Below are 72,089 nucleotides of genomic sequence, written 5' to 3'. Positions count from 1 at the left end.
AAAAGTACCTCACCAAGAGGATCAAAGGGCTCAAACAGATGCCATATGCTGCCCGGTTAAAGAAACTCCAGCTCTACTCAGTGGCATACCGCCTGTTCAGAGGCGATCTGCACCTGACGTATAAAGCCATGTCCAACCCGGAATTAATGGACATGCTGCACCTCAGAAAATCCAAATCCCATTGAGCTACGCGCTTGAGAGACTTGAACCTCAGCACTGAAATAAATAGGACATGCTGGAGGGACAGATTCATAACCCAGAGGCTCCCTTCACTCTGGAATAAAATCCCAGTCCAGGTTAGGCAGAGTCCCTCATTGACTCTCTTCAAGAGGAATCTTGATGAGTGGATGGGAGATCATAGGTTTACCCCGGGTATCACTTCTGTGTCACTGTTAGATAGAGGCACAGTATACTAACCTCGAAAAAGAGCATAGCAAAATACATTTAAAATGGGTGGCGAAAGCCAAACACATTCTGGCTAGGCTTATAAATGCCCTAGGGCAGATAGCCTAGTATGAACCTATGAACCTATGAACCTATATGTACTTAAGCACTATTTAAATTATAACAGTACTTCCATACATTTGTGTCACTTATGCTTCATCCATACCTGTCTATATCTATATAAATATATGAAGGGCTTACTTAAAATTATATAAATACATTAATATCTAAATACTGAATATCAACAACAAATATCTAAACTTGACAAATATCAAAACTCAAAAATATCAACAGAATTCAATTTATACTAAGGAAGTATTTTATACTCTTTCCCCTACTGTTGCATGAAGTTGGTATATATAATTAGCAGGGGGTGTTGAGGGTGCAACAAAAAATGTCAGCTAACCATCCAAAAGCAATGATTTTGCAGGTAGGCCAGCAACATTTCCCACCAAAACATTTACTGTTGGGAATATTTTTGAGGTTGTGATGCCTACAAATTAGCATATATTCAACATTTATAGACCAGGAATGTCCAGCTAGGACAGAGCCTATTTTTAGTGGAGGCCCAGAGAGAAACAGTCCAGATACATGTCTTTGGAATGTAGGAGGAAACTGGAGTACCCAGAGGAAGCATATGCAAATGCAAGGAGGACATGCAGACTCTGCACAGAAGCACCCCAGCTGAGAATCAAACTGAATAACCTCTTGCTGTGAGGTGACAGAATTACGAATGCACTATTGCGCCACCCAAATACGTCTCCTTGGACTCATTCACCTGCCAGTACTGAGGAAATGTTTAACCCATGCATTATTAAGTAAAAATAAAAGATGAACACTTTCGCCCTTGTCAGAGCTTCATCAGATATAAATTATATGTGTAAGTAGCAAGTAATAAACACTCTTCTAGTTTCCATAAAAAAAGTCATGTCAATTACAATGAAGGTAATAATCCAAGAGTACATAAACAGATCACATTCAGCAACAGTGATTGGAGCAGTGGTACATACATAGTTTGCATTTTTATTGTGATTCGTGCTGTTTGCTCCTTAGCTACATAAGTACAAAGTCATTCCCCCGGATTCAGTAATCCCTGCACGGTGTGCAGGAACAGTGCAGGAGCTCCAGAAGGCAATATGTCCACTGAGTGATCCAGGAATAAGCTGCAGGGATGTGCACAAGCGCTCCTGCACTATTCCTACACAGACGCAGCTCCTGTATGCAGATTATCCCATTTGCAGATGAAAACCATGCAAATGAGGTGAATTTTCGATCCAGGAAGCTGGCAGCAGGCAGTGCAGGACAAGTGTAATCTGCAGAAATGTACTCGGTTAGTAACCGAGTACATTTCTGCAAACTACAAAAATGGAGCCATGACAGCTCCAAATAAAGGGTGTTTATAACATGTAAAGCATGCCATTTGGCCACTGGCATGGAAAACAGTTTCAAAAAATAAAAAAATAACTTTTTTTTACCTGGTTTCAGCTGTTTAAGCGTAGGGCAGTGGCGTACAAATGGGATCAAGCTGAAGATATAAAAAATAACCTGAAATAAGCATTCCAACCAAAATCACTATTTTGCCTTTATACTCAATGGCAGGCAGAAGACAACATGGCCAGTGAATAGTGGCTGCTAAGGGGGGAGGCTCAGTGTGGGACCTGTAACTATGCATTAGCAAGCAATCCTATGCAAATGAGGGGAATGATGCTGAATCCCAGATTTCCCCTCAATGCTAGTCAGCACCCCACAGTGTAAGTGCAGGAATAACTTGGTTCAAGCCTAAGAGTTAGCTGACATCATAGGGGGGGTCTGTCAGGCATACGGTAAGCAGATTGGATCCCTGTGGCTTGGGTTTGCCCTTAGCTTAGTAGAGCTAAGCAAGGGAGTGTATCTGAGGCTGCCTAGCACTCTTTACATTGCCTAAGTGGGTGTGCACACCGTGCACCGGGTTTTAAATGAAAAAAAAGTAAACCAGGAAATAGCAGCTCTGTGCACATTTGACCACTGTGTTTGCACGGCATGCCCCTGAGCTTAAGCAGGAAGGCAATGGGAAGGGAAAACAGCAGTAAGAAGGTAATCAAGGAGAACTAGAATAGCTGGCAGGTGAAATGTATCAGAATCAGCCAATTACACAGGCAGCAGCCCAGCCCAGGACACTACAATAAAACTATGCAAACACCTTTCCCTCTGTTTTTGCCCACATACTCTACATCACAGGTATATACAAGCGGGGAAGTTTTAACAAACAAATATGACAAAATTATAGGGGCTGCAGCAGCTATCATACATCAACATGTGGAAGAGGCTGAGGGTGGTGAAGATGAGAATGCTGTTGAACAGCCCACAGTGAGGAGACAGAGAAGAGTGTACAGACCCAGGGTAACCTACCAGGGGTTAAATGAGATGGAGATAGTGGATCATTATAGGGTGGACAGAGACCTTCTACAGCCAATTGTTGAGCTGTGCCAGCCATGCCTGACACACAGAACTAACAGAGGGGAACCCGTCCCAGTGGATACCAAGGTATGTGTAGGCCTAAGAAAACTAGCCACAGGTACCTTCCAAAGGCCATCTGGGGATATCATGGGGATCTCACAAGCATCAGCATCCAGGGTACTCCACCAGTTCCTGGATGCCATATCAGCACATGCCGGTGAGCACGTATATTTTCCCAACACCCGTGAGGCGTTGGCCAGCAATATGCATCTCTCTTCCAAACAGCAAAATACCATGAAGCAGTGGGTGCTATAGACTGCACGCACATATGCATCAAAGCACCACCTGGTGAGCGGGATAGGGTCTTCATCAACTGCAAGGGCTTCCCCTCCATCAACTGCCAGGTCATGTGTGATGCCCAGCACATTGTAATGAATGTGTGTGTGCTGGCTGCCCTGGAAGCTATCATGATTCCCACATCTGGCATCTAACGCAGCCGTACCAGAGATTTGCCAGTGGGGGCATCCCTTACAGTCACCCAGTGGAGGATGCTGGTTATGCACTGGAGCCATGGCTGATGACACCTATCAGAAATGCGCACACACCTGAACAAGAACTCCATAATGAGGCACACATACAGACAAGAATTATAATAGAGCATGTGTTTGTGATGCTCAAGTCACTGTTCTGGTGCCTGGACACATCTGGTGGAGCCTTACAGTACTCACCAGCTGCATGTACTCAAATTGTCATTGTATGTGCCATGATACACAATATGATCCTGTAGAAACAGCTGCAGCAGGAACAGCAGGGGGCAGGGCCACACAGCCCCCCACCATTGCCAAGGCCTGCACAGGCACAGTGTGACTCAGAGGAGGAATAACCTGAGCCTGCCCCAGTAGGCAGAAGGAGGCATGCCTGGTATGCCCTGGCCTTGGCAAAGATCCAAAGCATAGCACAGACACTGACACAGTAGGGACCCAGGGAATGACACCTCTCTCTGACTCGCACATACAGTAAAAGGGATGCCAAACATGACACTACCTGTGCTCAACCATGTATACAGAGTGTACTATGTGCATCCAACATAGACAGCCCTCCAGCACCATCCTCAATACTGGCACAGCCACAAAGTAAGTCACTCTTCTTACTAATTGCCGGATGGAATGGTATGTGTTGCTACTTGTATCTACGGTATGGATGTGAGCATGCAAGGGAATTGGGTGGCTGAATGGGATGCCAGCAGATAGTAGACACCTATAGTGGCAGCATGAGATCTGTAACAAACACTGGTGTCACCATAATAGCCAGTACTACACATGGTGACAAAACCCACTGTAGGAAATGTGCTAGGCCACGTGTGTCCATATGACACACACATGCCAGTCAGGGAGGCTCACATACCCAACAACACTCTCAGCCAGCAGGACAGGTGTAGACAAACACAAACAAAGCTGTGCTAAAGTCTCTGAATGATGGCCATGGGTAACCCCCCAGGCCTACACAGACAGACTACATCAGGTCAGGCAGTGGGATGTTAGTTCTGAAAGGTAAGAAGTCAGAAACTTATATGTAGGTCAATCAAACCTAAGACCTGTAGTGCACTGATATGCCTCTAGTCAGCATAATAGGTTAGAATACAGAATGAACATACCAGTACAGTCATAGCAAATGTGTACAAGTGTCAGGTGTGCCCTCCCAATCCTATGTAGAAATGTAGCAACAGTCTGGTGTGCCCCCCCAATCCAATGTAGACACGTAGTAACAGTCAGGTGTGCCCCCCCCAATCCTATATTTTAAATGTAGTAACAGTCAGGTATGCCACCCCCATGCCAATGTAGACACGTAGTAACAGTCAGGTGTGTCCCCCCAATCCTATGTAAAAATGTAGCAACAGTCTGGTGTGCCCCCCCAATCTGATTTAGACACATAGTAACAGTCAGGTGTGGCCCCCCAATCCTATGTAGAAATGTAGTAACAGTCAGGTGTGCCCCCCATGCCTATATAGACATGTATTAACAGTCAGGTGTGCCCCCCCAAATCCTATGTAGAAATGTAGTAACAGTCTGGTGTGCCCCCCAATCCGATGTAGACACGTAGTAACAGTCTGGTGTGCCCTCCCCATATGATGTAGACACGTAGTAACAGTCAGGTGTGCCCCTTAATCCTATGTAGAAATGTAGTAACATGTATGTGTAGGTATACTGCCAGTGGAGCACAGATTACCTGAGGTGGCCAAGGTAGCAGGATAGGTTGCAGCATTTGTACAATATGCAGGTATGCGTGTGTTAGGTTGGTGTGTATTTCATATTGTGTGGGAGTGGTCAGTATGTATGCATGGTGAGGTTTGTCCTGGTTGCCATTGCCCAGTACTGCCGGTGACAAGGCCAAGTCTACATAACTGCAGTGCCAAACACAATGCTCCCCAGTATAATACATTCTAGCAGTAAGCCATTGTAAATGTATGAAGGTAATATGTGTCACCATCTGAAAGATGGACATGGCATGACTGTTGGGCCAGATATACAAGCAGTACACAGGGGAAAGTACCCCTGACAGACAGTGCATGATGTGTAACCGTTAAATGGACACACCCTTGAAATTGCATATACAGATCTGCAGCACATTATCTGGGCTTGTAGTAGGGAATACCAATGTTGTTTGGCCAAACACTCGCAGACCACAAAGGTCATACGAATGATGTATTGAGAAACAGCTGATGTCCCTGCACAAGCTAGCATAAGTGGAATGCCCCATGCATATCTGTGAGTCAGATGCAAGCATTGTCCATAGCACAGATGCACCCAGCTCACCCAACCACCACCCACAGGTACCTCTTCGGTCTTATCCCTGCTGTTGGGAATGGGTACAATATGACTCCCACCTGTGTATGGCAATAGTGAAAGAATGCAGCATGCAGTGCAGGTGTGTCTCTAGCTGTAAGCAGTACCCTGCCAGCATCCACACCACTTGATCAATACTGGCAGAAAGTATTGGCATGAACACCTAGCACACTTACCCTGTCACCCCAGAGGAATATACTGTATGGCAGTTTGAGACTGTAGGACTGACAGAATCCAATGGCCTGCTACAGCTGGCCTGCATCACTACCAAATGGTCTACAGTCCTCTGCCAAAAGCCTGTGTCTCACCCGTACTGCCAATGTATGTTATGTCATGGACTCCCAAATAACAACATAACACAGTCCACAGAACCCATATGAAAGGCCATGTGGACAAACCACAATAACATGTCCACCATGTCCCACTGCATGAACTGTGGACCAACACCAATATACTGCTGTGATGAGGTGATATCTATAAGTAAAGTATCAGAGAATGTTAGCATAATGTATGGAAGAGGATAGAATAATAGAGGGGGGCGTGGGAGCATGAGCAGCATGGAATGTGTGAAGTTCGAAACACAGCTATGTGTACATACTATCCCTGGCTGCAAAGACAAGAATGGGTGACTACAAGCCTGCTCATAAACCACAATAGGGGTAATGTCCTGACTTATGACCCCTGCCTCTGGATAACCTGTGTGAATTTGTACAACTGTGAGGTATTGCCACAACAAGATAAGGCCATGTCGTCACGTCGATGGATGTACAAGTATGGGATCCTCTGCCTCCACTGTACCAAGGTGCTGAACCAGTTGCACAGACCCAGCAGCAAGTGTCTGCAGCTCCCTCTCCAGAATGGCATTAATTTGCAGGAATATGTAGGTGTTTGACCACAATATTGGACACAGCTGCATTCACCCTGTGTTCCCCAGGACATTTCTGCGAGCAAAAATGTCTACCTGACAGTACTTGATGACATAAAACATCACAGTGTATAACAGTACATATGTCTGACTATCTCTGCTAACACCAGGACCATGTAGCAGAAGCAGCACAGACACAATTACCTACAGTACCCACTATCCCTTTCCCAGTTTGACCCCATATTGTCAACTGATCTACAGATATCCTGCAGAAACAGTTTGCTAGCTGTAGGTGTAGAACACAAAAGTCTGCACTGGAGTACAATCTACCTGGAATGGATCCACACATTCAATATAGAAGGGCATACTGGGCATGTCAGACAACAAAATACTGAAAGGTCATACTGGGCATGCTCACACACTTAAAGAAATGAAGCCCATGTCTGGCAACAACAACAGACCATACATATCTGACAGTTGCAGATGTTAGTGCATACACTCCACAGTATGCACCAGTCATGCTTTGCACACACATTGGATAGGAATACACACATATATCCAAAGACAACACACTAAAATATGCCAAAAAACACATACTTCAAGTGCATTCACAGGTCCAATATGTTCAAGTGGAACATATTGGACCTGGTCATCACCAACATGGGTGACAGGTGTTCCACACTGGTGGTCAACCCGTCACTGATTAGATCAGACCATAAACTAATCACTATGGATGTCCACACCCCACCACCACCCCCAACTAAGGAAACCACAGTAAAAAACTTTTCTAAAGCAAACTTCACCTTACATAAGACAGAGGTGGTAAGTTTCACAGCCCCCATGCTAAAGGATAACCCTGCCCAAAATGTAGAAACCTTTACAAATGCACTCTATGAGCACCTACAAGGGTGCATGGATCATGCCATCCCTAGCAAAACCAAGACTCACTCCTCTAAGATAAGGAAACCAGTTTGGTGGACCCCTGCAATAAACAGGCTATACAAAAGAAGGAGGAAACTAGTTCAGAAAAAAAAGCAAATCCCAAGAAGGAAAGACATCTGTGATCAGTATCAGTAAGAAACTGAGGTCCCTCATGAAATCATCAAAGGCTAACTTTGAAAGAAAAATAGCCAAGGATTCAAAATATAACCACAAAGCCTTCTTTAGCTATGTTAAGAATCTAAGTGGCAATTCGCAGATATGCACTGAACTAGTGCAAAATAGCACAAAATATACTGAACCTACTGATATTGCCAAAATCCTGGCAGATAGATTCAGTGCAAACTTCACCCCCTCTCACCTCCAAAAGGGCCCACAACAATACCAGAAAAATGTAGTGTCCCAAAACTCACAGATGCACAGGTGAAAACAGCCCTTTCAAAAGCCAAAAACACAGCGTTAATGGGACCAGATGGTGTCCCAAGCTGTGTCTTGCACGAACTACAGAATGAACTAACCCCCCACCAAAACACGCTGTTCAACCTCAGCCTCTCCACAGGCTATGGGTCCATATAATGGCGCACAGCAACAGTTATTCCTCTCCACAAAGGAGGGGTCACAACTGACCCTGGAAACTATCATCCCATAAGCCTTGCTAGCCTGGTCTGCAAGGCTATGAAGCACATCATCATGGACCTCATTAACAAAGACATTGGGAACCTCCAAACACTTGACCTGACCCAGTTCGGCTTTGTTAAGGGCAGATCATGCCTACTAAACCTGGTTGACTTCTTTGAGACAGTCACCAAGGCCATAGATGAGGGAAAGGTGGTTCACACAGCCTATCTTGACCTCGCTAAGGCTTTCAATACCATTCCCCACTCGGGTATTACAGAAAAACTCACCAGCCTGAACAAAAACCCCTATGTCATGAGATGGGTTGCCAACTGGCTTACAGACAGAACTCACGGTAAGAATAGCAAACTCCAGGTCAGACTCTAAACCAGTCACAAGTGGTGTCCCACAAGGCTCGGTCCTGGGACCCCTACTGTTCGACATATACTTCTCAGAAGTACAGGCAAACACAGGAGGACTATGGCTAACCAAGTTCACTGATGACTGCAAACTGGGAGCCATAATTGACTCTCTGGCTGACATGGACATCCTCCAAAAGGGCCTTACTGAGATGGATACCTGGTGTCAAAGTCATGGTCTCAAGCTAAATGCCAAAAAATGTATAGTCATCCCGTTTGGGAAAAACAAAACACCCACAAATTACCACATAGGTGGCAGCCCCTTTAATACAGAAGAGGTAATAAGAGATCTGGGGACCCAGGTAGATAGTAATCTCTCCTTTGACAATCATATTGCCAAAGTAGTTAGGAAATCCTTCTATATGGCCCATCTAATTACTAAAGGGTTCGCATCTAGAAATAAAGAGGTTATAGTGCCCTTCTACTCGTCACTCATTAGACCCATCACAGAGTACAATGCCCCATTTGGGATGAACCTCACAAGACACTTCCAACAGCTGGAAAAACCACAAAAGTACCGCACCAAGAGGATTACTGGTCTCAAACATATGTCCTATGCAGCCCGACTGAAAAAACTCCGGCTGTACCCAGTGGCACATCGCTTGCTCAGAGGTGATTTCTGCCTGACTTACAAAGCCATGTCCAACTCAGAATTGATGGACATGCTCCACCTAAAAAAATCCAAGTCACTGCAAGCCACACCCTCTAGTGAGCTAAACCTCACCACAACAATAAATGGAACATGCTGGAGGGATAGATTCCTGTCACAGAGACTCCCCATGCTTTGGAACAAAATTCCAAATTACATCAGGCAGAGCCCCTCACTAACACTCTTCAAGAGAAATCTTGACAAGTGGATGGGTAACAGTAAATACACCCCTAGGATCACTTCATTGGCTCTGAGTGACAGAGGATCAGTTAATTAATCAATGGGGCGGCGAAAGCCGACACACTCTGGCTAGGCTTATAAATGCCTTTGGGCAGATAGCCTAGCACCTACCTATGAACCTATGAACCTAAACATAGATGTGTGGAAGAGAGTGACAGTGACAAAGAGCCTTCCATCATGAGGCCTGTCCCACCCAACACACAGCCAAATGGCTACAACCACATGATGTGTAAATATCACTCACCATAGACATTTGCCACTGGAATCCCTCAGCAGTATAGACTCTGTGGTGCTAGTGCAAACTATGCAACATGACTGTATAAGGCAGTAGCCATCTAGCAGTTGTATACACATACCTGTGGAATATAAACCTGTGTGTGCCTGAGTGTGGTCTGTCTACCTCTAGATGAATGGGTTATGGCCCATGCACACAAACTGCCCTCCCCATTGCCCTATTATGGCAAGCCTGCTGATGTCAGTCACTTTGAAATACACCTTTGGAGAAAGGAAGAGCCCCATAATCTCTGTGGCACATCCTATAACTGTGTAATGCTGTAGTGAGATAAATTAGTTAGGTAGGAGTTCTAATCCCAATTGTGGCAACTGTGCATGTTTGTCTGTGTAGGTATCAATGCTTTTAAGTCTAGTCACACTCACTACAGTTCAAATGCCCTACTTTGGCATGCCTGCTGGTGTCATTCACTTTGAAATACACCTTTGGGGAATAACTAGCCGAGTAATCTCTGTGGTGCATGCTATAACTGAGTAATGCTGTAATGTGACAAGCTAGAAAGGTAAGAGTTATAATCCCAAATGTGGTAACTGTGTGTGTTTGTCTGTGTAGAGGTCAATGCTTTTTAGGTTAATCACACTCACTACAATTCCAATGCCCTACTTTGGCATGCCTGCTGATGTCATTAACTTTGAAATACACCTTTGGGAAAAAAGCAGCCCAGTAATCTCTGTGGCATGTCTTGTAACTGTGCAATGCTATAGTGTGATAAACTAGTTAGGTAGGAGTTCTAATCAAAGACATGGCAACTGTGTGTGAGTTTATCTGTGTAGGGAGCAATGCTTTTAAGGCTAGTCACACTCACTACAATTTCAAAGGCCTTGCTTTGGCATGCCTGCTGATGTCAATCACCTTGAAATACAACTTTGGGGAAGGTGTAGCCCAGTAATCTCCATTGTGCATCCTAAAACAATATAATGCTGTAGTACAGTATAGTAGCCCAGTAGGGGTTCTATTCCCAGACATGGCACGTTTGGTTGTTTGTGTGTGTTTGTTTGTCTGTGTACCTGCTGATGTCATTCATTTTGAAATACACTTTTGGGGAAGCAGTAGTCCAATAATCTCCATGGTGCATCCTATAACAGGATAATGCTGTAGTGTGATTTAGTAGTTCAGTAGGAGTTCAATTCCCAGATATGACAAGGGTGGATGTGTGTGTGTTTGTATAGAGAACAATGCTTCTGAGGCCATTCACAGTCAATACAACCTCCACTGCCCTTCTTTGGCAAGCCTGCTGATGTCATTCATTTTGAAATACAGTTTTGGGGAAACAGTAGCCCAGTAATCTCTGTGGTGCATCATATAACAGCGTAATGATGTAGTGTGATGTAGGAGTTCTATTCCCAGACATGGCAAGTGTGGGTGTTTGTATGTGTAGGGAGCAATGCTTTTGAGGCCATTCACAGTCACTACAACCTCCATTTCCCTTCTTTGGCAAGCCTGCTGATGTCATTCCCTTTGAAATACACCATTGGGTAAGGAGTAGTCCAGTAATCTCTGTGGTGCATCCTATAACTGCGTAATGCTGTAGCGTGAAAAACTAGCTAGGTAGGAGTTCTAATCCCGGACATGGCAACTGTGTGTATGTGTTTGTCTGTGTAGAGAGCAATGCTTTTTAGGCTAGTTACTCTCACCACAATTGCAAATGCCCTACTTTGGCATGCCTGCTAATGTCATTCATTTTGAAATACACTTTTGGGGAAAGCGTAGCTCAGTAATCTCTGTGGTGCATCCTGTAACAGCGTAATGCTGTAGTATGATGTAATAGGTCAGTAAGAATTAAATTCCCAAACATGGGAAGTGTGGATGTTTGTGTGTGTGTGTGTGTGTGTTTGTCTGTGTAGTGAGCAATGCTTTTGATGCCATTCACAGCCACTACAACCTCCATTGCCCTTTTTGGCAAGCCTGTTGATGTCATACCCTTTGAAATACATCTTTGGGGAAGAAACGGTCCAGTAATCTATGTAGTGCATCTTATAACTACGTAATGCTATAGTGTGATAAACTAGTTAGATAGGAGTTCTAATCCCAGACGTGGCAAGTGTTTGTCTGTGTAGGGATCGGTGCTTTTTAGGCTAATCACACTCACAAAAATTGCAAATGCCCACTTTGGCATGCCTGCTGATGTCATTCCCTTTGAAATACACCTTTGGAGACGTAACAGTCAAGTAATCTCCATGGTGCATCTTATAACTATGTAATGCTATAGTGTGATAAACTAGTTAAGTAGGAGGTCTAATCCCAGACATGGCAAGTGTGTGTATGTTTGTCTGTGTAGGGAGCAATGCTTTTTAGGCTAGTCACACTCACTACAATTGCAAAAGCCCTACTTTGGCATGCCTGCTGATGTCATTCACCTTGAAATACACCTTTGGGGAAGGTGTAGCCCAGTAATCTCCATGGTGTGTCCTAGAATGACATAATACTGTAGTGTGATATAGTAGTTTGGTAGGGATTCTCTTCCCAGACATGGCAAGTGTGGATGTTTGTGTGTTTGTTTGTCAATGTAGAAAGCAATGCTTTTGAGGCCATTCACAGTCAAAACACCCTCCATTGCCCTTCTTTGGCAAGCCTGCTGATGTCATTCATTTTAAAATACACTTTTGGGGAAGGAGTAGTCCAGTAATCTTCATAGTGCGTCCTATAACAGTGTAATGCTGTAGTGTGATACAGTAGTTTGGTAGGAGTTCTGTTCCCAGACACGGCAAGTGTGGATGTTTGTGTGTGTGCTTGTTTGTCTGTGTAGGGAACAATGCTTTTGAGGCCATTCACAGTCACTACAGCCTCCATTGCCCTTTTTTGGCAAGCCTGTTGATGTCATTCACCTTGAAATACACCTTTGGGAAGGAGTAGTCCAGTAATCTCCATGGTGTGTCCTATAACAGAGCGATCTAGAAATGGCCATATATATGATGCACTATACAGATATCTAGACATACATATGTATGAATATATATATGTGTATGTACATGCAGACATATATCTACATATGTATATGTATATATATATATATATATATATATATATATATATATATATATATATATATATATATATATATAGATATATCCATATTCCTGTCATGTGCAAACATCATGGTTGTGTATACCTTCCCAGATGTATCTCACCATATGTATCTGATATGTGTATATTTAGATATAACAACATATGTGATGCAACAGTAATATCAATAACAAGTACCACACAATTGTGGAAGTCAAAGCAATTGTTCAATACTATTCAATATGTGTAATGACAGATATATTGGAAAAACAACTGTTTTCACAACTGTCATGGCGTAGTGGTTAACTGCTGTGACTATAGTGTACATGGTCCTGGGTTCAAGACCTACAAGGGCTGTGTATTTTGTTGCTGGGCAGAACAAGGGCTGTCGGATACAGAGTGGTTAAGGCTGTTTTGAGCAGCTTTAAGCATGTTTGAGTGGGTTTGCACAGAGCTAAGTGGGGCTAAGCTATGGTTAAATGTACAGGTGCTTACACCATGTAGGCTTCGCTTACCAGTGTGTAAATCTACATATTGATGTCAGATGTCTATCTGTCGACACATTCATCCTACTGCATAGCTACTTGCCAATATGATGTCTGTCAGTCCCTGTACAGATGTGCAGATGGCAGGTATCCAGCTTGGATACATACAGGCAACCTATGCTTGACTGACACTGACATGTCTGCCCAGCTATGTTATAACTGGCACATATAGGAGACAACACCCTGTACGCAACATATGCCATGGATACCTCCACTACACTACCACAGTCAGCAGAACATGCTTGGGTACAGGACTCCATCACAGACGCTAACCATGTGTTGTAATACATGTTGCATACATGTCAACTGGATTACCTCAGTGGCCATTTGCTGGAAGCACCCAAAAGATTGGCTGATGTATGTCATTCTCACCCTGAGGGTCACCACAGTGGTGTCTGTCGATAGATTGCCTGCTGGCACATGGCAGGTGACACAATACCACTGTACACACATCCCCTACACTACCCATCTCTTCATGGACAATAGCCAGGTACACACCTATGACCACCTGCAGTGATGCACCCCAGTACTGACACATGTGTACGTGCACATTACTGAGGATAGCAGTGTCTGTGTGTTAGTACACCTGTAGTTGGGAATACCATGAGGGCTTTCACAACCACCGCAACACCCATTGCTATAGTAAGATGTGGCTGCTGTTGTATCGGACATTACATGTAGCCTGTTATGCTCCTCTCCCTAATGGCTACATAAGCCTTGCAGTACCAGCACAGCAGTGTTGTACAAATGGGTCGATAGCCATGGGATACCCATTGAGTTCTGGCAAGTGTATGTGTGCATGTCTGTTTATCTGTGGGTACAGCATTCTGAGACCACATACTTCTATTACAATACACATTGCCACACAGTAGTATGGATAATGTTGTTGTTGCCCATAGGTGAGGAATGACAGTGCAACACCCTACTATGCCTGTGGCATGTGCAGTAGATGCATATCCCTGTAGTACCACTGTTGGGATGTACAATGGGTTGTATCTCAGTCGTGGACAATGTGTGATGGTGGGTATGTCAGAGTGTCATCATGGGTTCCAGTGTGTACAATATCTACTGTGAGATGTGGGTGCTGTGTACACTGTCATTACACCATGGTACACCCGGTATATGTCCCATGTACCACTGTATGGTGACCACTGTCACCATCAACCATACAGGTAACTGATGCCGCAATCCAGCCCAGTTATGCATGTGCTGTGTGCAGCCTACCTGTAACACACTGGGCACACTGACAAGTTAGTTAGCACCGATAGGCCCAGGTCTCTGGGCTGTGTGTCTGCCTGTTATGTGTCTGCCAATGTGTATATGATGGTATGTCACACTATGTATTGTCCATATACAACCATTACATCCCCCATTACCATACTGTACATGTCTGGGGATGTTCTGCATGTAACATGTAACCTGGAACATACCTCACCCTAAATGCTGTGTGGTGTATGCAATGAAAGCCACACACTTCAGTAGCACTACATACCTAGGTAGGGGTCTAGTCCCAGTGTTGCCAAGTAAGAGTGTTCTTGTATGCGGATGGAGCTACATCAGGTTGCTGATTATACATGTCCCAGTGGGTCACCTGTCCATGTGGCACAGGCAATAACTGTTATACAAAGCTGTGACATGTGTTCAACTGTACCCAGGATATGTCACAGCAATGGTGTCACCACAGTGCCATGCCCTTTGTGAAATATGACTGCAGACCATCCTCCTGCTGACTGACACATATACACCTACAACACAAATGGATAACGTTATGGAGATCACAATCACTCAGTGTTGCTAACAGCTATAATGCATCATGGCTGGACAGCTACACTACCTGACATGTATGCATTAAACATTACTCCTGGCATGTTACACAGCAGTATATTGGTACACTGTAGTACAGTCACTGTGTGCATCAGAACCATATTAGCCTGTCCCTGCAATGTTATGGATGACAGGGATGTGGCACAGGCATCATCATATGAACAGGGTGTGTTGTTGGTTTGCCAGAGACCGAGAGTGGGCCATACGGTTGACACCATGTGTGTGGGTGAGGGGTGTAATTAGTTGAAATGGGCATGGTGATATGGTGTGGGTAGGTATTGGGTTGCCCTAGGTGTTCATATAGTGTGTGGGTATGCATGCAGCCAGTTCTGCTATGTGGCTGCCCTATGGAATTGTTTCATGGACAGCTGCAGACCATACCTGGCAAGGTGTGCAGTTCATCACCTCTGGCCATGAACATGCAGACTGTGCCTGCCAGGGGTTCCATGGGCATGTCCAGGTACAGGCCTTGATGTGCTACCCTCCTCTGATGATGACAGATGTCCGCTGGAACCAGGTCCCTCCTGGGACTGGCCAGGGCCACTTACAAATGGCCTGCTGTGGTGTGGTGTGGACAGCACCTCCCCTGCAATGCAGGGGCTGGTACTGCCACTACAGGAGCACCTTGGTGTCCTAGCACATCCACGTTGACTGCCAGCTGTTGGTGATGCTGGCCTACATCCATGCGGCCATCACCGCACTCCCACCACATGTTCAAGCACAGACAAACCACGGTCGATGAGGCCCACCATCTCACCCAACCATCTATCCATGATCTTAGTATAATCACAGAGGGAACCAGAAAGTTCATGGAAGTTGCCACTTGCAGATGAGAGAGCAGCCCTCTGCAGCCTCAGGCCCTGTCTGGTGTACAGTTCCATACGTGCCTGTGCACCCATGACAGTCTGAAACATACACCTGGTGGTACCAGTTGTGGCACTTCTGCCGGGGGCATGATGACCAGTGGGCCTACCACGAGCACCCAGGTACATCTGCCTATGCAGTGCCCTGCCAGACATCCAGCTATGCCTGCTGTGACCAGACACAGTAGGCATAGATACCACACTCTCCTGTGCACTGCCACTGACTGCCAACTGTCCCTCTGCTATGGCCAATGGTGATGGGGTATGTATAGGCACTGTAACTGTGTGTGGGGTTAAGGTGGCTAAGAGGAGGATGTCAAACAATGGCACAGTTTTGGCCTCTGACAACCCTAACTGTGCCTCAACAGTACTATCATCATCTTTGGTGTCTGTATGGACACCAACATCATTTTGCATGCAGGAGAGACCCTGACCCACCTCACCACCTGTGGGGAAAAACAAGAAATGCACTTTAAGACCTGTACAGCATTGCATAACAGTGCACACACTCACACACACACACGCACACACGCACACACACACACACACACACGCACACACACGCACACACACACACACACACACACACACACACACACACACACACACACACACACCTACAGGTGAGGTTGCACAAAGATAGTACACACAGTCCTCCCATTACCCATCTGTCAACATGCATAACATATGGTATTCAACAGCATGCAGTGCAGCTATAGTCAATCCATGCTAGCAAAAGTATAAATGTATGTGATGCATAGGCTGTGTTAGTATGTGATGCCCCTTCCCCTGGAAAACACTGCACCCATGTACACAGTATTGCCATGCACCTGTTCTGCACCCTGTCCTTTACTGTGCACCAAACCTCACAGGTGTACAAACCATTGCTGAATGTGTATTACTGTGTTAGTTATGTCTGTTCTAATGCTCACAGCCCCTACATGTTTGAGTGACATATACCTGGGATGATATGTGGACAGATGTCATTTGTGAATGCATGATGTCTGGTTTACAGATCTCAACATCAGCGGTGCATGTATGACCAATACGATACTATTGCGCTGACAACAGTCAGACCTTACTGTGGCTATGGGGAGTGTACACACCCTTATTTATATGACACACTCTTCCTTGATCTGCCATGGGACCACATCACCGCATATATTAACAGTACATGAGCCTGATATGTGACATATGTCCTGTACATTCACATGCAGTGTCTAAGAAATGTGTTAGGTGTGCAGATGCTGACTGTAATGCATACACTCTGTGGATGCATATGTGTGCATGCCCTTATCATGATGGTTTGTTGCACCTATTGTTATGTGTACTACAGCAGTCACTATTCCTGGCAAGGGTATACTATCATGGGCCATCTGCATTTGCCAGTATAAGGTCAGTGTGACCTACACATGTCCCCCAACTCTGCATGATTGTAAGGTCTACTCATGTGCACATCCCTTGGAGTTCACAAACTGCCATCACTATTGCTGTGGAGTTAGGGTTACGTCTGCCACAGTTCTTGAACCTGACTGTGTGCAGATACAGCCATTCTTAGCATCCTTAGGATCCCTGCTGCAGTGCACTGGAGTGTCATGATGACACACCCTGCCCACCTTCAGCCTTTTTGCAGATGCTTGATAAGTATGACCTACACATGTGTGTCAGTTTGCAGTGTCCCACACACTGAACACCATGTATAACCGCCTAGTCCCAGCTAATAATGTAGACTACAGTATTATGTTATGCCATAGTGTAGATCTGTAACAGTTGCCATTGTAATACTGGTATGTACACTGTTGTAGCACTGTATAAAGGTAATGTTTCACACGTCCCTACTGTAGGCCATGTGTCCCACCATTATGCTCATCCCTGTGGACACATTTTGCAATGACAAGATGTTAGTTATCTAACATACCCTTCAGATACCCTATCACGATCACCACTGTGATGCAATGCATTTAACAGCAACAATACGTGAACATGTATGGCATGCATTATGGATAAGTGTGTTAGATGTGTGCATGGAATATACCATAGCCATTACATGTCTGGTGTATTGGCAAGCATGAACATAAATCATACTCACCAGCTACAGGCTGCTTCCTTGGTGGTATATCAGAAGGATCTCTATAAGAGTGTGAAAGATGTGATGTCAGTGGCCACAGCTGTGGCATTGCTACAGGGTGGGTGCAGCATTACAGTACATCAACAGTACAAGTCCACAATACTACAACTTATGCACATCTGTTTATTACTACTATGCAGCAACAGACTATACATATGACATCTCACATATGCATGATCTACCTGTACAGATGCAGATGCATACACAACAGTGGTCTACTGATGTGCCCTGTGGCCTTATCTGCACACTACTCAGCCGAAGTGTGGGTAGCACCCACCTCCACAATGGTCTCTGCCAGTTGTTGGGTGTGCGGGTGGGCAGGTTCCACTAGGCTGGTGAGGAGCTCCTCAACATGTGTCGGGGGGGTGACTGGCATGACCCCCCCTGTTGCGAGGTGATACCCCGGATGGCAGCAGCACGGCAATAGACATTGCAAAGCAGGTCAGTACAATGATGCCGGACCTGCTCATAACTGCTGTTATGCAAGCCGACATTATTGACCCTGTGGACTAAATCATTCCACAGGGCAGTCTGCTCCTGCTGCTCATGGGCAGTCCTGCTGAACAGAACTGGATAGTGCTGTATAAGGTGGTTCAAAATGACCTAATTTTTCGCCGCTGAATACCCTGGTAAATGGTCGTGGGGCATCTTGCCTGAAAGACATAAAGATGGAAACAGGTCTGAGCAACTCATACAGCAAGGTTAGCATAGTTCTTAATACACATCTCTGTCAACCCCCCCACCATATCAGCGACAACAAACTGTTCACACAACTCAATAGGTATGGCTACAACTTACCTACCATTGGCACTTATATTGTATTGTACCACACTTTGTGCTATGTGTTTGTAGCCATGTTCCCTGTGTGGACACTATCATTCCTGGCCTGTTACGGACTATTTCACCTGCATGCCATTGTCAGGGCCACTATGGTTCCATATATGCATGTGGTATGCTTGCTATGTGATCGCTGCCCATCTGTCATTCTGTGTTATTGGGGATATCTATGCATGCTATTGGACATGTTCCGGGATTGTGTGGACTATTACTACTCACATATGTTCTATAACAGTGACACAATAGCATGTTTAAGGAATAGTTGCCAGCAGAACCACCTCTCCCTCCTCATCTGACCATATTACCAGTCCACATCACATGTGGGACCCACCCTAGGGCCTACTCATCTACTAGTCCAGCACTACCTTCAGGTGGAACCACCTCAGGGATGTTGTTCCCCCCAGGAGCACACACAGACATGATCCTGTCACCCGAGGTCAGGTCCAGGGTCTGTTCCATTGGGAGTTCCACAGAAATGTGTGGGATGTGCTACAGCACCTTGAGGCACCCAGTACACAAGTACAGGGTCCACATGTTTCTCCTGCTCAGCCTCCAGGCTCGGCACCTTCAGGGCCGTGGAACTGCTGTTGTAACTAGCAATGGGTGGGGGCTTTGTTCCCATTGTTTCCATATGGGGGCTCATGGGGCTTCCACATCGCAGACCACACACACCATCCAGGATGTTTACCCACCACATGTGTCATATACCACCCCTGTAGGCTGACATCTATATCTACCAACCTGAACCCCCTCCACAAATATACCTGCAATCCTTCCCCATATTCCCATTCCCTACTTCACAGACAAGGGCAATGTGGTCCCAACAAGGGGTTCACATGTGACATATCCGTCCATGTTGCACACACGTACAGCTGTATATATCTGTGTGTATTGCTATGTGTAGTGGTCTGTCACACATAGCAGGCAGCACTGTGGTGGTAATATAGGGGACTTGTATTTACATACATATGTGTGTGTGTGTGTTTGTATAAATGTAGACATAAATATATATATATATATATATATATATGTTTGTGTGTGTGTGTGTGTGTGTGTGTGTGTGTGTGTGTGTGTGTGTGTGTGTGTGTGTGTGTGTGTGTGTAGATATATTTTATGTTGTATATATGCATTTATATATATATATATATATATATATATATATATATATATATATATATATATACATATATGTTTATATATATATATATATATATATATATATATATATATATATATATAGATATATATATATATATATTATATGCCAACATATGGGTATCTGTATATCTGTATATACAGGCTTTGCTGTATTCTGGACTTTTGGAAAGTTCCTGTGTTGCCCATTTCCTTTCTTGGATAAAGGAAGGCATCTTTGTTCACCAGTGGCAGTGGGAAGCTGAGAGCAGCCTATCTATCCCTGGAGGAGTGTTCCCAGCACAAGAATCTGGTAGTCTATTGGCCATTTTGGGCCAATTTCTAGCTCTTTCAAGTCCCCCTGTATAAAACCCACTTTGGCATGGCTTTGCATGATTTTGCGCATAGCGTGGCATCGGGCAGCTCCGCTTAATTGGGTTTAAACCATTCTTGGCTCTACAAAGTCTGCTCTTCACTTTTTCCCTTAGAACTGATCTAGTTCTCATAATAAACACCCTATTCCTACTCTAAAGCCTGGCACTTGCTCACTAAAGCAATTATATAAGTCAGCACTAAAAAATTAAAAGCACTACTCCCTCACAAACTCCCCTTGAGTACCTTGTTCCCCATTGGCCCTTTTTTTCAATTATAAAGGAATTCCCAATACTATTCTAGCATGTCCAAAGGTCAGTTGTCGATCTCCTCTCCGGTCTAGCTGGTGAATCTGGGAATCTTGAGGCAATGTTACAACTGCCTCATGTACACAGACAACCCTCTCCTCCTCCCAACAAATTCCAACACATGTGAGAGATGCAATCATATAGCCAAACTGGAGGTTAAGCTCTCTCAACTCAGTACTGGCATAACCAGTCAGGAGGAGAAGGAAACCACACTCACTACAATTCCAGTCTCACATAGACCAACCACAACAGCAAACCAAACACATAAAACATACCCAGGGGCTCTAAATAAAAATCTGCCTAAGCAGCAGAGACCTCCAAAGCAGACACCCAAGCAACCGCTACCCCAAAACAAAACACGTGCAACACATAGCTCACAAAGCCAGTGTGCCGAACAGTCACAGCCCTTAAGGCTAAACAATACACCTGATACACTTGTAATAGGTGACTCTATCGTCAGGCACACTGACGTCCAGCTCACCAGGTTGAACAAGGAGAAGGTCACGGTGAGCTGCCTGTCGGGCGCTAGGATCCACCACATAACACAAGCACTCAGGTCACTCCAAGGCAAGTACAAATATGGCTCAGTCATTGTCCATGCTGGTGTGAATGACCTAGACTATATGAAAAGAGACATAGAGGAGCTCTCTGAGCATGTAGCCCAGGCCGGTATGACCCTGACCTTGAGTAGCATCTTACCCTCACCAAGAATGATGCCACAATATGAAGACAAGATGATCAATTTCAACAATTGGCTTAAGTATTGGTGTCATTCAAAGGGGATCCAATGCCTGTCAGCCTGGGATGACATGCTCGACAAGCCACGATGCTGCACTACGGACAGCTTGCACCTGTCACCCCTGGGCTTTCGGATATTGGCAAAGGCTCTTGCCACCCCCATAGTGCCTTTTTTAGACAAGGATCAAAAGACAAACCCACCTCCATAGGTATCACAAGGGATTATGTACAGATGCTATGTAACCCATTTTGTACTGCAACTCTAGATTTCCCTACTTTGAACTGTATCAACTGCTCTTTATGAAACTATTACAAATGGTAGTTCATTGATATAATGTAAAAAAAATATATATATTGTCTTGATGTTCTTCTGTAAATATTCTACCATGCTATTCCAGATATGTGATATGTAATGATGTTTTGTGATATGTAATGATGTTTTTGTTACTGTCGGGAGCTTTTCTCCCCGGGACTCCGCTGAAAATGGACATATATCCAGTCGGACTATCCCGGTTAATAAATGTAAAATAAAAATAAATAAAATAGAATAAGAAACTAAGAGTAATGCTACTCAACGCGAGAAGTCTAAACCTCAAGATGCACGCAATCGAAACTCTCCTTAGCATGGAAAACATCGATATCTGTGCAGTAACAGAAACCTAGTGCAAGGCTCCCGAGAGCAGCCCAGCACTACCAGGTTATACCTCATACCATGCTTTTCGGCCCCAAAACTTGGACTGAACCACAAAAGGAGGGGGAGTATCAATATTCATCAAAGATACCCACACCTCCAGGTTGGTGGCACAGCACGAAGCATCAGAGACTATCCATATGCAACTAACAGTGGGTAAAACTGCCTTCCAGCTTATAGCCTGCTACAGACCACCCTCCCAAACCCAGGGACCCCACTCGGCCTTTCTGAGAACACTGGAAAATATGAAGGTCTCTCCAAACACCATTATATTGGGCGACTTCAACTACCCAAACATAGACTGGGAGCATTACTCTAGCTCCAACACCCTAGCCCAAAGGTTCCTAGAATTTATAAACTCAAATGCTATGGAACAACTTGTTACCACTCCCACAAGAGGGGAAAACATACTGGACCTGATCATCACCAACATGGGGGCTCTATGCTCCAGACCAGAAGTGTATCCCTCACTGGTAAGATCAGACCACAAACTAATCTCACTGGATATTCACATCCCGACCCCACCTCCTGCCCAGAAAACCACAGTGAAAAACTTCTCTAAAGCAAATTTCACACTCCTCAAAACCGAGGTGGAATCTTTCAAAGCCCCCGGGCCTGTGGAAAATACGGCCCAGACCGCAGAATCCTTTATAAACGCATTCTATGAACACCTTCAGGAATGCATGGATCATGCAATTCCAAATAAAACCAAGACCCAATCCTCCCAAGGCAGGTGTCCTGTCTGGTGGACCTCAGCCATAAACAAACTATACAATAGAATGAGGAAGCTACTACATGATAGAGCAAAATCCCAAAAAGGGAAGGCATCTCTGAACAGTATTAGCTAAAAATCTACGGTCACTCATAAAATCGTCTAAGGCCAGCTTCGAGAGAAAAATTGTACCGGACACTAAGGATAATCACAATGCTTTCTTTAGTTATGTTAGGAACCTGGGTGAGAATTCCCAGATATGCTCAAAATTAGTCCAAAATGACAAAAAATACACCGAACCCACAGACATTGCCAACATCCAAACTGACAGGTTCAGCGCAAACTGCTCTCCCCCTCCCCACCAAAAGGGCAAATATCTATTCCAGCAGACTGCTGCCCCCTGACATCTCAGATGCTCAGGTAAGAGCCGCCCTCTCCAAAGCAAAAAACACAGCATCAATGGGACCAGATGGTGTCCCGGGCTGCATCCTACATGAACTCCAAGAAGAGCTAAACCCAAACATAAAACTACTGTTCAATCTCAGCCTTACTACAGGATATGTACCCAAAGAGTGGAGTACAGCAATAGTGGTCCCTCTCTACAAAGGTGGTGCCTCAATGGATCCTGGAAACTATCGCCCCATAAGCCTGACTAGCTTGGTCTGCAAAGCTATGGAAAGGATCATCATGGACCTCATAAATAAAGATATTGGGGACCTACAGACACTGGATCCTACCCAGTTCGGCTTTGTTAAGGGCAGATCCTGCTTCTCAAACTTGGTCGATTTCTTTGAAACAGTCACCAAGGCCATTCCACGGGGGGAAGGTGGCCCACACAGCCTACCTGGACCTCGCAAAAGCCTTCGATACAATACCCCACTCGGGCATTATAGATAAGCTCACCAGCTTAAATATAAACCCCTATGTGACTAGATGGGTTGCAAACTGGCTAAAGGACAGAACCCACATGGTTAGAATTGCTGGAGCCATGTCAGACTCCAAACCAGTTACAAGTAGCATCCCACAAGGCTCAGTCCTGGGACCTCTCTTGTTCGGTATATATTTCTTGGAGGTACAGGCCAACACGGAAGGACTGCGGCTGACCAAGTTCGCAGATGACTGCAAACTAGGTGCCATAATCGACTCTCCAGCCAACGCAAGCATCCTCCAAAAGGGCCTCATAGAAACAGACAACTGGTGCCAGAACCATGGCCTCAAGCTAAACGCCAAAAAGTGTATAGTCATCCCCTTTGGCAAAAACAAAGTGCCCACAAATTACCACATAGGTGGTAATCCATTAAGTACAGAAGAAGTAATTAGGAACCTGGGGACCCAAATTGATAGCAATCTCTCATATGAAAACCACGTGGCCAAAGTGGTTAGAAAAACATTTTATATAGCCCACCTAATCATGAAGGGATTCACATCTTGATCAGGGGAGGTCATCGTGCCTCTTTACTCATCCCTCATCAGGCCCATAATTGAGTACAATGCCCCTTTTGGGATGTACCTTACCAGACACCTGCAGCAACTGGAAAGACCCCAAAAGTACCTCACCAAGAGGATCAAAGGGCTCAAACAGATGCCATATGCTGCCCGGTTAAAGAAACTCCAGCTCTGCTCAGTGGCATACCACCTGCTCAGAGGTGATCTGTGCCTGACGTATAAAGCCATGTCCAACCAGGAATTAATGGACATGCTGCACCTCAGAAAATCCAAATCCCATTGAGCTATGCACTCGAGAGACTTGAACCTCAGCATTGAAATAAATAGGACATGCTGGAGGGACAGATTCATAACCCAGAGGCTCCCTTCACTCTGGAATAAAATCCCAGTCCAGGTTAGGCAGAGTCCCTCATTGACTCTCTTAAAGAGGAATCCTGATGAGTGGATGGGAGATCGTAGGTTTACCCCTGGTATCACTTCTGTGTCACTGCTAGTCAGAGGCACAGTATACTAACCTCGAAAAAGGGCATAGCAAAATTCATTTAAAATGGGTGGCAAAAGCCAAACACACTCTGGCTAGGCTTATAAATGCCCTAGGGCAGATAGCCTAGTATGAACCTATGAACCTATGAACCTATGTAGACATGCATGTGTATATATATATATATATATCTATATATATATATATATATATATATATATATATATATATATATATATACACACATATATATTATATATATAATATATATATATATATATATATATATATATATATATATATATATATATATATATATTTATAAATTTTATATACATATATATATATATATATATATATATATATATATATATATATATATATAAAACATATACATAGATATATATGTGTACACATATACATACATATATATGGGGTACATTCAGACATCAGGTCCACAATCTCTAACTCTCCTATCTGCACAGCTGCATTATTCTGCCTTGCTACAACACAGACAGGTGCCACAAATGGACACAGCCTAACATTGGGTGGGGGTATATATAGGGCCAGATTGCAGGTAAGCCTATTACACACCCTTGGTATTTCAGCATGCTACAATACATGTTAACCTGAGTGTCCTACAAGTGGTGGGCTCTGTAACTCACGTGTCCATCATTATGGCATTATTTCCACCACCAACTATTGGCCACAGTAATATACATTCTTTCTGTTACACAACACACACTATGTTAGCTTACATCTTGTCAGTCAGTGCTGCTCTGCACAGTTGACGAGTATGGCCCACTAGCCTCAGGGACAGACTCTATTGCCCATAGCAGTTGTTCAGCTGAACATCATTACAACAACAACACCTGATGGCACATATATATTTCATTCCACATCATCTATCCCAGTATTTCTCTCTCTCTCTCTCTCTCTCTCTCTCTCTCTCTCTCATAGATTTCAGCATGGCTTTTGTAGATGATACACATGATCAGGTGATGGCCTCTGCACCAATCAGTGTCCTCCACTTGCTACATGCATGCTGTGTAGTACTTCCAATTACCACTGTCATGGCAACCCACTACTATAAATCCCTACATCATGTGGGCATGGTCCCTTTACCTTTCCTGTATGGTGGACATCCTTCCTGTGTGTGGGCAGCAGTGTTACAGACAGCAGGTAGCAACACCTCTTACAAGAGAACTTCCACACTCAGGCCAGCTACATATTTATATGAGGTTCCAGAACTACAGATAGAGTGTGAGTAGTGTTGTTGCATGCATTGTATAGCACCAGTGTTACACGGTTTGTGTGTGCATTCTAGTTTAACATGGAACGCAATCTGTCTGCATAGCTCTCAACTGTGAGCCTACCCACTTGATGGCCAGACGTGTGCCTGTTATGTTTTGTCTGTCCACCACACAGGTCTTGTGTCAGGTATATCACTGGCAGTGTGTGTGTTAAGTGCTATCAGTACATGGCTACATCCATTTGTGTTTCTGACTTCATATTCCTGACTAAGTGTATGCTGCAGACTATCCTGTAACACCAGCAACTTGCTTAGTGTATGACAACACTATTTCACATATGGCTCTGTGTTCCAGTCTCTGTCCTCCACCTACATACCAGTCTTTGTCCATATGACATGCTGTCAGGGGTTGTTATGTAGTGACCTGTGAGTATGTCATGCTGATATTCCTGCCATCATTCCACTGCTGTTGTGTCTCCCACACATATTGTGGGGTTGGGTCCATGTATGTGTGGGCTTCATCTGCACAATACATGTGTGCCCTTCTGCAGTCCAGAGGTCAGTGTATGTATCAGTGGTATATGTCCCTCTATGTCAGTCTGTGGGGGGGATGCACCATAACTAACCTAGGTTTTACAACATGTGTGGGATATCAGGAGTAAGCTGCCTTAAGGTATATGGATGTACATTACCATACAATTCACCTTGGGTGAATGCAGGCCTAATGCTTCCTGCCATACAGACTGTTCTGTTTGTCAATGTGATTGTGATTGTTTCAGTTATGCCTTGTTATGTAATAGATACATCCCATTGTGTCAACTGAAGTCTTTTCCCCCTAGGGATTGCATACAGCATGTAGATAGAGGCTGCTGGACTATACATCTGCATTACTTACTGTTGATTGATTGTTATCCTGTAGCCCAGTCTGTCTTTACTGTTGTATTACTTGAAGGCCTTGGCCTGGACAGCAACATATGTTATGATTTCCAGAATACTGTATTAATTGATCTGTTTGAGAACTGCATTAGTCTGTTTATATGTATTTCAAAGTCTAAACAGCTATATGACATGGCATATACAACTGTAATAGTACACAAATAAAGCTTTCTCATGCATGCAAACTTGTGTGTGGTGTTATATCCTTTGACCTCTCTGTGGGTATATGTTTCAGGCAACAATTGTCTTTTCTATGGGTGACTCATAAAGTGTCCATTTGGTAAGGTGGCAACTGTAGGAATATTGACTATTCCGTATGGTGTGCACACTCTAAATATGTATCTTCCTATACATATCTCTGTGTGTGTATGCATAGTTACATATATATATGTGTATATATATATGTATATATATATATATATATATATATATATATATATATATATATCTGCATATATGTGTGTGTGTGTGTGTATGTATCTTAGGAATGTTTATTGCTTCCACATTGTACATTCCCTATGGTAGTCAGACTGTACTGCATGATATATTATTGATACTAGCCTGACATCATACAGGTGAGATGGATTACTGTTAACATCTTGTGCCATGTTGTGTCGGGTCTTGGTTATGGGACTTGCAACAGTTAGTATTGTATTGCAGGGCAGATCTGTTTGGCTGTGGAGGGGGTAATATCAATACGTACAAGACGTATGTAGCTTGAGTCCCTTCACCCCCATTAACGGTGCCTGTGGTCATAAATGTATTTATGTTCTCTTTTATATCTATAGCTATATATCTGTATATATATATATATATATATATATATATATATATATATATATATATATATATATATATATATATATATATATATATATATATATATATATATATATATATATATATACACACACATATATATCTATAGCTGTATGCATATGTATATATATGTAGGTATGTGTGTATATAAATATATATATATATAGATATATATATATACATATATATATATATATATATATATATATATATATAGTTTTATGTATATATATATATATATATATATATATATATATATATATATAGATATTTATATATCTATTTAGATAGAAATATATACACACACACATGCTATTGTAACCTGATAGCAACTTTTTTGTTGACTGTAATGGGACATTGTTACATTTTATTCACTGAGGAGCTTTTCTCCCTGGGTCTCTGCCAAAAATGAGCCAAAACTCAGTCAGACTAACATGGTTTACACATGTAAAATAAATAAATATATAAATAAATATATACATCTACATGTTTAAATACATTTCCTGTACTATTGAATGACAGGTGACAGGTTCCTGTCCACGCCCGCTCCTGGGTGGGGGGGGGGGTGAGTCCCATCCCCTGAGGCGGTTCCACCCGGTGGTGGTGCAGGACCAACAGATGAGGAGGTCCCAGGTTGGGCCCCAGACGTGCTGGTGCCCGGTGCCATGGCCAGCTGAGGTGGGACAGATGGGTCCGCCTGGACCGGCCTTCCTAAACGTGCTATGGTGTTTAAATTTTATCAACATATGTGGGTTAGTAACAGTCAACACATTCCAGGATTAGGTATAACAGCATGCATAGATATTCCTATTAACCCAAACACCAGATATGGAACAGTTGCATAGCAAACAGAACACATGCATATATGGGACCAAAGTGGTCATTTCAACAGCATGCAGGTACATTGATGGCAGCATGCCACCAATGTGAGAGTATTTCAACATAGCATATGCATAGAAACAAATTTAAATAATTATCAAACAATAGGACATATGTCCCAACAGTAGAGTTAATTTAGCACATACCAGTTGAGTTGTGTATTTAGTTTATTGTTGCAGATATGGTGGGGGGGGGGTGAAAGATGTCAATTAACAACTAGTATATTCCTGTAGTTCGCATTACTTTCCTAGTTAATGCTGTGATCTGTACATTACAGGTATTAGTACAGTACCCTTTTGCCTTAGTTTGGACAGTAGTATGGCTGTCGACAACTATATACATTAACTGGTTTTACCTGCAATATACACCTCTTACCTATTATCCCTGTGGAGGTATTGTTTGTTAACACTACCTAACTGTTTCTCCATATACTCCCAGATTCCAGGTTGAAGTTATGCGCATACCTGTCCATCTCTTTTTGCACACACTCTGGGCATGTCTTCACCACATGCATGTGAACCAGGACATTTTTCGACTATTGCCCTCTTAAACCTTTAGTGACTTGTACAATGACAGGTTTGTTTTATTTGACATTTTCCAAATATGTACAATCTGACAGTCAGTTATATGACTTGAAATGCTGTCTACATGTCAGAAATTAGCACACTGATTTGGCAGGAGGCAGTGTAACAGCCAGCAGATATGGGTCAAATAACTGGACATTCTGGACATTTCTGTACACTTGTGGGGTATCATTCTGCATACAGCTTACTACCACTCCCAGGATTCGAACCGTGGCTGTGTCTGCTAAAAATAAAACACTGTCCATCACAGCCGAGTGTGCTATATTGGTATTGCTGTGTATCTCTTGTCTGATTTCTGTCTATAATTCTCCTGTGGTTTTACATTCTGACTTTGTAATTACAACACTCTTATACAGGATTTCCTAGACAGTTGCATTATGTAGTATAGTGATGGTGACAGTGATGAGTAATACCTTATTATTCTGAGCAACTGCAACACTAACAATGCCATACAATACCAAAGTAAACAGTACCAGTACAGGATATCAATCTTTTATTTATAGGCACAGTGTTCATATCTGACAGACCTGTGGGAGCAATGTTTGTTAGCACTACCTGCATGTTGCCACACAAATTACCAGTTTCCACATTAGTAGTATGCACATACGTCTTACTCTGTTACTGTACACACTCTGGTCACAGCTTGACAACATGGGGGTGTAGAGATGGGACATACTTGGCTACTTACTCTCATAACATTTTGGGGGGGTTGCTAGACTGACAGGTTTGTTGTTATAGATGTCTGACAATCAGTTATATGTCTTGTTTGCTGCCTAAATGTCTGGGATTATCCCACTGATTTGCTAGGGTGACAGGCAGTAGCTATGGACTGATTTACTGGACATTCTGTACACTTGTGGGGTATGATTCTGCATACAGCCTACTACCACTCCTCGGATTTGAACCATGGCTGTGTGTGCAAAAAATACAACAGTTCACATCGCAGTTGAGTGTTCTATTTGGATTTTGCTGTCTGTCTTTTCTGTGTTTTTTGTCTAAGTCACTCTCAGTTGTACTATTTGACCTCTTGGGATTACAACAGTCATATACAGACATTCCTACACAATTTATTTATGTAGCACAGTTTGGGTAACAGTGCTTACGACAACAGTACTATTAAGTGATTGCAACTCTACATTACCATATGATACCAGAGTGAACACATGCAGTCTAGCAGTTAGACCTCAATTGTCAGGCTATTATGCTTTTATTTACATACAACCTATATGAGACTCTCCCTGCCCTATTCTCTGGTGTATGCAGTACATGCCTTAAACACTACATGTTTTATACAGGCAATTAACTTACTACTACTTTTAGATTTATTTCCTATGACAGTACATACAAGAGTATTGCTAACCTGCCTTGCATCGCAACCGCTGCAGTCTACAGCCATGGGTTTCCTGGTTTGCAACCCGCTCACCTGTCACTGTGAAAGGCATAAGAGGAATATTTAGCCATACCTATGTATAATATACATGAGCTGGCAATTATTAAACAGATAGTAGACTGATACTTACACATGGCTGGGACATCCCCTGTCCTCCTAGCCTCTTGGATCCACTGATCCAAGAGATTCCACTTTCTCCGCTTCAGGTCGGCATAGTGATGCCTGACCTGCTCATCAGTTCAGGGTATGCCAGTGGCACTGGTGAGATTACAGGCGAGATGGACCAGTCTCTGGTCATGATCTTTCACAAAGAGTCCTGCCATGATTCTGGACTCCTGGATGCCCCAGCACTGCACCCGAAAGAGCACACCCTCTCCCATTCCAGACATAGTGCCTACAAGGTGAAGCTACAACCAGTTATGAGATGTATTCCCGCCTGTTGGGTTTAAATAGGGCCAGTTTCCTGCACTTTGCTATGATTGGATGGTTTTGAAAATGCTAAGCTATAGTCAAACCTGCTTACCTAAGGTTGGCATTGCTTAAAGGGGTATACCAATGGGCAGACTGAGTTAGCTGGCCTGCACATTGCTTACACCTACTAAGCCGGGCTGTGCAATGCTTAGCATTGCTTAATATTTAATTTGCATCATATTTGCATTGTGGCATTGATTTATTATTCATTACATGTTATATATGTGTTTGGTAGCCATGATTCATGTGTACGTACACTGTACGAGGTCCCTGTGTTTATTAGGGGATTTCAACACTTTATTACAATTACACCTCACATCTGGGCTTAATGCAGTATTCCAGTTCACATATTTATGTCCTGTAGTAGGTTTTACAATATAAAACTGTATATGGATTCCTTTCACATGTTCAGTTTGTATTTCCTATAGTGAGGATCTGTTTGGTGATACCTCAGTCTTATGTACTGCTGTGATGGCTTAATGGTTAACTACTGTGACTATAGTTTACAGGGTTCTGGGTTCAAGACCTGCAAAGGCTGTTTATTTTGTTTCTGGCCAGAACAAAACAGGGGCTGATGCATACAGATTGATTAAGGCACTTTTAAGCAATTGTAAGCGGGTTTGCGCTGGTTTACGCAAAGGTAAGCCATGCTAACCTCTGGTTAAATATGCTTACAGAGTGTTAGCTTCAGTATTGCTTAACCTGTGTGCGCATTGCTTATCCCCATGAAAATGTGCTTAAACCCACTTACTACTGGTTAAATATGCTTACTCTTGCTTACTACAGCATACTCCTACTTACCACCACAACAGTTTAGACAGTAATGTCTAATGGCTCTTGGGAAGGTGGTGGATTTGGAAACTGTATGGATTTATCATTCATTACACATTTTACCTTCCATTTGTATCCCTGATTCCTGTGTACATATACTGTATGGGGCACTTTTGATTATCTGTGGACTTTGCAACATTATGACAATGATACCTCACATCTGCATTTAATGCAGTACTCCAGTTCACAAATATATGTTATGTCATAGGTTATGCAACAACATCAATTGATCATAAAGTGATTTGATATGGAAAATGGATTGCACTGGAGTGAGACTTGAACTGGGAATGACTGTTCATAAGGTGAATGCTCTGCCCACTACACTACTGCAGTACTGCTTCATTTGCATATATCTTGCTTTTATCTTCTTGTGCCATTTAAGCTGCATTAACTATAGCTAAGTGATGGGCAAACCCATGCACCTATGGTTAAATTTAATCTATTTTATAAAAAAAAAACACTTCTTTATATTTAATGTTTGAACTATTGCTCTTGTAAACTTGGGGGTATGCGAAAACCTATGAGTGGTCTCATTCATTCTTATTCATACACTTCTTCATTGCAGGGGCATATATATTATGAGAGCTCTGCTTTCAGACACGCCCCCTGCACTCGTACACACTCCGTGCCTGTTTAGGAGCTCAGGCAGTGCGCTTTCATTAATATGCATGGCGCGCTGCTGTCCTGCTCCTAAATGGCTGCTTCCATGCAGGACTAAGCTAGTCCTGCATGGAAGGATAGTGAATCTGGGTGCCGTGTATCTTGCTGGTAATGAGTGTTTTAGGTATAGTGTCAAAAAACAATGTAAGCATCTAGTCCTGCATTGTTATCAGTTATATTACTATCATTAATAATAAAACAGATCACAGTGGGATTGACCTCTGTGTGAAATACTGTTATGCAAGAGGGGAAGAGCATGGTGGTTATCCAAGATCAAAAAGAATTATGTTTCTAAGGGCAGATGTGTAATTAGGACTTAGCAACTATGTGTGAGTCTAGAAAGTATTTGATCAAAAAGAATAAACTCAATTGCCCTTAGCTTGGTACCAAGATAAGCTAAAAGAAAAAAAAACAAGTGTGAAGATGTGTGTGTAAAAATTCCCAAGCTCAGAGCACATAGGGGAGGGGAAATGGAAAGAGTCAAAGATGGACCACAGAAAAGGACAGAGTCTAGACAAACAAACTAAAAAAAAACTAAACTGAATGTGCAAATATTTAAGCATGCACACACAAATATATACGTATCTATATATATCTACATATATGCACACACACACACACACACACACACACACACACACACACACACACATACACACACCACAGTCCTAGTACCTCCCCATCCCTTATCTACCCTCCCATGTATCCCCCCCACACCTGTAATACTTTAGTGCCACTATGACACATATGTATTAGTCCTTACTAATCTAGTGCATTTTCCTCCCCCTTGGGCCCCATTATGTTGTTACTCATACAACCCTTTAGAAAATCATTCCTGGTATCAAGTGTAGCCGTCCACCTTCCAGTCCCCCTTCTGTCTGTGCCATTACATCACTTCACTGTATCTCTGGAATCTAGTGGTTTCTCCCACCCCCATTCCCCAGAGTAACATTGGTGTCATCACAGCACTTAAAGTATTTCCTGGTATCCAGTGACTCCCCCCACCCTACCCACCAGTCCCTGTAATAACGCCGGCTGTGCAGCACTTTACAGATGACTCCTTCATGGTTTAATGTAGCCCTCATTCCCAGTCCCTGTTTTGCTGTTGGTGACATTATGGAAGTTTAAAAGTAAGACCCAGTGTCTAGTGGTTCCCTCCCACCATGTTCATGTTTGGCAGTTGAACACGGCCAGTTGTCTGTGTTAACTACTATGAAATAGTAGGGATCGTCATGCTGATTTACATGGCTGAGCACTTCTTTGAATTGCTCACCTGAGTAGATGCTGTAGATAGCATTCAGCACAGCTGTGTGGCCAATCCTTTATGGTGCTGCACTTCTTTGTGTTGGAGAACCATGGAGTACAGTGTAATGATGCTTGCTGAATCAGAGAATGGCACCACGACATGTACATCTCCATGTACACGTCGTCGTACCTTCATGAATTCAGTCCAGGATTTGGGAGGTGGTGACTTGGAACTGTTTTAAATTAAAGAGAACTGCATTGGTATATACTACTGACAGCCAACATACCACCTTCTTTGAATCGATTGTTGAATATCAAACAAATCATGAAAAGCAGGAGAGTTAAATAAGGCTTGATTTTGATCAGTTGACTTTGGTCATGTTATCAAATTTTCTAATTACTCAGAAGGATTTTTAAATGGCAGTTTTATTATCTAATTGAATCTGTGTATTAGATTAAATTATTAAATGTAAGAACAAAAGTTCTTACAATTATTTTATCCAAGTTTTATCTGGAGTATTCTTTGCTTTCTTGTTTTCTTTAATTTTTATGAAGTGTGTGACTTTGGAGTGGTGGGTGTATGCGTGAGCAAATTCACAGGCATGCACATGTGTATGCATACATATCGTCTATCTATCAATGTATACATGTTCATAGTCTTTCGCAGAAACATGCATACAGTAATGGTCTTATATTTTAATTTGCAGATTACAGAATGAGCCTATGTTTTGTCACATGTCCTGCCTCCAGAGTCATTTTGGGATTTTCACTGGAGGTATGTTCATAAGCAATTGCCCAGAGATTTGCCAACTTTTAGTTCCTTGCAGTACCTCTGCTGCCATGTGCAAACCATATCTGGGCCACAAGTTCATTATAGCACTGTGACTGTTACGTTTTTAGCATGATTAACTGAGGCTTTCAATTATTTTATTTATTATTTATTGACATTTATGAATGAATTGCCATGGAAAATTATAGAATCATAGGTGGTAACTGACCGGAAACAGGTGCAGCTACAGCAGCAGCTGATTACATTTACTAGCATTAAGAATGTGCCACTCTTGAAGAAACTACCCAAGCACAATGGCCCAGATCCTTTCTTACTGTCATTTGAGTGCTATGCCAGCATACAGGACTGGCCTGTAACAGACTCATCAAAAGTCTTGTCGTCCCACCTGGCGGGAGAGACATTGAAAACACGCATGGATATGGATGAAAGTGAATGCAATGACTAGGATATACTTAAGAACTCTTACTTGGAGTTGGTATAATACTGACGTACAAGCAATAAAACTTCATAACTGGATTTTTAGTGCTAATAAATAGTAAGTGAACAGATGTATGATTTACAGCATATTTTAAAGTTCTGGCTTGAGTCTGATATAAACAGTAAAGCAAATGTTAAATTATTTTTGAACTAGACATATTTAGAAGAGCTTTGGTGATGGACCACATTAGCAAACAGGTCAGAGAGGGCAGATCAACAAAGTTGCTGTATGAAGATGATGTGACATTTCAAGCAGGCTCTGAACAAGAATGTCAACAAATGGAAGGGGACTGGAATGCAAAACTAAAGGCACACAGGATTAAACTTGACTACTGACAAGACAGATGTCATGGCAGAAAATGGAGGAAATCAGAAGAAGCTGAATACTGACATAGAAGGGAAAAAAGTGGAACAGGTTAACAACTTCAAGTATGTGAAAAAGGTAGTTGTGAAAAAGGAAAGTCTGAATGAGAAGGTCAAAGCTAGAATCAGTGGAGCTGCTACAAAATGGCTCAGAGTGTCAGAGGTAGTGTGTGACAGCAAAATGTAAAGAAGCTGAAAATAAGATGTACAAACCCGTGGTGCAACCAGTATTACTGTATAGTACAGAAACCTCAGTATTGAAGGCAAAGCAGCTTAAGAAGCTAGAGGTGACAAAGTGCCTGAGTCAGGTGGTAGGATGAACACTGTGGGACAGACAAAGAAATAAGAACATCGGAGCAGAAGCCAATGTAGCTCCTGTTTTGGACATTATCACAAACAACAGCTTGAATTTATTTGGGCAGATGTGCAGGAAAGCAGAAGACCTAGTGAAGAAGATTTGGAAGAGCCAGGAAAAGGGCAAGAGGAGACAAGGGCATCCAGAAAAGAGATGGATGGTTTACATGGAAGAATATCTGAGACAGTTAAGCATGACTGTCAAAGTAGGTAAGAGAGTGGCAATGAATTAAGAGAGATGGTGACAGCTGACATGATACACCAACTCATGCAGAAAATGGAAAAGGAGGTTTGATGATGATGATAAAAGGTCCAAAAATAGGGGATAATTTTTAAGCATTACATCAATTCACTTAAAAAGTCAATAGCATAACAGATTTTGCATCACCATGAATTTTCTGGACAATAAGAACTATGAAGCGTGGTGATACAGTGGTAGCATTGTTGCCTCACAGCAGGAGGTTCTCCTGTTCTATTCTTGGCTGGAGTGCCTTCTGTGTGGAGTCTGCAAGTCCTCCCCATGGTCGAGTGTCCTCCGAAAGACATACGTGAATGGGTGTGCCTTCGCTGAATGTTGGGTGTTGGGCTGGCAACTCGGCACCATAAAAAAAAATTGACTGCCAATCATTAGTGGACTGGATTTCTGCTGTGGCGATCGGTAACCAGGAAAAGCCGAAAAGAAAAGCAAGAACTATGAAATTCTAATATCTGGCATTATTGTCTGACTTTAATATGACTTAATACTCAGTGATTCATCAGAAAATTCAAAATATTAGAGATGGGGAAAATATGACAGGAAAATCAAAGACAATCTTTAAAATTTTGGACAGCTGAGAGATTTGTCACTGTCAATGGTTCATAGCCAAGTTAGTAAAGTATACTATATTTTTAGAAAGAAGGAAGGTGAGATCTCTGTTAGATTCTGGTAGCATGATTTCTTCTGACAAGCTCTTCCTAGTGTGTAAGCATTAAATTACTACTAATCAGAAAGTGGAGATAACATACTTTCACAGTAACATAAAAGTGTATTCCCTTATTCATGTGGAAAGTCAAAAAGGTCTAGGAAAACTGTTGTATCTTGTGGGTTTAATCTATGATTTAACCCATGAAGTAATATTAGAAAAAGACCCACCTAGTTTTACAGCATTGTGGAAAATGAAGGAAGATCAACAATCCATTGATACAGTGTGGCAAGCTGACACACTAATTAATTTTAAGAAATGGGTGGGAAACAAGGCAGTATCACTAAAACAGGGCTCAAATGTGACCACAACTTTTTATTACTCCAGTCCTCAGAAACAGATTATTCCTACTTAATAACAGAATCAAAACTGGAAGAATGGAGTTAGCATGAAAACTACAACAGGAGTCAGAATTCATTTGTGGGTAGACAGCAAAAAGGATCATGTCTGCTATCAGAAGCATCCCTCAGTGATACAGCAACAGAAATCCAAAACTGTAAGAGATGTTACAACAAGAAGTGAAGACAAACTAATAGGAAATTCAGAAGTAAAATTCAGTATAAGACAAAAGATAGCAAAGAAAAGTCAGTATAAGACAAAAGACGGCAAAGAGTCATAAGAGTGACATTAGCACAGAAATGGAGATAAGCATGGGGAAAAAACAACTGAATGAGGACCTTCACAGTAAAGTGAGTGCAGAAAGTGAGATAAGTAGGAGAATGTAAAATTCTAAGCCTTTTTATGCTGATGTACACATTTCAAGTGAACATTGACTGCAAGCAGTATGAGTCTATAAAGCAAAGCAGATGGCTCTCAGGAGGTCTGTGCTGACAGCCAAGAAAGTAAAGCAGAAAGTGTTCTTTGTTCTGAACTACATTTTGCAGAAGACTGATGAAATTGCACTGCCAGTATTTTTATTGGAAGCAGCTATACAGTCCACATTAAGACAGATTACTACTAAAAGTAATCCAGAGTTAGTGGGCTTTAAAGGAAGTCATATAAAGTTTTAACAAGTGTAACAGAAAATGGTGCTTTATGTGACACCCGTGCCCTGGCCCAGCAATCAAGGAGCCTCAGTCCTCACCACTAACACCAGGGAGGGCGTCTCCTATATGACAAAAGGATATCAAATACACGCAGTAAAGTGCAATTTCCCTTAAGAGCACACAGAGATCATAGTCAGTTTGGGGCTGGTTGCTCCCTTGCTCTGCAGGTCCCCAATAAGACTGCCCACTGGCACAGCTATAGGGTCCAGATCTCAGCCTAGCTGGCCAGCTAACCTCCAGTACCCTCTTCATCCAACCAGTGCTTTGTGTCCCTGCCCAAGTAGCTGTCACCACTTTGAGATAAGTATCTGTACAATTTCACAGACACTCCTGGGAAAGGCTGACACAGATTCTCCAGCTGTGCCCCTTTACCCAGACTATACAGTAGTAATTACTGCCACCACCAGCCAATATTTATCAGCTACCAAAAGACCTACTACACTACAGTGCCATTCAAGAGTTCAGAGATCACACAGAAACTTAAAACAATACAGTAGGAAAGTTCTGATCTGAATACAGAAAAAAACACTTAGTCTAATCTTTATAATTCCTGGCTACTTCTAGGAGAAAACACAGTTCTAACATACTACTTACATAAAGAGAGTATAAGGCAGTGCTGAGTTAGATAGTCAAGATCAAAATGCTTACAGTCTCTCTCTCTGAGCAATAATTTTTAAAATCACTAACAAACATTTCTGCTGGGCCCTCCCAGATTACATCATTCTCATTTAGTTCCCATTACATCATTTCTTTGACACTTAGCCTGGAGCTCCCAGGCCAACAGGCTACATTATTTAGCAAGCTACCACCTGCTCAGAAAGCTACAACAATAAATGCAGCTTCACGCTCTAGTAATTATTCCTTAAGTTAAAACAATATAAATAATGTGCTAGCCCAGATAGGCTGACTCTGAGCTCTACAGATCAAAGGATAGATTTGAAATAATTTTAAGTTCAAAAGAAAGATTTGAAATGCTTGACTTAGTTTTTCTTACAGCAGATGGAAATGTTATTACAATCTTGAAGTTCAACATTTTACAGTGTTTTCATTCATTTAAGAAATAAGCCTGTATTTTACATTCATATTTACAAATAAGCTGCGGTAGTGGTGCTGCAGTACCGTTGTCGCCTCACAGTAAGACGTTGTCCTGTTCGATTCCCAGCTAAAGCGTCATCTGTGTGGAGACATGCCTGAATGGGCATACCTTTGTTGAAGGTTGTGCGTCAGGCCTGGCAAGCCGGTACGTAAAAATCTACTGCCAATCATTAGCAGACCGGAGTTCCGCTGTGGCGACCCCTAACCGGGAACAGCAGAAAGATACAACAACATTTACAAATGCTAGAATTGTGTATCAAATTCTATTTTACTAGGCTGGCAGCTTCACCCTTCTCTACCAGTCTTCACACTTTACACAGAGCAAAAGAAATCAGAACTAAAATTGTAGGGAAAACAGTGAACAGAATGGCTGCATTACTTTTTACCCTTTTTTGATTTAAAATATGACATCTTGTACAAAGTATGTAAAAAAGAGAAGTAAGTCTGCATCAGTCGTTAGTGTTAATATCTTATACAACACTAGAAATGAAGCTAGTCAATAGTTATATATTTGTAGATCACTTGGGAAAGGAGAAAATCTAAGTCAAAGGGCCAGGTGTAATAAAGCAGAAAATGTATTTGCTTTCTGTCTAGAATGTGAGAAAAATGTCTTCTATCCTACATATAAAAATTCATTGATCCCAATGCCTATCATAGACATAACTTTGCCATGGATATTTAGGGGCCATTGGTAAAAGCCAGCATGGGTATCATTCCATACTACTCATAATGGACTCTGGTATCATATTTTCAAAAGTACTACAATCACAAAAAGCTAACAGCAAAGCTATTGCTAGGTGACTAGTGCTGTCATTTTCAAGAGTGGTTATCCATAAAGAGACACTTGCTGACCACAGCACTCCCTTTATGATAAGGGTACTGCACCAATTATGACAAAGCTTTCAATTCAAACAGTCGAAGACATCAAGTTGCCCTATGCAGACTGATGGGTTAGTAGAAATTTTAAATAAAATACTATGATCCATCCAAACTATGGATTCAGGTGTTAAAAACTAGGATCAGCTGTTTACCCTAGTCATTGTCTGCTGTCAGAGAGGGGCCATAATAGGTTCATACCATTTGAACACCTGTAGCAAGATATTCAAGAGGGCTTCTATCTTAATCCTCCTCTTTTTCCATTCTCTAATCCCTGTTGTTCAGCCATTGTGGTAGTCCATGTTCTTGTTTTCCCATTTAGTTGCATATTTCCATACTTAACAGTTGGTTCGATCACATGTCCAGTTTCAATGTCAATTATTTTTCAATGTCTTTTTCTTTTCTGTTTCATATTATTCTACCCCCACCCCCATTATGTTGACTAATCTGTTTTTGCCTATCCTAAAGTTCTCCTGGATGCCACCACATGTACACTGTATTATAACAGAATGTTTCACATGTCCTGTGAGTGACTACTGTATTTCAAAAAGGAAATGTGTGAAAACAATAATTTCTGGTTTTAGCATGCAACACATGTAGCTCTGGAAAGTGGCCAGGAAGTACTATTTCACAGAAACTGTAATTGAAGAAAAATACTTTTTATAGATGTGAGTCTGGGAATACATGGAGTAAACATAAAACAAACCACATTTACAAAGACTGGGATGGATGCAGTACCAGATCCAGCACTAGGCAACCAAGGCAGTCACCTAGGGACCACTGACTGAGAGAGGGCCCATTGGCTGGGAATGAGTCTGCTTGCCAAGGGACTGCCGCACTTACTTAAGAAAAAAAAATCTTTTTTTTTTATTTAAAAGAATAACATACATGTTTTTGAAGGCATTCTTCTTGAATGGTTTGTGTTTATGTATGCATCATCGCACAGACCTCTTCCTGTTCTTCCTTTCCATGCATAATTTAATGTTCCATTCTAGTGCTGCTGGTTCTGACTCACTCCTGGACAGAGTAGTGACAGTGCTTCTGCAAAAGCATCTTTTTCTTCTGCAACAAGTGTGTGTGTATGTGTGTGTAAAATGCCCCAATTAGGGATGACTTGTGGTTAGTTAATTTGCTCAGGCTCAAACCTTGTACTTTAGGTACAGGAAGGAAACAAGAGCCTGAATCATCTACTCCAACCACCACTTGAATTTCAAGGAGTTGAGTGAGTGTCAAGTGCATTTTACAAGGAATTAAGTGTCAAGTACATTTTTATAAGCAACTGAGAGCTTCAAGAGAAGAGAAGAGAAGTTTAGTGCTGGTCATGCTAAGTCTGTTTACAATGTGCATCTGTTGTTTAGCAAATGGTATCACTATTGTGCTAAAAAGTTTAAAAGCATTGTTACTAGCATAACGGATAGCACATGCGCTTTTGAAGCAGGTGACTGTGGCTTCTACTCGCATAGCATGTAGATGGACTGCGGATACTGTGTTGCATTTTTGGGGGGATGGGGTACTGCAGTCCTGAGTATGTCCTCCTTTGGAGAAGATGCCTATAAACTATGAACTTGTTGTCAGTTTACCATCCCTTCTCCATTGCAAAATTGCCAACTTACCATTTTTAATGTAACAAAAGTAATTTATTTTTCAAGGGCAGCAGGCACTGCATTTGTGGATGAAACATTGAAATATAAAGTTGTTTGCTAGCAGCAATCTCTTTATTAGTTGCAGATATCTCTAATGTGGAGTTATTCAGATGACTTTCATTTCTGTAGAGATTGTGCATATTGACTGATACTGGTGGCTTGTAATGACAGAAGTCTGAGTAGACTTTTATTGATGAAATGTTCTGAATTGGGCAGCTTTGTCATTATTGGTTCATACATTTTGTTTCACTGCTTACTGGAAAAATGTACAAAACTACAAATTTGAAATACGCTCTAACAAGTGGTGCTGTGTTATACAGGGAATATAATATAATACAAACAGGAAGGTGAATCAAAGAACACATGCATGCATGGTCCTAAAAATTGTGCAAGGGGCCTATGATTTGAAAACAGCCCAAAGGTAAACTTTATCCACTACTGGCCAGATGCATTTTCTTTGGATGTGGGTTTCAATGCTGTTTCAATGAAAGTGAGTTTCAAAGACAAAGAAGTTTTAATGCTAAGTCTGTTTTCCTTGTGAGACTGTGTTGATTTGTTTTAGCAAATATCTATCAGTGTTTGTGCTATAAAATTTGAAATAAGTTTTAAATTAAATCCAAATAATCATTATAGAAGTAATACAGAAAACAATATGCACACTGAGAAGTTTGAACTGTGTTTATGGTAAATGGGGAGAAATAGCCAAGTAATGGAAGTCTGAAATGGCTGCAGGGAGGCATGTATGGGAGGGGGCCCTGATCCATTACCCTGCTTAGGGCCTTGTTTGACCTGATCCAGCTCTGGATGGATGGGTACATTGTTAAATAAGGAGGACATGTTGCTTACCTAATTAAAAAAAATCCACACTTTGCAGTGACCTGGTCTCACAAGTCTTATCTATTACCAAAACTTGTTTTTCTGCATTTATATATTGCAGACAGAATATAACCACAGGGTATGGTGGACGATGCTTAAAGCACCCAGAGAAAACATGCTTTGAAATTTGGCCCGAGATTCCCTGTGGGATTTAATTAACCTAAAATTTTCCAACTGACATGATGCCTCTCTGATAGCATAATTAAGTTTTCTAAATAAAAACTTATCAGTTTATGTTGCAGTTGAAGATTTCTAAATACACTTAAATGTTTAGAGGCTGCAGCCTTGCCTTGTGTAATCAATAACAGTATGGCTTCCACAACATACTTGCAACACACTAAGAATTCCTCTTTATGCTCACATCATTGGTAGAACAACTTTTATCTGATACTGCAGCTATTAAGAAAACCAGCGATGGGTACAAGCACAGGCTTTGGGAAATTTCATCTTTACTGGAGATACAGCAACTCAAGCTGCATATGGTAACAAATGTCCAGCTCTTACAATTTAAAAAATGGTGCTAAAACTCAATGACCTTGAAAACTGAAGTAAAAGAAATAACATCTGTGTCATCAGGTTGTCAGTGGGAAGAGAAGTTAATCATTCATTATTGTTTATCAGACAAGAGCTGGCTTCAGTGTTGAAATTCATGGATCCTCTGGCTATTGAAAGAGCTGACCAGGTCATGCCTAAGCTAAGGAATTGTAACCACGGAAGGCAATTTATGACATATTTATAGACTGTTACTTCACAAAGCAAGAGAACTGGAAATTATATCATTCTAGGAGACTTCACTGTTAGACTTGCACCAAATTAAAGTAACACATTGTTTAATGACCATAACCAATGGTTCTGGTGACTACAAAAATAAAAGACCTGAGAATAAGGTCTCATTTGCATTCCCCTGCCCAACTATGTGTTCACAGTGCCAGTCAACAAGTCTTTTTTGAGGTACTATCCAGTGTGGAGGCATTCATGGAAACCATGGCTACTAGACAACAGCAGAAAGGCAAGGATAAAAATCTGGAGCCCATGTATGAAATGCAGCAGGGAAAGGGTATCAAGTATCAGAGATAATTACCACCCTTAGCACCTGGCAAATTACCTCAAAGTAACAAACAGAAGCCATTCTCACTGTTAGATCCCAAATCTTAAGCAGCATCTTACAACCAGGGTTGCCACCTTTTAACAAGGGCAAAGTGGGACATGGGGGTGTGGTCAACATGATAGGGGTGTGGCCAACATGACACTGGCCACACCCCCACCACGACATCACCAGAGTTGTTAAAGGAGATGCAGTATTAGTTATGGATGCAACATTGTGACATTACAGCATACTGAAAACTCAAACCATTTAAATGAAGTGAACTATTACTGCACACACACTAATCGGTTGTAACAATAAACTTTAAAGGAATTAAAAACACACTACTCATTAAACAGACACTTGTTTATTTAAAAAGTAAAATTCATAAACCATCCATTGCTATTCAGAAAGAAAACTTAAAAAATCTACATACCACATACAAGCCAAGTATAAAATTAAGACTGTCAATTAAAGCTAAAGCAAAGAACACAACTACATACCCTAGTACAAATTAATGCTAAACAAAGAAAAACACAAAATTACGTACAATAAATCACTTTTTTAAAAGTGTATTTTGAATTTGATTTTATGGCTTGAAGAAGGGCCCGATTTGAAATAATATTCGAATAAAAGTCACAACATTTCATCCGGTAATTTACACTCATCATGAGTTCAGCTTTTAACAAGTCCACGCTACATCGGTTTCGCACATCTGTCCATTTACCTTTCACCAGTGAAAAAACTCTTTCTGCAAATGCGTTTGAGGGTGGTATAGATAAAACCCTAGCAATTACCGGATAGAGTGTAGTCAGTTCAGGCCCTTCTTTGAAAAGCTTCAGCCACTTCTCTCCTGGGGTCAAGCTTGTGTTACATAACTGTTCGAGAGAGGGCCTAATTGCCAAGTAGTCCCTAAAAAGATAATCTTCATCTACATCCTGCAGACTCAGGGCAGTGGTCACATTAAGCAAGTCACTGAAGGCAAAGGGCTCATTTAGAGATAATTTAGATAGTGTAAACAAGTAGTTGCTTTCAGTATAATCAAACCACTGCTCCAGGTATTTCACTGCTGTCTCCAAGAAAACAATAAAGTCTCTTTTCAGTTTGTTAGCAGAAGTGCTGTCTAATGTGCTCATAAGTGCCCTAAGTTTCCTCCAAAGAAAGCACCTTCAGCTCTTGCCTGCAGTTTTGCTTGAGAGAGACCATTACACAATAAGTTTCCATGGCAGTAAGTGCTGATTTTTCTAATGTACTTATGTGTTCATTAAAATCGACAAGAACAGCACAGAGAAAGTGCAGATAGTACTGGGGCAGTGTAAGCAATTCATTCTCACCATGCTCGTTACCTGAAAAGTACGACCATATCTGCCGGGGTCTCCTCTTCTCCCTGAGAGAGGAAATAGGACTGGAGCACTGTGAGATTTTTCACTACTCTTTCAATGGCTGGGAGTAGTGACAGCCACCTTGTTGGCACATGTCTTAACAGACTCTCAAATTCCATGCCACAAAACTCAAAGAAGTCTTTCAAGTCTCTGGTCCTTGTGGCAGAACCAGAAAAGTGGCTGAAAAGTCTCATTACAAATGCTTCCACATCGTATGGTAGTTTTGCTGCAGCTTTTTTGGCTGCATTGTGAATAATATGGGCAAGACAGTTAGCTTTCTGGAGTGATGGGCACTTTTCTTTTAATCTGGTATACACACCAGATTTCTTCCCATAGTTCACACTGGCATTATCAGCCCCATAAGCTGAAATATGGTTCCAGGGCAAGGAATGCCTTTCCATAATGTTGGAAATTTGCTGTGAAATAGCCTGTGCAGATTCGTCAGGGTCTTCATAGAAGTCCAAAAGGCCATTCACCACCCCTTCTTCTTTAGAAAATACCTCACAACAAGGGAAATAATTTTATGTTCCCCTTGTTGGAAGCATCTGATGAAATTGCAAATGAAGTACCTGGTTTTGAAGGTCATGCAGGAGGCATTCCAATGAGTGTGGCCCCAAAACATTTTCAACTATGGCTTCAGCCTTGGTTCTGCCACAAGATAGTTTCTTTGCAGTGTCTGAGTCACTGTACAACTGGCTGGCCAACTTTACTGCACAGTCCAAGCTGTTATATGAAATATTGTGCTTAACAGCATGGAAAACCTCAGAGGCTTCTGCTGCAATGATTCTAAGTTCTGGTCCCTCAAGGTTTGCATTCCTTGCCCACTTTGTCATCAGGTGAGTGGATTTAGCTTGAAGAATGGCAGTCTTATGTTGTTCAGTTGCCTCATGTCGTGCGACATCATTTCTTCCACCGTGGGTCACTAGAAATTCTCTCTTGCAGTACCTGCAGAATGCTTTGACATCAGTGCATCTCTCGATCCAGTCAAATTCTGTTTTCCAAACGTCCTGCCACTTGCACATTCTCTTTCTGCTGGTTGACTGTGATGAAGCTGCTGCTCTCTTCATGCTTGAATCTGTACTTACCTGATATGCAACATATTGACCAACACTGTTAGTAGGGTTCAGTAACATATTGCTGCACAGCACAAATGAACTGGCTTAATTGGCACAAAAAAACTGGCTCGAAAAACATTGGCATGCGAAAGAACTGGCTCGAAAAACATTGGCATGCGAAAGAACTGGCTCGAAAAACATTGGCATGTGAAAGAACTGGCTCAAAAAACATTGGCATGTGAAAGAACTGGCTCAAAAAACATTGGCATGTGAAAGAACTGGCTCGAAAACATTGGCATGTGAAAGAACTGGCTCGAAAAACATTGGCATGCGAAAGAACTGGCTCGAAAAACATTGGCATGCGAAAGAACTGGCTCAAAAAACATTGGCACACGAACTGTCTTGAAAAACATTGGTACATGAAAGAGCTGGCTTGAAAAACATTGGCATGTGAAAGAACTGGCTCGAAAAACATTGGCATGTGAAAGAACTGGCTCAAAAAACATTGGCATGTGAAAGAACTGGCTCAAAAAACATTGGCATGCGAAAGAACTGGCTCGAAAAACATTGGCACACGAACTGTCTTGAAAAACATTGGCATGTGAAAGAACTGGCTCGAAAAACATTGGCATGCGAAAGAACTGGCTCGAAAAACATTGGCATGCGAAAGAACTGGCTCGAAAAACATTGGCATGCGAAAGAACTGGCTCGAAAAACATTGGCATGCGAAAGAACTGGCTCGAAAAACATTGGCATGTGAAAGAACTGGCTCAAAAAACATTGGCATGTGAAAGAACTGGCTCAAAAAACATTGGCATGTGAAAGAACTGGCTCAAAAAACATTGCCATGTGAAAGAACTGGCTCAAAAAACATTGGCATGCGAAAGAACTGGCTCGAAAAACATTGGCACACGAACTGTCTTGAAAAACATTGGCATGTGAAAGAACTGGCTCGAAAAACATTGGCATGTGAAAGAACTGGCTCGAAAAACATTGGCATGTGAAAAACTGGCTCGAAAAACATTGGCATGTGAAAGAACTGGCTCGAAAAACATTGGCATGTGAAAAACTGGCTCGAAAAACATTGGCATGTGAAAGAACTGGCTCGAAAAACATTGGCATGTGAAAAAACTGGCTCGAAAAACATTGGCATGCGAAAGAACTGTCTCGAAAAACATTGGCACATGAAAGAGCTGGCTCGAAAAACATTGGCATGTGAAAGAACTGGCTCGAAAAACATTGGCATGCGAAATAGAGGAATGGAGCAAAAAAGAGTTTACAAACAGTTTAAGGTCAAATAGTAAATGAGGTAATGTAGGGGCATTTTGGCCATTGAAGACTAACATTAACACAGCTTGTAGAAAATGAAATGCATTATTTTACCACTGAACATGCCCACCACACCCCACAAGACAAAAAGTTAACCATATTCACTGAACCAAAAAACAGTAAAATGAATGACAATGCACAGTGGATACCATAGACCTAATTTAGCTTTTGACCACAGCAGTTAAGAAATGTATGGCACTAATTTACACAGCGCAATGATCTATTAATAAACATGCCCAACAGCAGCACTGGTCATAATCTGATTATAATGAAAACAGTAAATAAGTATGTTGAAGACATCACTAAAACACAAAATAAAAACTTTGCTACTTAGACGCAAACTACCCTGTAACATGGTTTAGCACAATCTGAAATACATTGCATTAACTTCAGAGCATCCATCCACAAAAAATAAAAATAAATGGGAAAAAAGTCCAAACATTTTAACTTTTAAAAATACTTCTTGCAAGAGAAGTAACAAACTACAATGTACAGCAGACTCCATGGGCTCCTTTTACCTCAAAACATAGCAATTAATCCAGCACAGCAATGCAATAAACAGGCCCAAGTAAAAGTAACACACCCATATTCACATTACAAGCAAAACAGTACATTTTAACCTTATTAAAATGCATAATAAATTAAATGCACACATTTACAAGTATAAATGAAAACAATCTTGAAACAGCTTTGGCAAATTGGCAACGTGTACCTACTAGAATAATAAATGAATTACATTAACTGTTAACATTCCCCTCAAAAGGTAGACTTGTACCACAGACATGGACTTGCAGGAACAGGAAAAGTTACCTAAACAGTATATCGTAACTTCCTGAAAACAGCATTATAGTGCATATTTCCATACAAAAAATACAAACTATGCTCAAACAATTCCTATATGCATACAGACAATACCCAGAAAAAGCTACGACAATAGAAATGCATCACACTAAGTTTATATTTCACTGCCCCCCAACAGAAACAAACAACTTCTATACACAGTTCAGCCTTTTAAAAGTAATGCTTCCAAATCATACCCCCAAGCATAATAACAATTACATATACATTCAGGTTTTATCTCTTTAAAACTACTACACAAAAATATTAAACTAACTACTACAGATTTAAATATTGTACTCCACCCACCATCTGCCTTTAAACATTAAAAAAATTAAACCACAATATATTCCCATTTTAAACTAGTACAAAAGTCTCAAAATAACCACTGCACAGATTTAAATACTACATACTACATCCCCATCTACCCCTAAACATTAAAAACTTAAATAAAGCACACTATTCCCATTTTAAATAACTAAAGCCACAAAATGCAATTATCTACTTACCACTCAGTTATTGCTGGGCTGGCTGGCTCCCTTGCTGGCTGGGCTGGCTCCCTTGCTGGCTGGCTGGGCTGGCTCCCTTGCTGGCTGGGCTGACTCCCTTGCTGGCTGGATGGGCTGACTCCCTTGCTGGCTGGATGGGCTGACTCCCTTGCTGGCTGGGCTGACTCCCTTCCTTGCTGGCTGGCTGGCTGGGCTGACTCCCTTGCTGGCTGGCTGGGCTGACTCCCTTGCTGGCTGGCTGGCTGGGCTGGCTCCCTTGCTGGCTTGGCTTCAATGCTGGCTTCAAGTTTAATGCTGGCGAAAAATTCAGATCTTTTGTCCGGGCTGCTATAGAGCTTAGTGCTCTACAGCTGCGACCTTTATGGGGCTCTTCACAAGAAGTTCCGCCCCTACAAATAGCTGCAGCCAATTACTGTGCTGCATTACCACCCGGACCTAGCAGAGAATCCCTCTAACTGCAGGTCCGGGTGGTGACGTAGCCGCATTGCCGTGGAAAAACCGGAAGTATTTTCGGCTTTTCCGCGGCAATTTTAAAATGTAAGCGCAAAGGGGAAAAAACGGGACTTTTAAAGTCCCACGCTTGGTGAGCGCGGGAAGCGGGATGAGAGCACTCAAACCGTGAGTGTCCCGCTGACAACGGGACGGGTGGCAACCGTACTTACAACCTGGATGCATGTCAGAAACTGTGCCACATTGTAGTTAAGATATTTAATTGGTTTATATCTTGACAGAAGAATCTCAAGTTGACTGTGAAATGAAGATCTTCAGTCACCTTGATCCAACTTCTGTTCATTTTACCTTTTTTAATATCTCCAAGGTTTTTGGGTTTCTAATACTATGACAGGAATATACCCCATTTTTAAGTCAAAGTATGATTAAAGTTCATGAAATTAGTATTGTTTCAATCTTTGATGTTAGCCAGAAGTACTCTTCACAGCAAATGCAACGTGCCCAGTAATGACACCTTCTGCAGTTTGTATAGAGTTACATTTATTTGTAATATATCTAAATATGATTGGAAATTCTGTTTTATAAGACCTGTTGCTACTACTAGTACTGGAACTCTCTGGGTACCCTTCTTCCATATTGACCTAATTTCTGCCTGCAAATCCAAATCCTGGTATTTTATGACTTTGTGTCTCTCTGTATAACACACTGTAGTCACTGGGTATAGCAATTTCAATAATCAATGCTACTTTTGTCTTATTGTCATGAACTACTATATCTGGTTTTCTTGAATCTGTTTTCTGAACTGTTGGTAATGGACGATCCCATGTGATATAAACTTTATGATTTTATTTGATTTTATGTGGCTCATGTTTCCAGTGTTTTTCAGCTACTTCAGTATTATAATGTTTGTACAATCCCCGATGCAACAGTCTTGCCACATTATGTCTTTTAGTATACAGTCATTCTGCCATTAGTATATCACAAGCAGCAACAAGATATGAAACTGTTTTCAGTTCTGTTTTACAAAGCCTACATTTGTCCATTTCTCCCACATGTTCAATGGACTTTGTAAACCAGCATGTACATAGTCTACTATCTCGGGCCACCAATATTAACCTTTTATATTTTAGCTTAAATTCACCTCTCCTTAACCATTCCTGTGGTCAATCCTGATCAACATGAGGTTGTTCTAAGAGTTTTCTGTACTTGTAACTATATTTATGCAATTTCCATATCTTTTGCCTTCACATCTGATCCTTCACCTTATATTTTTTCTTTTTTTTTTTTTTTTGGCACATTCAGTTGCTGCCTGATTTTTATCTACTTCTTTTTTGATTTCCCTTCCCACTTGACACCAATATGCTTCTGCTAAACTAAGCAGGGACATCATCTTAGACTTATTCTCCTCATGCTTCAAAAATTTCACTACATTTGGGCCTTGTGAGGTCTGCAGATATGCATGCAGTCCCATGATTGCAAATCTATGCATGTAATGAATTTTGAGAAGTCCCATACCACCTTCAGAATGGGGAATGCATAATATTGGTATGCACTGATTTTTATAAATAATTTTATGAGCATAAAGCATCCTTCTTATTTTCCTGTCCAACCTACCTAACACCTTTTGGGGCCAGTCAGTCACTCCAAAACTGTAAATTAAGACAGGAAGAGCAAATTAGTTTGTAGCTTGGACTTTGTTCCTAGATGTCAATGCTGTTTTCAAATGCATTTAATAGAATATTTAGAATATTATCTGGAATTAATTTATATATTTCCAGAATTATGCCATCTAAACCCAGAGCTTTGTTTTTTTGTTTTTTTTTCTTTCAATTCCTTGAAGGAAATTGATTTATCCAATCTATTAGTTTGCTCTTTTGTTAATTTATGTTTTATATTTTCCTTTAAAAAGCTATCTGTTAAATCATTATTTTCTAGAGCTGAATTGCTAATACTATTTATTTCATAGTGAGTTTGAAAATATTCCAATATGTCTTTTTTATCAGTTACTTTTATATGGGCATTATTAACTTTATGTGTAATGTCATTAATATGATTTATACTATTTAATCTTTCAGCTCTAATAGCTAGTCTATTTTTTAGGATAAATAGTATATGATTGTAATTTGAGTTTTTCCAGAATAATTGATACTTTGTGATTTAATATTTCTAAATATTTTGATTCAACATTTTCGGCTCAGAGTTAATAGACTTATCATTATGTCTTAGATTTAATTTTAATTTATCAGTTTTGGATTGTAATATAATTAGTTCCCATTCCTTTGTTTTTGATAAATACCAAGTCTTAATTCTACCATATAAATATGCCTTTAACGAATCCCAAATAATAACATCAGAAACTCTGCCATTGTTATTAAACTCTATAAACATATTTAATCCCTTTAAAATCCATCCTTCATATTCTTTAATCTTTGTAATATATGCTGGAATTCTCTGCCAAAAACAGATGTTATAACATTATAATCTGACAATGGACACAAAATAATTGAGTCTTCAATTTTAGAGTACAATTTATTTGATACAAAAGTTTTTACCTATACTTGTTTGGGTACCAAATCAGAATGAATAGTGAGTATAATTAAGACAATTTGCCAATCTTAACTCATAAATATCATTTAAATTTACTGTGTTTTTGAAATAACATAAATGTTTAGCAGGGGCTGATATTCTTGATTTTTCATCCTTAGTAGTATCTCTTTCAGAAAGTGTACAATTAAAATGTCTGACTAATAAAATGTCTCCTTTTTCATGTAAAGCTATAATGTCTAAATATCTAAATATAATTTTTGCTGTTTTAGAGCCAGTTCTAGGTATCCAATAAACATTTACAAAAGTATAATATTTCTTATTAATTTTAAGTATTACTAAACTCATCATACCATTTTTATCAGATTAAGAATCTATGATTTTAAGCATCCAGATTAAAAGGTAATTACTTTTATTTAAAGCAATAAGAAACTATAGACCCCCTAATATATAACATTTTTAAAAACAATTAATCTATATCTATTTCCTCTAAAACAATACAGTTTATCTTATCTCAACAAAGAAAGTATTTCTAGAATTAAAAAAAAAACAGTCATCAGGTTTTGTTAAAAAAGATGAATGAAATAAGGTATTTCTTCCTATAATTTCTGCTAGGAATGTCTATTCAAGTTCAGCACCAATGTCTATTCAAGTTCAGCATTTTATTGCATGATCTGCACTAAAACTGTAGAATCTATCATCTTGCCCAACAGATGTTTAAAAGACTAAAAGTCCATAATTTCCTACAATCAGATACTTAAACTATCAAACACTTTAACTATTGTGATTTTATTCACTCAGTTTATAAGCAATGTAGATTTAATAGTTCATATAAAACATTTAACTTTCATAAAAGATATGAAAATGTATGGACATTCTTTAATAGTAACACTATGTGAAGCAGAAGCTGCTGATATTCAGATATGTTCTCTAACTTTACAGACTGATATCTTCACTCAGGCATCCAAATCAGCAGTGTAATTTCGAGCTTCTTAGAACTTAAGAATTTTTGTCTAAATTACTTTTAACTAAGCTATTTTCTGAAAATTGAAATTGAAAGTTTAGACACACACACACACACACACACACACACACACACACACACACACACACACACACACACACACACACACACACACACACAATGTGCACACACACACACACACACACACACACACACACACACACACACACACACACACACACACACACACACACACACACACACACACAAACACACACATGCACATACACACACAAAGTAAACAACAAACCTGTTCAGCACACATTCATTTTCATGGCTTTTTCACTGCCATAATTCTGCTTTGATGTCTACAGAATATGATGCTAAAGGAGTTAAACTATAAAGAGCTCTCTGGCCAAGGGGTTTGGATTTCTATACCTCTCAACATAATTTTTCCCATGTGGGTGTGACATTAAATTTAATATGCAGCATTACAGTTTCCCTCATTCAATCTTTATGCTATTTATAAAACTATTATTCAGTTGTATACTTGTATTCAGTACACAGATGACTCCACCTTAATCTGCTCTGCCACCTCCCCCTCAGATCTGCAAGCTATATCACAAATCACTTTCAACCAAGTAGAGAACTTGCTGACAGGTCGCAGACTACTACTAAACCCAAACAAAACCAAACTATTGCTCTTCTCCTCCACTCACAAGATCTCCTTCCCACCCCTCACAGTAACATCTAACAATGGTACCATAATTTCCCCATAACCTAGCACTAAACTACTGGGAGTAATCATAGACAATAACCTTAAGTTTGATGCTCACATAGACAAAACTATTAAAACAGTCAACAAAAAACTAGGCTCTTTATATAGGATCAAACAATTCCTAACCCCATCCACTAGAACTGTTATTGCCCGTACACATCTGCTATCAACCCTTCTTTATGCTTCAACCATCTTTGCTAATCTATTCAAATCAAATCTCAATAAATTGAATAGCTGCTATAATAACATTGCAAGATTTGCCACAGGGTCAGCTTTTAGAACACATCACTGTGTTAACCTCCAATCATTAGGCTGGCTAGAATTACCCAACCAACTGCAATTTACCCAACTAATAACTATGCATAAAATTCTCTACAACCCAGACAGTACACAAGTACTGAAAAACATTATCACCCCCTACAGTAATCTAAAGACTCTTCGCTCTTACAACAAAGAACTAGTGCAGGCTGTTAGATCCAACAATTCAGCAGGTACATCACTATTCTCTAACTCTGTTGGAAAAAATGGAACCTTCTTCCTGCGGAACTCACCAATTACCCCTCCTTACCCCAATTCAAAACATCTCTTAAAAAATACCTGCAAACACTTTGGCTTTGTCCCTGTACTAACCCTGACTAACCCCAAACTGACAGAATCTGTACATGTAAACCTCACAAGAGTATATCAGTGAGCCAATCACTTACAATTTTGTGCAACTCTTTTCTATGAAAAGAATGAGAAGGATTTAACTTTTTCTTTCTTGGATAACTTATTAGCAACCTATCCTGTGTGTATGTGACTTAAAACTGTACCTGCATATATATATATATATATATATATATATATATATATATATATATATATATATATATATATACTGTTAAAATGAATATGTGACTGGAAATTGTCCCTATCTATACATATTTTAAAATTTCCATTTTTGTAATTTCACTGTAATATTTTTCACTATAATTTACTAGTAATTAGTTATATAGTATTGTACACCTGGCGCTTTTCTCCCCAGGCCTCCACTGAAAATGGACCTGCATCCAGTTGGACTTTCCCGGTTAACAAATGTAAAATAAAAATAAAATAAATTATATTTATGCATATTTGCCTAATCCTACATAAACAATTTAAGTTACTCTACAGATGTGCAACTCAGACAACAAAACAAGTTGGGGAAAAAAGTACAATAGTCCTTGCAAAGTGAAAAAAATCTCAAAATTCAAATGTCTAATCATCTCAGAAACTAAATACTATACAGCATACAACTCTTCCTAATTCCACTATGGATGTGTACACACATTAGACAAAATAATGGTAAAATATAACCACATTATCAAATAACCCTTGCAAAATATGTAGACTTTTAAGAACTCTCTTACAAAATTCTACCTCACAAGGTCATATATGTTTATTTCTGAAAAATGGAGATGCAGGATGTGTGTCTTCTTTCTTTAAATTAATGGTGCTGCTTGTATGTTGTCATGTAATATGTTTTTCTGTGTACAGGCCTGCTTCAAAAATCATTTGTGATTGCTTGCCAATAACTTTTTTCAATACGAGTCTTCATTTTGTATTCCTCTTAGTTTACATATAAGGTGAGGATAATTATTCTGTGTAATTATCTTAAAACAGTATTTTCTAAGTGGATGTATGGTCACTTCTCTATATCTATTAAATTCCATCTATTTATTGTGTGCAATTTTACCATGTTAAGTAGTTTAACTCTAAATTGCACTAACTGTTTCACCTCATATTACTGTTATGCCACTTCAAGTTTTTGGAGCTGTCCCTTGTATGAGTAACTTTTGAATATGAATACTGTCTACTAAAATTAACTGAGGTCACAAAGTATAAATAATTAGACATATAAAATATAACATTCTATTATACATGCAGAGCCAAATTTTTTATCCCCCTTGCATAAGGAAATATCTATAATAAAATGTGCTGGTTACAGTACCTACATTAATGTAAAACAAAAATAAACATATATAAAACAAACATAAAAACCTAAGGGAAACTTCCCCTCTAATAGATGAGTAAACTACCCAACAAAAGTTGAGTTTAAAAATAACAGAAAGTTCACAACTACCTTAGGTGAGCAGCATTTTCAGTTATCTAAAAAAATAGCATTTCTGTTAGCCACAATGCAAGAATTAACAAAAACCCAATATTAAACATGGCCAGCACCTCTCTATCCTAAATAACAATCATGCATATCTCCTTTCAAAGCATGTAGAACACCACTTGAAACCCCACCAGAAAGAAAAAGGAAAAATGTGTTAACGATAATGAATAAAGTAAGAAATGATTAACCATTATAACAGAAAACAAATAAAAAGTATAAAACACATGCACACGCACACACACACACACGCATATATATATATATATATATATATATATATATATATATATATATATATATACAGAGAGAGAGAGATACATACATATACACATATATAATTACATATCTACTCATAAAGATACATATATTATACATACACATGCAAACACATACACTCATACACTAACATCATGTATCAGCTAAATACATCATTTCAACCATACATAAGATTACACTTAGTCAGAAACCATAAAGTGTTAGACTGTCCACATAACTTTCATTATATTAAAGCAACATAAATATGTAGAAAAAAAGTAGAAAGTGAGAAAAAAAGAAAAGTGAGAGAAAAGAAATAAGAAAAATGAAAAAGAAAGAAAAGGAAGAAAAAATGGAATTACCTTATTTTAGTCCTATCTTCAGAGGAAGTTGCAAATATCATTTCAAAATATTGACACAATAATAACACAACACATAAACAACATGTGAAATACAGATGAATTAATTACTTCTCCTTGAACTTTTTAATATTTTTTTCTGTAACAGTCCAAGCATTCTTAGTAGCTCATCTTCTTAAACTTGTTGCAGACCAATCCATTTATTTTCTATTTTGTCCAGTTTTTTATTGTTTTTGTAATAAGTCTACAGCTTCATTAAGAGTAGTGATTACTTTCTGCCCCTCAGGAAGGGAAATCTTAATTTTAGCAGGAAATAAGATTTTAGCTTTGATGTTTAACTTCTTCAAGGATTTTATTAAAGGAATACAGTCTTTTCTCTTGGAAAGCACCAAAGTGTAATCCTTATCAAATTAATGCTTTTCCTATTTATTTTTATTGGTGGAATTGACCAGGCTGTTTTTAAAGCCAAGTCTTTGTCCTGTGTAGAAAGAAACTTAACAATTATGGCTCTTGGTGTAGAAGTGTTGTTTACTGTAGAAGCACTTGATTAAGATATATGAGCCCTCTCTATGCTGAATTAAAATTGGTACTCCATTATTTCTTATGTTATTTCTCCTGGACCTACTTTCTAATTCATCATTTTTTTTCCAAAAGTAAAGTGTTTTGTTTTCAGAAGAAATTCAGTTTGACTTTCAGACTCAGACAGCCTGCCATCCATGGCATTTATTGCTTCTTCAATAGATGTAATTTGATCTGAATGTTTCTTGATAATATCATTAAATAAGTCTAGTTGTTTCTTACTATCTTGTTTTATATGATCTAATTTACTTCCAAATTGTCCATTTTGACTAAAAGGTCCTGAATGTTTATGATGATGGATTGTAGCCCTTTTTCATCATAGTTTCCTATAGAGAAGCTTTGGAGTGACTCATGTCTAAATCGGTTGTGAAAGAACTTCTGACAGGATTTAATATTAAAAAAATACTCACAAACTAATTTTTTCTTGATTTTGACTCAGAACTGTTACTAAGTAACTAGATGTAGCTATAAATTTAATTTCTTAATATTAAAATTAAAAAATTCATGTCAGAATAACTTAAAAGACAGAGCAAGATTTTTGTACTGCTAGCTGTTTGACATCTTAGTCATGCCCCCTTCTATACTCTTCTAACAGTGACGCTTCTTTTCTTAATTGCTTTATAGTTTTTCTATACAATGCTTACATGATCACATTCCATTTCTCCCCTTCCTTTCCCTTATTACCTTGTGTTTTTGTGGTAAGACTTTATATGTTGTAAATTTAGTTGCAAAGTAGTATATCCTATTTACTTCTGTTATATCACATGAGTCTCTATGGACAGTCCTAATTACTGTGCTCATTGTTTTATCAAACTTCTAACTTTTTGGGTTTTATTGACTTTCTGTAGTCTATTTCTTTCATTGATCCTAATATGTCCGTCCATTTCTATTAAATCAAGCAACTCTTGTCTTAGATCCTCTTCTTCTAAAATGAAGGCACATTCTTTGTTCTTCATTTCTGGTGGGCATTCTGTAGAAAGTTCCAGAGCATCTTCCCATGACACATTCTCTTCAGCTTCATCCTGTGTCATCTGTTGCTCTTTCATATGGGAACTTGCCAGCCTATCACTCCACAACATTGGCTATGTCAGAGTTGCCACAGTTTCCATTTCCTTTCCTTGAAGTGCAACTCCAGCTGAAAGTTTGTACTGGTTACCTGTGGAAGGCTCCAAAGTATCTTCATATGGTAACTGATCAGATTTGTCCCATTCCACCATTTTCTCATTAACTTGGGAATCCACTGCTCTATCCTGCTGTGATGTTATCTGAGTTAGATTTTCTATACTAAATCATTCACTTCACGGGTAATCCATAACCTCATTTTCTATGTCTTCTTCTCCATTATTAATCCTCTTTTCTACTTTTTGCCCTTTATTTCCCTAGTTTTTCCTGTTGTAAAATTGTCCATGTCCAGATGCCTTTGCCTGTATTTCTCTTCAAATATCTTTGGTACTGCTGTTTTTGTATCAATTAGTTTTGCTTTGTCCTTTGCATACATAGTGCACCATATTAAATCACCTTTTCTTTCTCAAGTCCATATTTCTTCTTCAGATAAGGAAAAAGACCCTCCAGGTCCAAAGCCGAGAACACAATCTGAGCGTACTATTGTGCTCCAAAAACCAAATTTGTGAATGAATAGTCCCAAATGGTGAAATACAAAAGGATGCAATATTCCAACTGCCAAAAATAGTCTTCAAAAGTCCAAGTACGAACAGTCAACCGCTTTATTGCTAGAACATCACAAACAAACAAATAAATCCACGAGCGCTTTCGCCCGGTCTTACCGGGCTTTTTCAAGTGTAACAGTTTAAACATCAACACAGATATTTATAGCGCAAGTGCACTTCACTAATTAGCTCAATGCTAAAAACATCACCAAGCCTATGGTGAACCAAACCTACTTAAACGTGTACAAGTTAAAATGAATAACTGAATAAATATAAATAACTGTGATCACAGTAAATTCACTATTATTAAATATAAAACTTATGTGCATACAGTAATAACCTAAAATCATGTTTAACGAAAAATTATTTAAAAACCATTGTAATTCATGTAGGAAATGGGTGATTGTATCAACCCAACTGGTTTCTAATACACACAATGCAGAACTAAAAACCAATTTTCCTAAAACCAACGATGTTCTAACAGAGGTGCTAGATAATTACCTTTGGTATTACAAGTACTGTTAAGTGCTAGGGAAGGAATAGAAAGGGGGGCTGGTGTAAAAAGACTAGACTAACTAATGTAAAACCTACCGTTGACATTTTGCCTAAATCTAACTGGTAGCCTAAAATGTATTGGTTGCAATCAATACATTTTAGGCTACTGGTTAGATATAGGCAAAATGTCAACGGTAGGTTTTACATCAGTTAAGTTTAGTTTTTACACCAGCCCTCCTTTCTATTCCTTCCCTAACATTTAACAGTACTTGTAATATCAAAGGTAATTATCTAGCACCTCTGTTAGAACATCGTTGGTTTTAGGAAAATTGGTTTTTAGTTCTGCATTGTGTGTATTAGAAACCAGTTGGGTTGATACAATCACCCATTTCCTACATGAATTACAATGGTTTTTAAATAATTTTTCGTTAAACATGATTTTAGGTTATTACTGTATGCACATAAGTTTTATATTTAATAATAGTGAATTTACTGTGATCACAGTTATTTATATTTATTCAGTTATTCATTTTAACTTGTACATGTTTAAGTAGGTTTGGTTCACCATAGGCTTGGTGACGTTTTTAGCATTGAGCTAATTAGTGAAGTGCACTTGCGCTATAAATATCTGTGTTGATGTTTAAACTGTTACACTTGAAAAAGCCCGGTAAGACCGGCTAAAGCGTGGATTTATTTGTTTGTTTGTGATGTTCTAGCAATAAAGCGTTGACTGTTCGCATTTGGACTTTGAAGACTATTTTGGCAGTTGGAATATTGCATCCTTTATATTTCACCATTTGGGACTATTCATTCACAAATTTGGTTTTTGGAGCACAACAGTACGCTCAGATTGTGTTCTCGGCTTTGGACCTGGAGGGTCTTTTTCCTTACTTGTTCCTGGTTCATAATCTTCTAGTGGCTTATTTCTTCTTCAGATGTCTCCTGCTCCTCCAGTTTCTCCTTACTTTAGGGCTCATTGTTCCATCATGCAGTGATGTCACCTGTGCTAGAATTTCTGCAGTAAATCCTTCACTTCACAAGTATTCCAAACGTTATCTTCTTTTTTTAACTTCGACTTTACTAATCTTCTTTTCTATATCCCCTCTTTGTGATCTTTTCCCTTCAAATAACTCTGAGGCTGCCTTTTTGTATTGATTAATTTAGTTTTCTCCTTTGCACAAATATTGCACCATATCAGATCTCAATTTCTTTTGCATATCCATATTGTTTATACCTTTCAAAAGTCTCTAGATTTTGTTCTTTATATTTTCACACTTCCTTGGTCACTTCTTTTTCCAAACAGACCAAGGTTTCTTCGTCTATATAATGTTTTTCATAAATCTGTTGCATTAACACCTCAAGATGGTGCCACCTTGTGTGGCAGCCACCTCTCCAGCTCTTAATGTACATTTGTGTTTTTGTGTGGACCTTTGTGAATTACTTAATAGGAAAATTCCTATGGCCATAACGGGTACTAAAGTGGGTACTTATCAATGTGGGAATTGTGCAGTGTGTAATCATGTTAGGAATTTAAATGGATGCAAAATTAATGGGAAATTATATTCAGCAAGAGAATCTTATAACAGTAACTCTTGTGGTGTAATTTATATCATTAGTTGTACCTTCTGGTACATAGGCCAAACTACCAGAAGGGCTAAGGTACAAAGTTTGGAGCACTTAGGTGACATCAGAAGGCATAAATCAGAGAGCCCAGTAGCTGCCCATTTTTTGTCTAAACATGAAGGATAATCTAGTACCTTGTTTTTCAGCATTTTGGCATGACCTTCAGCCAACATAGGTAACTTTAAACAGGAACTCAACAGACTTGAATGTAAGATGATTATTAATTTCCATACATTATTCCCTAATGGCATGATATGGATAGCAACATTACTTTTTAAATGTAATGCTGTGTTAGGGTGCATTTGGTCGGGTATGTATTAATATTTATTAGTCTCTCTTTAAGATGTTTTCACTGTGGGTTTCCATTTTTGTAACAATTCCACTTATTTAAATTATATAATTATTTAATTAATTACTTAATTATTGAATCATTGAAGTATTTAAGGATGTGATTTTTTTGCTGTATTATTCCATGAAGGCAAAAGGCCGAGATACAAGAAGAAGAAGAAATAAATACATAATTTCATCCTGGTGTGTTTCCTGTTGTGCGATAGTATTGTGTTTCTTGTGGAAGAAATTCTTTTTGGTGTTTATAATTTTGAATGGTTGGCCACTCATAAATATGGGAACCAATGCACTCCCAGATACTCTTTCTGGGACTTTATTTGTTGATTTGGCTCGTTAATGTGAATGCAGAGTGGCTATCGTGGATCTTTGGTCGTCCACCATTGCAAAATGGAGAGGCGGAGAGTTTTCAGCTGCTTGAATGACTGATGTCAAAAGAGGTGACTGTATTTTATGATTTAAAGCTCCTAGAAAAATATATCTCCCTCAGTATCACTCCTAGGGTATTCTGAATTGATCATTTGCCAGGTGGGGATTTTATGGAGGAGGAGGGAGACTTGCTTGCTGAGTGGAGGCAAGCTTCACTTGAGTGCACACTAACTTGGCTGCAAATCCTTATTAAGAGGAATACCAGAAGCCTTGATAAATTGTGGGGGGAGATCACTGAACTGCAAAATAAATTGATTTCAGAGGTGTCTCCACAAAAGTATCAGAAGCTTTCTGATGAAGCCAACGCCGATGTGCATAAAGTTGAATTAAGTGTGCCGGAGCGGAAAAGAAAAAAACTGCTTAGAGACATCAGAGATTTTGAAAATAACATGGTTCACTCCTGACAATGTAGAAGATGTCCGTTTAAGTCAAAATTTGTTAGACGCATACTGAAAGGCACTTGTGATTCATCTATTGCATCTAGGGAAGTCAGTGCTAGCAGGAAAAGTGTCTCCTTTGAGGAGATAAGTTCAGAAGATTTATCTGAACAACCAAAAAACACACTGAGGAGCCAGCAATCTTTCCAGCAGGGGCAAGTACAGCCCAAGAAAATGCGGGAAAGCAAAATTCCAACAACAAACAGAAGTAAGACTCTTAATAACACAAACTGAGTGTATAATAACTGATTCACAGAAAGGTTTATATCCTGTTAATTTTATTAATCCTGTTTATTGTGATGGTTTAAATCAGGAGTTAAAAATTATTAATTTATCAGGGTTGAACGTGCTGAAAACGTGCTTTTGCGAGCGGCTAAGTTTATTCACAAAAGAATCCCATGACTGGCTGACATCATTTTGGATATTAAGAGATTCTGCAGTAAATGAAATTTAAAGGTGTTTTTTCAAGAAAGACATTGTTCTAAAGTTAATGACATACGCAATGTGGTAATGTCTGATGATGAAGATGATGATTTGTTGAATTTAAGTATTTATGAAACAAATGTTTTTTTCAGTGTCTTGAACATGATATTTTCTTAAATGAGGAAGAATGTAACAATGTTTCTGCAGAACTTAATGATACCATGGAGGGTTTGTTACGGGTTATGGACCCCTTGTTTTACCTAATTTACCTTCTGACAATATGGTCATGCCTCCTAAGCATACCAATGGTATTAATGTTTTTGTGAATACAGTGTGCAAGAATGCTGAGTGGAATTTTGGAGTTTTCTTAAGAAATTTTGACTCTTATAATCTTAGCAAAGATGAATGGTTGGCATTACAGGGGTTATGTTCTAACTTGGATAAGACGTTTTTTAAACCCGCTGATAAGAGGGGTAATTGGGTGGTGATGGACAAGGCACAATATGATAAAATGGTCCATAAGATTTTGTTTGAAGAAACTTATTATAGTAAAGTACCCAATAATCCTATTAAGGCTTTTACTCAAGAACTATGTGACATTTTGTAACGTGGGGAGAGGCTGGGTTTTTTAAATTAAAGGATGTTAGAAAATTAATTATTAAAGAGCCTAGAGATTCTTTTTTATATGCCATCTCCAAAGTTCATAAAATCCTAACAGATCCCCCGAGAAGACCTATTATTTCTGGGATAGGCTCCTTCTTGGAACATGTTAACCTCTTTTTGGATTTGCATCTTAAAAAATATTTAACCATGATTCCTTCCCATGTTAAAAATACTAATGAGGTCTGCATGGATCTGTGTAATTTAGAGTGGAAACAGGATTATTTTGGGGCAACAGTGGATGTGAGTGCTCTGTTCACCAACACTGAAAAAAGGTGGGGTATGAAAGCTGTGACCAGAGCCCTGGGAGAGGGACCTCAGTCATCCTTTTTGTTAGCTCTTTTAGAATTTTGCTTAACTCATAACTATTTCAGATGAAAGGACAATTTTTATTTGCAAAGGAAGGGTACTGCCATGGGGGCAGCCTTCACTGCTCATATGCCATAATATATATGGGGGACTTTGAAAGGCAGTTCATGATGTTGAATGAGTATTTTGTGAACAATGTTGTATATTATAAAATATATATATATATATATATATATATATATATATATATATATATATGATTTGATTTTCATCTGCAAGGGTGAAGAGAAGGAGTTTTTGGGATTCATGCACTCGCTTAATGATAACCCACATGTTTTAAAGTTCACTTGGAACATCAGGGCAGACAGCATTTCATTTATCGATGTTGAATTTTATGTTAATTGTAGACAAAAGGTTCAATACAAACCATTCAGAAAGCCAACCGCTGTCAGTAGTTTTTTGGATGTGGATAGCATGCACCCTCCCCACTTAATAGAATCCTTGCCTTATAGGGAATGTAGAAGGATTTTCAACAACATTTCTGAAGTAGAACTTAAGGATAAATATTTGGATGAGGTGCATGAATGACTGCATGTCTGAGGATACACGGATTGCACTTTTCATAGAGCCAGACATAGGGTGCAGGGAGGGGGCTTGAGTAAGACTAAGGATGTTTTGAATCATCTGAAGGTGAATGAACATTCTGAGAGGTTATTTTTTTGTTACAAGATATTCTAAATTTTCTCCTGTTTTGGTGAAGATTGTTAAACAGGTTTGGGATGTTGTTTGACAAGATGTTTCTGTTGGTTTTCTTTTTCCCAAGCACATAATGTTTTCTTACGGAATATATAGTAATCTTAAGGAATTACTTAATAGGAAAATTCCTAAGGCCATAATGGGTAGTAAAGTGGATACTTATCAATGTGGGAATTGTTCAGTGTGTAATTGTGTTAGGAATTTTAATGGATGCAAAATTAATGGGAAATTATATTCAGCAAGGGAATCTTATAACTATAACTCTTGTGGTGTAATTTATATCATTAGTTGTGGCTGTAGTTGTACCTGCTGGTACATAGGCCAAACTACCAGAAGGGCAAAGGTATGAATTGTGGAGCACTTAGGTGACATCAGAAGGCATAAACCAGAGAGCCCGGTAGCTACCCATTTTTTGTCTAAACATGAAGGATCATCAAATAGCTTGTTTTTCAGCATTTTGGCATGACCTTTAACCAACATAGGTAACTTTAAAAGGTAACTCAACAGACTTGAATGTAGGATGATTATTCATTTTCATACATTATTCCCTAATAGTATGAATATGGTTAGCAACATTACTTTTTAAATGTAATGCTGTCTTAGAGTGTATTTAGTAGGGTATGTATTAATATTTATTAGTTTCTCTTTAAGATGTTATATTTTCACTGTGGGTTTCCATTTTTGTAACAATTCCATTTGTTTAAATTATATAATTAAGCACTTAATTAATTATTTTATTATTGATTCATTGTAATGGTGCTTTGTATCTGGAGTATAAAAGGATATGAATATTTTTGCTGTATTATTCCATGAAGGTGAAAGGCCGAGGTACCAGAAGAAGAAGAAATAAATACATGATTTATTTCATCCTGGTGTGTTTCCTATCATGGGGTAGTACTATGTTTCTTGTAGGTGGTCCTTTTGGCCTAGACAAGTGCCATGTTGTCCGTGGTGTTGTGTTTGTTCTTTTGCTGTGATATTGATGAACTGAACAAGTAAATTTTGGCCTTTCAGTTGTAAAAGGTAGCTTACATCCTTCTAAGTTGTGAACTGCTGATTGAGGGCTCAATGTCTGTTATTCTAAAAGTGTATTAGTTCTGGTTTAAGCACTTGGGCTTCAGGCCAGTTATTTTACATTAAGAAGGTTCGTGGTCTGCACTCTTGTTGGAGGAGAGGCTGGACTCTGCCCTTCTGAGCTGGGAATTTCTGGTTAAAAGCTTATAGTGCCTGCATATTTGAACTGTTTCTTACTGAAATTGGTACACCTTGTTTGCTGTAGCATAGACTAGATCCAGGCCTGCTGAATCTAGCTTTGTTTGTATACTTGTTGTTTGTTTGCTTGTTATTTCCCTGAAATGCTAATTCCACCTAAAACGCGGCTTTTCAGCACTTCTGTGGATCCCTAGTGATATCTGCATTGCTTACTGTAATTATTTCCTTGTTTCACTTGAAAGAAAGTTACTGTTTGTTGTTTTTGAATTTAAGTTACCTGTAACACATTGCATTTAAGGTACCTGGCACTTGCTCACTAAAGCAATTATATAAGTTAGCACTAAAATATTAAAAGCACTACACCCTCACAAACTCCCCTTGAGTACCTCGTTCCCCACTTGCCCTTTTTTTCAATTTTAAAGTAATTCCCAATACTATTCTAGCATGTCCAAAGGTCAGTTGTCAATCTCCTCTCTGGTCCAGCAGGTGAATCTGGGAACCTTGAGGCAATGTTACAACTGCCTCATGTACACAGACAACCCTCTCCTCCTCCCAACAAATTCCAACACATGTGAGAGATGCAACCATATAGCCATACTGGAGGCTAACCTCTCTCAACTCAGTACTGGCGAAACCAGTCAGGAGGAGAAGGAAACCATACTCACTACAATTCCAGTCTCACATAGACCTACCATGACAGCAAACCAAACACATAAACACACAAAAACATATTCAGAGGCTCTAAAGAAAAATCTGCCTAAGCAGCAGAGACCTCCAAAGCAGACACCCAAGCAACTGCTACCCCAAAACAAAACACGTGCAACACATAGCTCACAAAGCCAGTGTGCCGAACAGTCACAGCCCTTAAGGCTAAACAACACACCTGATACACTTGTAATAGGTGACTCTATCGTCAGGCACACTGACGTCCCGCTCACCAGGCTGAACAAGGAGAAGGTCACGGTGAGCTGCCTGTCAGGGCGCTAGGATCCGCCACATAACACAAGCACTCAGGTCACTCCAAGGCAAGTACAAATATGACTCAGTCATTGTCCATGCTGGTGTGAATGACCTGAGACATACCTCCCTGGACTGCATGAAAAGAGACATAGAGGAGCTCTCTGAGCATGTAGCCCAGGCCGGTATGGCCCTGACCTTGAGTAACATCTTACCCTCACCAAGAATGATGCCACAATATGAAGACAAGATGATCAATTTCAATAATTGGCTTAGGTATTGGTGTCATTCAAAGGGGATCCAATGCCTGTCAGCCTGGGATGACATGCTCGACAAGCCACGATGCTTCGCTAGGGACAGCTTGCACCTGTCACCCCTGGGCTTTTGGATATTGGCAAAGGCTCTTGCTACCCCTATAGTGCCTTTTTTAGGCAAGGTTCAAAAGACAAACCCACCTCCATAGGTATCACAGGGAATAAGAAACTAAGAGTAATGCTACGCAACACCAGAAGTCTAAACCTCAAGATGCACACACTCGAAACTCTCCTTAGCATGGAGAACATCGATATCTGTGCAGTAACAGAAACCTGGTTCAAGGCTCCTGAGAGCACCCCAGCACTACCAGGTTATACCTCATACCATGCTTTTCGGTTCCAAAACTTGGACTGAACCACAAAAGGAGGTGGAGTATCAATATTCGTCAAAGATACCCACACCTCCAGGTTGGTGGCACAGCACGAAGCATCAGAGACTATCCATGTGCAACTAACAGTGGGTAAAACTGCCTTCCAGTTTATAGCCTGCTATAGACCACACTCCCAAACCCAGGAACCCCACTCGGCCTTCCTGAGAACACTGGAAAATATGAAGGTCTCTCCAAACACCATTATATTGGGTGACTTCAACTACCCAAACATAGACTGGGAGCATTACTCTAACTCCAACACCCTAGCCCAAAGGTTCCTAGAATTTATAAACTCAAATGCTATGGAACAACTTGGTACCACTCCCACAAGAGGGAAAAACATACTGGACCTGATCATCACCAACATGGGGACTCGATGCTCCAGACCAGAAGTGTATCCCTCACTGGTAAGATCAGACTATAAACTAATCTCACTGGATATTCACATCCCGACTCCACCCCCTGCCTTGAAAACCACAGCGAAAAACTTCTCTAATGAAAATTTCATACTCCTCAAAACCGAGGTGGAATCCTTCAATGCCCCCGGGCCTGTGGAAAATATGGCCCAGACCACAGAATCCTTTATAAACGCATTCTATGAACACCTTCAGGAATGCATGGATCATGCAATCCCAAATAAAACCAAGACCCAATCCTCCAAAGGCAGACGTCCTGTCTGGTGGACCCCAGCCATAAACAAACTATACAATAGAAGGAGGAAGCTACTACATGATAGAGCAAAATCCCAAAAAGGGAAGGCATCTTTGATCAGCATTAGCAAAAAACTATGGGCACTTATAAAATCATCTAAGGCCAGCTTCGAGAGAAAAATTGCATAGCACACTAAGGATAATCACAAGGCTTTCTTTAGTTATGTTAGGAACCTGGGTGGGAATTCCCAGATATGCTCAGAATTAGTCCAAAATGACAAAAAATACACCGAACCCACAGACATTGCCAACATCCTAGCTGACAGGTTCAGCGCAAATGTCTCCCCCCCCTCCCTACCAAAAGGGCAAATATCTATCCCAACAGAGTGCTGCCCCCTGACATCTTGATGCTCAGGTAAGAGCTGCCCTCTCCAAAGCAAAAAAACAGAGCATCAATGGGACCAGATGGTGTCCCGGGCTGCTTCCTACATGAACTCCAAGAAGAGCTAAACCCAAACATAAAACTACTGTTCAGTCTCAGCCTTACTACAGGATATGTACCCAAAGAGTGGCGTACAGCAACAGTGGTCCCTCTCCACAAAGGTGGTGCCTCAACGGATCCTGGAAACTATCGCCCCATAAGCCTGACTGGCTCAGTCTGCAAAGCTATGGAAAGAATCATCATGGACCTCATAAATAAAGATATTGGGGACCTACAGACACTGGATCCTACCCAGTTCAGCTTTGTTAAGGGCAGATCCTGCCTCTTAAACCTGGTTGATTTCTTTGAAACAGTCACCCAAGGCCATTGACGAGGGGAAGGTGGTCCACACAGCCTATCTGGACCTCACAAAAGCCTTCGATACAATACCCCACTCGGGCATTATAGATAAGCTCACCAGCTTAAATATAAACCCCTATGTCACTAGATGGGTTGCAAACTGGCTCAAGGACAGAACCCACATGGTTAGAATTGCTGGAGCCATGTCAGACTCCAAACCAGTTACAAGTGGCGTCCCACAAGGCTCAGTCCTGGGACCTCTCTTGTTCGGTATATATTTCTCGGAGGTACAGGCAAACACAGAAGGACTGTGGCTGACCAAGTTCGCAGATGACTGCAAACTGGGCACCATAATCGACTATCCAGCTGACACAATCATCCTACAAAAGGGCCTCATAGAAACAGACAACTGGTGCCAGAGCAGTGGCCTCAAGCTAAATGCCAAAAAGTGTATAGTCATCCCCTTTGGCAAAAACAAAGTGCCCACAAATTACCACATAGGTGGTAATCCATTAAGTACAGAAGAAGTAATTAGGTACCTGGGGACCCAAGTTGATAGCAATCTCTCATTTGACAACCACGTGGCCAAAGTGGTTAGAAAAACATTTTATATAGCCCACCTAATCATGAAGGGATTCACATCTAGATCAGGGGAGGTCATTGTGCCTCTTTATTTATCCCTCATCAGGCCCATAATTGAGTACAATGCCCCTTTTGGGATGTACCTTTCCAGACACCTGCAGCAACTGGAACGACCCTAAAAGTACCTCACCAAGAGGATCAAAGGGCTCAAACAGATACCATATGCTGCCCGGTTAAAGAAACTCCAGCTCTACTCAGTGGCATACCACCTGCTCAGAGGCGATCTGTGCCTGACGTATAAAGCCATGTCCAACCCGGAATTAATGGCCATGCTGCACCTCAGAAAATCCAAATCCCATCGAGCTACGCGCTCGAGAGACTTGAATCTTAGCACTGAAATAAATAGGACATGCTGGAGGGACAGATTCATAACCCAGAGGCTCCCTTCACTCTGGAATAAAATCCCAGTCCAGGTTAGGCAAAGTCCCTCATTGACTCTCTTCAAGAGGAATCTTGATGAGTGGATGGGAGATCGTAGGTTTACCCCAGGTATCACTTCTGTGTCACTGTTAGACAGAGGCACAGTATACTAACCTCGAAAAAGGGCATAGCAAAATTAATTTAAAATGGGTGGCGAAAGCCAAACACACTCTGGCTAGGCTTATAAATCCCCTAGGGCAGATAGCCTAGTATGAACCTATGAACCTATGAACCTATAAATCTATGCGAGTGCAGAATGCGGAAGGTAGAAAGCAGAAAGCACAGACCAGACTTGGCAGCTAGATTTGATTTTAAAGGACTGGATTGTGTTGTTTGTCAGAAAGATCCAGTTTTTGATTAGGAAGCTGATGATGGTGTTGGCAATGGAGGGGTGACTGTGACAGTGTGGAATGTTGGATTGTTGGCGGATCGTTGTGCTTACTGTGGCTGTTCAGGCCTTCAGGTAGCAGTGGTTACCTGATTTATGTCTGCCAGGTATTTGTTTGCATTGGACATGGTCTGAGGTGTTGGAGTGGACTGGATTGGACTTAGTACATTCTGCTGTTGGAGAGGGAGATAGTGGCAATGTAGATAGACTGGATTGCTGTAGATTGCAGTTGTTGAAGAATTGTGCCATCTGTGCTTTCCGTGCCTTAATTTGTAACTGTTGTCACTGATGAGTGTGTTTTTGTTTCTGTGCTACTGTGTTTTTCTGTTTTTGTACATGAGCTGGAGAAATGAAATTTCATTCATCTGTGCATTGTGTATGGTCTGAATGACAATAAAGTTACTTTTGACTTTTTTTTTTTGACTTTTGACTTAATGAACACATTTTTTTATTTGAAGCTTCTGACAGTTTTTCCTTGTGGAAGCATTTTTCTTTTCTCCAATTTCTGTCTTAATGTTTTTGTTTATCATCTGTCTGGAAATTCTGGGCTTCTTACATAATAGTAACAATATGTAATTTTTTTTTTCCTCAGTAGTCCACTCTATTGCATTTTTGGCTCTTTTTTGGCCCATCATTTTTTGTGTTTTTTTGTGGACTGCTATACTGTGTCTTGAGGATTCTACACTGTAAATTTTTCCAGTTTGGCCCCAGTGCGCCTACCAGGATTGGGCCCTTTTTTATCCTGGGTCTTGGGCACTCAACTATATTTTTTCTCTTTTAGCCTATTTCTGTCCATGGTATATGATATATATAAAATAGCCTATATATCAGTGTTGTTGCAGTGAGATTTTGTGAAAAGCAGGGTTCACCTCATGAAGGTACTCACCAAGACTTGAGGATGAATTTGTTTCTAGTAATACTGCTCTTCTTTGCTTTCTGACTTATCATCTCTCCATTCAGACCTCTTATTTTACCTAGACGGATGCTCAGATGACTCATGAATCTGCACTTAAAACTGTGGCTGCAATAGCCATAAGCATAAACTTTGCATTGTTTTGGTTGACCCTTTCATCAATGCAACATTATAAAGGCTTGTGTGGATAAACCAAATTTTGGACAGACGTGTTGTGGCAGTGTGAATGGGTCACCTGGTAGTAAGTAAACTCTTTCCCCTTGTATTGTAGATTATTTCATAGTGTTCTTGATTTTGCGTTGGTTAATTTTATGTACAATTTGTGTGTGTTTTTTGGTAGGCTCATCCTTATATTTTATAGCCTATGCTTTTTGTGCATCTTTGTTATGCAGTTTTCAGCTTACCCTGTTCCTTTTTCCTTGGATTTCATATCAGCTGTAACATGAGTGAGTACTTTATAATTCTGACAAATTTGCTAGAAGGGACATCCATATTCTTGCACATTGTTAGTAACTGGTCACTTGTTTTTCAACATCAGGATACTTTAGCTTCAGAAGGAAAGGGAAAGCAATCCTTGGTCAGCATGTAAGTTAGTACACCTACAGGAAAGGCTATTTTGGGATGTTTTATATCTCATGTATATACATAGATATGGATGCTCAATCTCATTTAAATTCCTTTTCATAGGTCTTACTTTCATTCAAAATCTTCATATGTTCCAGTTATTGTGATGAGGATTTTTAATGCTGTATTGGATCCATTTTAAATAGGCTGTTGCAGAGTAGAAAGAAACTCCTCTGCTAAACCTGTGCTGTTAATGCCATATAAAGTATGTGAAACCTGGAGGGCACTCCAGCCCTCAGAAACAGATTAGTCATATCATTCCTGGGTATTTCTAGTCATCTTGATAACTGCAATCTGGTTTATTAACTCTTTATTTCATAAACTATTTTCTAGTACAGAAAGGTATCCATCGTTGCTGTCTGAACATGGACATGAGATTAGTGGCACTTGTTTTTCCACCAGTGGAAGCTCATCTGTCTTATGCTTCAGAAGGAAAGGGAAAGCAATCCTTGAAGAAAGCTATTATTTTATTTATTTTTTTGCTGGGGGGAGCATAATGACAAAAACTAAAGAATATGCTGCTACTCAGTGGGATTCTTTTAAAAATGAATGTTAAATAGACCACCAAGAATGTTTTAAAAAGCAACAATTAGGACTAAACATTGTTTTCACAAGCTACAAACCCATGATACACAAAGAAAATATGTAGAAAGCAGAGGATTGCCTTTTATCATGGCAGGTTCAGAAACTGATAAAAGTCTGTAAATTTTGCATTATGCTTGTTCGCAGACCCAGGCATTTTATTAAGCTAAAAACATTTCTTCCCTAAGGGGGGCAGCCACGGTGGTGCAGCAGTTAGTGTTGTTGTCTCACAGCAAGAGGTCCTCCCGTGCAGTTCTTGGCTGGGATGCTTTTTGTGCAGAATCTTCATGTCCTCCCTGCAGTCGCATGGGTTTCCTCCTGGTGCTCCAGTTTACTCCCACATTCCAAAGACATGCAGTAGGTGGATTGGACACTCTAAATTGGCCATAGGTGTGAGTGTGTGTGTGCAAGTATGTGATACAGATGAACTACCATGGCATGACTAGTCAGCCGGTG

The sequence above is a fragment of the Protopterus annectens genome, chromosome 2.part1 (assembly GCF_019279795.1).
Source record: "Protopterus annectens isolate FY-2018-M chromosome 2.part1, PAN1.0, whole genome shotgun sequence".
In the NCBI taxonomy this organism is placed as follows: domain Eukaryota; kingdom Metazoa; phylum Chordata; order Ceratodontiformes; family Protopteridae; genus Protopterus; species Protopterus annectens.
Note: the sequence above shows the minus strand (reverse complement) of the source record.